Source organism: Saccopteryx bilineata, chromosome X, assembly GCF_036850765.1.
Source record: "Saccopteryx bilineata isolate mSacBil1 chromosome X, mSacBil1_pri_phased_curated, whole genome shotgun sequence".
NCBI classification, from domain to species: domain Eukaryota; kingdom Metazoa; phylum Chordata; class Mammalia; order Chiroptera; family Emballonuridae; genus Saccopteryx; species Saccopteryx bilineata.
The window spans coordinates 88,229,769-88,301,857 of NC_089502.1; the positions used below are offsets into that span (position 1 = coordinate 88,229,769).

Genomic DNA, 72,089 nt, shown 5'->3' on the forward strand with positions numbered 1-72,089 from the left:
TGCAAAAAAGAGGGGAAAAAAACCCCACAAAAATGTGGAAACTAAGCAACATACTTTTAAAAAATGAATGGGTCAGCCCTGGCCGGATGGCTCAGCGGTAGAGCATTGGCCTTGCGTGCGGGGGAGCCGGGTTTGATTCCCAGCCAGGGCACATAGGAGAAGCGCCCATTTGCTTCTCCACCTCCACCCCCTCCTTCCTCTCTGTCTCTCTCCTCCCCTCCCGCAGCCAAGGCTCCATTGGAGCAAAGATGGCCCGGGCACTGGGGATGGCTCCTTGGCCTCTGCCTCAGGTGCTAGAGTGGCTCTGGTCGTGGCAGAGCAATGCCCCGGAGGGGCAGAGCATCGCTCCCTGGTGGGCAAAGCGTCGCCCCTGGTGGGAAGAGCATCGCCCCTGGTGAGCGTGCCGGGTGGATCCCGGTTGGGCGCATGCGGGAGTCTGTCTGACTGTCTCTCCCCATTTCCAGCTTCAGAAAAATACAAAAAAAAATATGAATGGGTCAAAGAAGAAATAAGCACAGAGATCAAAAGATTGATACAGACAAATGAAAATGACAATATGACATATCAGAATCTATGGGATGCAGCAAAAGCAGTGATAAGAGGGAAGTTCATAACACTTCAGGCCTATATGAACAAACAAGAGAGAGCCTAAGTGAACCACTTAACTTCACCCCTTAAAGAACTGGAAAAAGAAGAACAAAGACAACCCAAAAGCAGCCGAAGAAAGGAGATAATAAAAATCAGAGCAGAAATAAATGAAATAGAGAACAGAAAACTATAGAAAAATTAATAGAACAAGGAGCTGGTTCTTTGAAAAGATTAAAAAAATGGACAAATCCTTGGCAAGACTTACCAAGGAAAAAAGAGAAAGGACTCATATAAACAAAATCCAAAATGAAAGAGAAGAAATCACCACGGATATCATAGATATACAAAGAATTATTGTAGAATACTATGAAAAACTTTATGCCACTAAATTCAACAATCTAGAAGAAATGGATAAATTCCTAGAACAATACTACCTTCCTAGATTGAGTCAAGAAGAAGCAGAAAGCCTAAACAGACCAATTAGTAGGGAAGAAATAGAAAAAACTATTAAAAACCTCCCCCAAATTAAAACCAGGCCCAGACGGTTATACTAGTGAATTCTATCAAACATTCAAAGAAGACTTGGTTCCTATTCTACTCAAAATTTTCCAAAAAACTGAAGAAGAAGCAATATTTCCAAACACATTTTATGAGGCCAACGTAATCCTCATACCAAAACTGGGCAAGGACAGCACAAAAAAAGAAAACTACAGACCAATATCTCTAATGAATACAGATGCTAAAATACTAATCAAAATACTAGCCAATCGAATACAACAACATATTAAAAAAATACATTATGATCAAGTGGGATTCATCCCAGAATCTCAAGGATGGTTCAAAAATACGTAAAACGGTTAAGGTAATACACCATATCAACAAAACAAAGAACAAAAACCACATGATCTTACCAGTAGATGCAGAAAAGGCATTCAATAAAATACAACAAAATTTTATGTTTAAGACTCTCAACAAAATGGGTATAGAAGAAAAATATCTCAACATGATAAAAGCCATATATGATAAACCATCAGCTAACATATTAAATGGCACAAAACTGAAAGCTTTCCCCCTTAAATCAGGAACAAGACAGAGTTGTTCACTCTCTCCACTCTTATTTAACGTGGTGCTAGAGGTTCTAGCCAGAGTAATCAGACAAGACAAAGAAATGAAAAGTACCCATATCAGAAAAGAAGAAGTAAAGGTTTTACTTTTTGCAGATGATATGATCCTATACATCGAAAACCCCAAAGAATCTACAAAAAGAGTACTAGAAACAATTAGCCAATACAGTAAGGTCGCAGGATACAAAATTAACATACAAAAATACATAGCCTTTCTATATGCCAACAATGAAACATTTGAGAAAGAACTCAAAAAAATAATCCCCTTCATGATTGCAACAACCAAAAAATAAAATACCTAGGAATAAACATAACAAAGACTGTAAAGGACCTATATAATGAAAACTACAAAGCATTTTTAAGGGAAATCGAAAAAGATACAATGAGATGGAAGAATATTCCTTGTTCTTGGATAGAAAGAATAAGTATAATCAAGATGGCCATATTACCCAAAGCAATATACAAATTTAATGCAATTCCCATCAAAATTCCAATGACATTTTTTAAAGAAATGCACCAAAAAATCATCAGATTTATATGGAACAATAAAAACCCCCAAATAGCCAAAGCAATCCTAAAGAAAAAGAATGAAGCTGGGGGCATTACAATACTTGACTTCAAACTATATTATAGAGCCACGATAATCAAAACAGCATGGTATTGGCAGAAAAATAGACACTCAGACCAATGGAACAGAATAGAAAGTCCAGAAATAAAACCACATATATATGGTCAAATAATTTTGATAAAGGGGCCAACAACACACAATGGAGAAAAGAAAGTCTCTTCAACAAATGGTGCTGGGATAACTGGAAAGCCACATGCAAAAGAATGAAACTCGACTAAAGTTTGTCCCCTTATACTAAAATTAACTCAAAATGGATCAAAGACCTAAATATAAGACCTGAAAGAATAAAGTACATAGAAGAAAACATAGGTTCTAAACTCATGGACCTTGGTTTTAAAGAGCATTTTATGAATTTGACTCCAAAGGCAAGGGAAGTGAAGGCAAAAATAAATGAATGGGACCACATCAGACTAAGAAGTTTTCGCTCAGCAAGAGAAACTGACAACAAAATAAGCAGACAGCCAACTAAATGGGAAATGATATTTTCAAACAACAGCTCAGAAAAGAGCCTAATATCCAAAATATACAAAGACTCATAAAACTCAACAACAAACAAACAATCCAATAAAACAATGGGAAGAGGACATGAACAGACATTTCTCTCAGGAAGAAATACAAATAGCCAACAGATATATGAAAAGATGCTCATCTTCATTAGTTATTAGAGAAATGCAAATCAAAACTGCAATGAGATACCACCTCACACCTGTTAGATTAGCTATTATTAACAAGACAGGTAATAGCAAATGTTGGAGAGGCTGTGGAGGAAAAAGAACCCTCATTCACTGTTGGTGGGAATGTAAAGTAGCATAACCATTATGAAAAAAAGTATGGTGGTTCCTCAAAAAACTGAAAATAGAACTACCTTATGACCCAGCAATCCCTCTACTGGGTATATACCCAAAAAGCTCAGAAACATTGATACGTAAAGACACATGCAGCCCCATGTTCATTGCAGCATTGTTCACAGTTGCCAAGACATGAAAACAACCAAAAAGCCCTTCAATAGAAGACTGGATAAAGAAGATGTGGCACATATACACTATGGAATACTACTCAGCCATAAGAAATGATGACATCAGATCATTTACAACAAAATGGTGGGATCTTGATAACATTATACGGAGTGAGATACATAAATCAGAAAAAACGAAGAACTGCATTATTCCATACGTAGGTGGGACATAAAAATGAGACTAAGAGACATTGACAAGAGTGTCGTGGTTACGGGGGGGGGGGGAGGGGAAGGGAAAGGGGGAGGGGGAGGGGCACAAAGAAAACTAGATAGAAGGTGACGGAGGATAATCTGACTTTGGGTGATGGGTATGCAACATAATTGATCGACATGATAACCTGGACATGTTTTCTTTGAACATATGTACCCTGATTTATTGATGTCACCCTAATAAAATTAATAATAAAAAAGACTGACTCATATCAACAAAAATCCAAAATGAATGAGAAGAAATTACCACAGACATCATAGAGATACAAAGGATCATAGTAGAATATTATGAAAGATTATATGCCATCAAATTCAACAATCTAAAAGAAATGGATAAGTTCCTAGAAGTATACAATCTTCATAGACTGTCACTACAAAGTAGAAAACCTAAGTAGACCTATAAGCAGGGAGAAAATAGAAACAACTATCATAAACTTCCCCCAAGATAAAAATCTAGGACCAGGTGGCTACAATAGTGAATTCTATCAAACATTCAAAGATTTGGTACCTATCCTTTTTAAAGTCTTCCAAAAAATTTAAAAAGCAGCAATACTCCCTATCACATTTTATGACACCAACATAATCTTGATACCAAAACTTGACAACACAAAAAAAGAAAACTACAGACAAATATCTATAATAAATACAGATGCAAAAATTCTCAACAAAATACTAGCAAATCAAGTACAACAATACATTAAAAATAATACATGAATATCAAATGGAATTCATTTAAAGATGGTTCAACATACATTTCAATTAACAATACAGTACATCAACAAAAAGTGGACAAAAATCATATGATCCTTTTGGCAGATGTACAAAATTTATTAGATAAGCTACAACATGTATTTATGCCCAAAACCCTCAATAACATGATCATGGAAGGAAAGTACTTCAAAATAATACATGACAAAAATGTCATATATGACAAACTTTCATCCAGTATCATACTAAATGGTGAAAAACTGAAGTCTTTTCTTGTAAAATCAGAACCAAGAGAATGCTGCCCACTGTCTTCACTCTTATTAAGCATAGTTCTGGAAGTGTTAGTCAGAGGAATCAGGAAAAATAAAGAAATAAAAGGTATCCATATCAGAAAGAACAAATAAAGGTATCACATTTTGTAGATGGCATAATCCTGTATATAGTAAACCCCAAAGAGTCCACCAAATAACTTTTAGAAACAATAAACTAATACAGTAAAGTCTCAGGACCCTAATTAATATACAAAAGTCTACAGCTTTCCTATATGACAACAATGAACTTCAGAAAATGAACTAAAAACCCCCAATTTCTTTTACACTTGTATCAACAAAAAAATGCTAGGAATCTACTTAATAGAGTATGTGAAGGACCTACATACTGAAAACTACAAAGCATTATTGAAAGAAATTGAAAAAGACACAATGAAACGGAAAAATATTCCATGTTTCTGGAATGGAAGAATCAACATAGTTAAAATGGCCATATTAACCAAAGCTATATACAAATTTAATGCAATCCCTATCAAAATCCCCATGGCATTTTTAAGAGAAATAGAACAAAAATCACCAGGTTTATATGGAACCACAAAAAACCCTGAATAGCCAAAGCAATCCCGAGGGAAAAGAATAAAGCTGGAGGTATCACATTACCTGACTTCAAAATTATATTAGAATGCCACAATAATCAAAATAGCTTGGTATTGGAAGAAAAACAGACATACAGGCCAATGGAACAGAACCAAAAGCCCATAAATAAAGCCACATATATATGGACTAATAATCTTTGACAAAGGAGCCAAAAACACACAATGGAGAAAAGAAAGCCTCTTCAATAAATGGTGCTAGGAAAATGGAAAAGCCACATCCAAAAAAAATGAAACTTGATTACAGTGTGTCCCCCTGTATAAAAAATAATTCAAAATGGATCAAATACCTAAATATCAGATCTGAAACAATAAATTACATTAGGAGAAAATATAAGTACTAAATATATAGACCTTGGCCCTAGAGAAATATTTATGAATTTTACTCCAAATGCAAGAGAAGTAAAGAAAAAAAAAGAAATGGGACTATATCAAACTAAAAAGCTTCTGCACAGCAAAAGAAAATGACAACAAAACAAAAAGGCAGCCAAGCAAATGGGAGATGATATTCACAAACAACATCTCTGATAAGGAAGTTAATATCCAAAATATATAAAGAACTCACAAAGCTCAGCAACAAACAGCAAACAATGCAATTAAAAATTGGAGAGAGGAACTGAACAGACATTTCTCTCAAGAGAACATAACAACAGCTAACAGATACATTATAATGACGTTCATCTTGCTTAGTTATTAGAAAAATGCAATCAAAACTCCAATGAGATACCACTTCACACCTGTTAGATCGACTATTATTAACAAGATAGGTAATAACAAGTGTTGGAGAGGCTGTGAAGAAAAAGGAACCCTCATTCACTGTTTGTGGAAATGTGAACTGGTACTTCCATATTGAAAGACAGTATGATGTTTCCTCAAAAAATTAAGAATATAACTATCACATAACCCAGCAATTTCTCTACTGTGTTTCTACTCAAAAAACTTGAAAATTTTGATATGCTAAGAAACATAAACCCCCATGTTTATCGCAGCATTATTCACAGTTGCCAAGACATGGAAACAGCCAATGTGTTTTTGATAGAAGATTGGATAAAGATATATTGCATATATACAATGGAATACTACTCAGCCATTAGAAATTATGGAATATTACCATTTTTGACAACATGGATGGACCTTGGAAACATTATACTAAGCAAAATAAATAAATCAGAAAAAGCTAAGAACTATGTGATTTGACACATAGTTGGCATATAAAACTTAGACTCATAGAAATATATAAAAATGAAGTGGTTAACAGGAGGAAGGTTAGGGTTGAGGGCACTAAAGAGGGACAAATATATAGTGACAAAAAATGATTGGACTTTGAGTGATGGGCACACAACACATTCGGCAGTTCAAATGCTATAGAAATATTTATCTGAAACCTATGTACTCTTATTGACCAATGTCATCTCATTAAATTTATTTTTTTAAATCTTTTTTAGAGAATAACTCAGCATGAGGTTTTGGTGGTTGTCTCTTACTGTGTCTCCCTCTGGGCCGCCAATTGTATACTGTTCTCACATGACTAGTCTCTCAGCCTTCCGTCCATTGGTAAATAGCTGTGAATGAGATTTTCTGCATTGACTCCTTAAGAGGGTGCCTGCATCTCTAAGATCTCATTTCTCTTTCTTGCAGACCAAAACTTCACTTCTTTTCACTGCCAAATGCTAAATGGGCACTTCTAGACTCTGGTTCTCTAGGCTGGGGAGGCTGGCCTGGGATTTAGGACCACACTTTTCAGGAAAAACCTCCCCATTTTCCCTTAGTATCTTCAGCTGCAGCTTGCTTCTGGGAGTGGGGCAGTTTTTCTTCCATGCACTTTCTTCCTTCAAGTCTTGATGTGGCTTCTTATGTAAATGTTTGGTTATATACTCCTCTTCATTTAGTCCTGAGTTCGTTTTTCAGGATGATTGTTCTCAAATTTAGTTATAACTCCAGTTTGATCCTGGGTGGAGACAAGTGGAACTTTCATCTGCCTACTCTGTCGCCATCTTGTTGTCATCTTCATTTACTTGTAAACTTATCTGTTCAACCTGTGGTTTCCATACTTCTGAATTGCCTTTAGCAGTTTCACCCGCTGAAAAGCCAGAAAATTATTTAAAATCTTGGAGATGGAAAGCTGGGGTGGCTTACGGACCAGCCAAGGAATCCTCACAGAATTGCTGTCCTTGACTGAGGGGTCTTAGGTCAATCAGTAATATCTAAGTTTTAGTAAACCTCAGTCCTCATTTCTATGCTCTTTTTGTTCTGTATCAGAGGCCAAGCCCATCTCTGACTACAGAAGATGAAAATGCCACATATTCCAGTATTTCTTGCAGATATAATGTGGCACATGACCTAGTCTCAGACAATTAGAGGCCCCCTTTGGGGTCTGAACCTGGCATTAGTGTCCTAAACCAGAGAATTCTCCCTCTGATGGTGATGGTTGCAGCTAGACCAAATTTTTAGGGGAAGAAGTAGCAGGAATGTTGGTGGCAGTGTCCAGTATTCACTTCCAACATTTTGGGACCCTATAAGGATTATTAGCAGCACCTGTGTGGTATGATTTGGTTGTTTCTGGCCTCATACCTTGAGTCTACTTCTCCAATGCCCCCCAGAGATTTAATGATTTATCAAATATCCTTTTGCTAATTTTTTGCCTTATTAAACAAGAGAAAGTTTCCATTGTTTTCTTATAAGAATCCAGAATAATGCAGAATATAGCACCAGAAATGGGGTGCTGAATGTAATAGAAGAAAAATGTAGAGTTGGCTGAGTGGAGGAGGTAAGATGGAGGACATTGAGGACCACATGACTGTGGGTAGGGAAGATGGTGACCATTGTGATGCAATTATAAAACATTTGGTTAAACACTTGCCTGTTGCATCTTTGAAAACACTCCATCTACACACAGGCTGAATAATTAGAGGAAATGGTAAGAAAAAACTTTTAAGAATTTAAGAAAAAAAATCCCCCACCCCAGGGATATCTCTGATCTATTGAAAGGTATGATCTTTCTAGGTTTTCTACCAAATACTCTAGGTGATTGTAATGCAGGAGGCTGAGGTGAAGGGGGTTCATGCTGGATTTGGGCAGACCACAGAAGAGCTGTGGAGCTGAAAGGTGTTGGGTCATTCTTGTTTATTGGATTGTCATGGTAATGGGTGAGCAAACAGCAGAAAATCACCCTCAGTGAGAGTACTTCTAGCCTTATATAGGCTACACACACAAATGTGACTTTCTGCTGTGCTTACATCACTATTTAGGCAAAGTGATTGCAGCCAGAAAACAAGAGAGCAAGCCTAACTGCAACCTTTTTCTCTACACTCCACCCCTTTAGGGTTGCTCGCCTCACAGTGTACACTACAGGTATCTTCTGTAATGGTCCCTGTGCAAGGAGTGAGGTATATTGCATCCATATCCCACAGCAATAGACTACTAAGGCACAAGCTACACCAAAAATGAAAATCAAAGTGGTACTCCAGTCTGATGCTAAAGATGCCTAATATTTTTGGAGGGAGTTCCCACTTTGGTGCTCCACTTCCTGAGTCTCCTATGCCATGGCATGCAAGGCCTGGCTTACATTGTCCACCAAGATAGTTGCTAGCACTAAGCTATGGACAAAAAGAGAGAGTTGTTAGCAGTACCAATAGAGGCAATCTTTCTCTTCTGGTAGAATACAGGTCAGAGTTTTGTTCCCAGATAACACAGTAGCAGGTAACAGTGGTCACTCCAGGTAGGGTACCAAAACTTATTGGCCGTACACCAAGATCTTCTGGTTCTATGTGCAGCAAAATGGGAAAACTCATTATAGGCCATAGGGAAATGACAAAGGTGCCTTTCACAATGAGCACTTAAGGGATAATACACTTCTTTAGGCAGCCATGGGCTGGTAGCCCAGGGAGTTAACTGGAGACCCATCTCTAGCCTCCTACCTGACGGTGCCAACAAGGCCACCCATTATAGGTGTGGGGAGCTGTACAGTCCAGGGCCATGCCCATTGAAGTCATTGGCCTTTAAGGAGGGCTGTTGGGGAAGACAGGAGCATGTTTCCCTGCTGTTCAAAACCTGGGATGAATAAACTGTCCTTGGTGCATATCTGCACCTAGATGGGAGCAGCTGCTTATTGCAGGAGGGCCTCCACAGGTGCCACCCCAAACATTGGGGTCTCTCATTCAAAATCTGAAGTACTATCCACAAGTGATCTGTCCATCCACCAAGGGAGTTGGTGCCCCCCTCTTGTTGCACTCTGTGCTTCAAGAGTCCATTATGCCACTCAATGATACCAGGAGCCTGTGGATGGTAGGAAACATGTACTTCCCAGTCCACCTTCAGGTCCTGAGACCATTGCTTCATCACAAAACCAGTGAAATGGGTACCATTGTCACTTTCAAGAATCAGTGGCTGCCCATAGGCAGTATACAGGCTCTCCAGAGCTTGTATGACTGTCCTCTTGTCTGAGTTATAGGCAGGGTAGGCATCAAGTAGACCAGTGGCAGTATCTACACAGGTGACTGCATACTAGTACCCTTCCAATTTTGATAAGGGTCCAATATTGTCTGCCTGCCATTGTGCCAGTGGAGCATGACCTCTCTGGATCTGTCTAGGTGATTCCAGTTGTCTCTGAGGGTTCTCCTTGGAATACCCCACACATTGAACTCAAGCTGCAAGTACTTTTGCACAAAACACAGGCAAGTTCCATGCCTTAATTGTAGCCCACATAGTTTTCTGCCCTTTCATGGAGCAGATGCCAGTGGATTCATTGTGCTATATCACTTGTGGGTGCAGTCTCCAACCATTGCACCTTTGCCAAGGTGTCTGCTTCATTATTCCTAGGATGGGCTAGAGCAGGGGTCCCCAAACTGCGGCCCGCGGGCCACATGCGGCCCCCTGAGGCCATTTATCCGGCCCCCACCGCACTTCCGGAAGGGGCACCTCTTTCATTGGTGGTCAGTGAGAGGAGCACATTGACCATCTCATTAGCCAAAAGCAGGCCCGTAGTTCCCATTGAAATACTGGTCAGTTTGTTGATTTAAATTTACTTGTTCTTTATTTTAAATATTGTATTTGTTCCCGTTTTGTTTTTTTACTTTAAAATAAGATATGTGCAGTGTGCATAGGGATTTGTTCATAGTTTTTTTTTATAGTCCGGCCCTCCAACGGTCTGAGGGACAGTGAACTGGCCCCCTGTGTAAAAAGTTTGGGGACCCCTGGGCTAGAGAGACATGCTCCATGACGTGATATACTGTCACCTGTTTCTGGTGTTTTATTTTTCATAAGTCCTGTCACATAGCCTGACTTCATAGCAAATGGTGCATTACCATCCACTGGTTAACATGCTAAATAGCTTACCCAAAGGGTCAGTCTACAGTAGACAGCCCAGTTCATTGTGCAAATCAGCAAAGGTGAAGTTTTATTACAGGCAACTAGCTATATAGCTCTTAATTCCATTCATTAGCTGCTTTGGCCCATACCTGGTTCCATCCAAATAGTCTCAGTGGGGGATGGAAGGCTTCAGCTTTCAACTTGGCAGGTTGGCCGCTGATAGAGCCATCAGTATACCAGGCATCCTCAGGAGTGTGCATTTGCCCTTTATGTTAGGAACCAATTTTAGGTTCTGCCTCTTGGGCCCCAGAATCACCTAACTCTAGGGTCACGTAGGTAATGAGACCCAAGACTTCCTGCAGCTCTGCCCTCAATGAGTTGGTGCTAAAAGCAAAGCATTATTGCAAGTATACATACACTCTACTTGGTCATGGTGGAGGTTTGAGCTATACCACTATGTGGTTTCATTGCCCAATCTCTCATCCATCCTGCAATGGGGTATGTTGTCCTGACTGTAACTGGAGTTGTGGTTGTGATACTCTCAGTGGCTAGGAAGATGGCATACACATTCGCCAACTGTTCCTCCACTAATGAATAACTCACCTCAGTGCCTTTTCACAATTGGAAACAAAACCCAGTAGGTTGCCATAGTGCTCTGTCTGTTGCCACAGCACCATCCAAACCCCTCAGAGGTCACATGGATATCAAGCTCACAAGGCCTGGTGTGGTCAAACACATTCAATGCCTGTGCCACCTTGACAGTTCTCTTAGTTGCTGCAGAAGCAGCTTATGCCAATTTGGCCTCTGTAACCATCAAAGGCCTCCGCAGTTACAAGGTACTGCTCTGGATTCTCATAGAGGAGGGAATATTCTGCACCTGTATCTACTAAGACCAACACCTACTGCACATTAGAAAGGGACCAGTGGATTGTCAATTCCACATGGGGCCTCCAGTCCTTGTCTGTACCCATTGGATGGGTCCTTTGGCCTTCCCCCTGTTCAAACTGGAATAATGGGACTTGAGGCTCTCCCTTAGCTGCCTCCAATGTGTAATCTTGCAGCCATGCAGCATGTGTGCCAACAATTTTCTTGGTAGCTGCTGGGGCCACTTGTTTCATCTGCTTTTTTCAGCAGCTGGAACTTCTCTGTTCTGGCTTAAGCTGCTGCCAAAGCTCTAAAAGGACTTTATTAGATTTGTCACTTAATTTCCCCTTATCAGCCCCAGTTGTAATCAGATCTACCCACATCTGTGTTTGGGTAAACTTTACAGGCCCATTTTTTTTGTTAGTCTTGGGGGGTCAGCACAGGCAGTAGCCTATACACTCTTACAGTGCCGCACTGTTTCTACCTCCTCACTTTATCTGTCACCTTCTATGTAACAGCATTGATGATCTGTCCCACACAAGGGCCCAAGATAGCCAGCCACCAGTGACCCAGAAAGGGTGGACAGGGCACTCCAGATAATAATGTCCCTCATCCCTGCCATAAATACTTCCTCATCTGGCCAATGGGACTACAGGCTGAAAGCAGCATTTCTCATAACCAGTTCCAGAAGGACCTGCTGCAACTCAGTATACAACTGCCATTTACTCAATGCCCCTGGTAAGTCTCTGGCAGTCTGCCAGATGCTATGAATGGCAGTCATCACTCATTCCAATAGGGTATGATTTTCTAGGTTGTCACGGCAGTTCTGAAGATGCTGCCTCAAGGAGGAGTGCATAGTATGATGGCTAATTTACCCATCTTCACTCCAGAGAGCATGATACCATCCACCCTATGTCCCACAATCATAGCAACCAAGCTGCCAGAGACTTGGTGGGTTTCTGCCTGAATTTTGCCCCTAACTCCATCAACTCTGCATGGGTGTAGGGCCAGACCATAGAGTGAGTCACTACTTGTGGAGGGCATTGTGTCTGTCCCTGAGGAACCCACTGCTGCTGGGGTTTTCCCTTCTGTGTGACCACTGGCTAGGCTGAGTCTGCTAAAGGCAGTTTCAGCTCAAACCTCCTCCTAAGGAGGAGGAGTTGGAGACCACTATTACCGGCAACTCAGAGCAATTCTGCCAATACATATGCAGCTCCTCCAGCAACTGCTTGGTGTCATCCAGTGCCTGCCGCTATTGGTGTTCAGCTTCCAGCCTGCACTGGAGCTCTTTGACTCAAGCAGCCCCTTGCAGAGAACTTTTGGTTTCTGCTTGCAGAGCTGTAAAAAAGACCTACCTCATGGCCCCCAATAGGGTAGCCACAGGAAACCACATGCTGCATATATTTGATAATGGCCATTTCTCTATCCTACCTTTCAAGTGCGTTGGCAGCCTCATACTCATCTGAACGAATCCTGCCCATTATGCCAGGTATAATGCAAAAGGTCGAGGTCAGGGAGGTTGATACTGGATTTGGGCAGACTACAGAAGAACTGTGGAGTCAAAAGGCATAGGGCCATACCTGTTCTTTGGATTCTTGTGGTGGCGGGCAAGTGAACAGGCAGGGGAAACCTGCTTCTTGCAGCTGCGGGCAAGCAAACAAGGGAAAATTGCCCCCCCCCCCTTCCCGGGAAAGTACCTTTAGCTTTATATAGGCTATGAACAAAAAAGTGGCTTTATGCCATATGCTTACATCACTAATTAGACAAAGTGATTGCAGCTGGAGAACAAGAGAGCAAGCCCAACTTAAGCCGTTTTTCCTACAATGATTATTTATGATTCTTTACTCTTCTTGGCCAAAATTTGAACATCTCCCAGTCCTGTGTAAGCTCTGGAAATAGTTCTGCTTAAAACTTCCCAGTGGTTTTTTTTTTTCTCAGCCTAGTGCTCAGTAAAGATTCAAGAAAGGTCCTCTTCAGACCTCTGGAGCTCTTTTTCCATGTAGTTCCCTTAACTCTGGTACTCTGTTCCATGCATTCCAGATGCTTCAGCCTCCATGACCTCTGATGTCCAACTTCTCAACCTTTTTTTTTTTGCTCTGATTGAGTCTCTCCTCCTTGCTCCATGTTTTGAGCTCATCCTATTTATTTTCTTATCTATGATATCACACTCATGTGCTGCCTCTGGACTAGTGTATAAAATTAGCTGTTTCATATATATTTGTCCAGTTTCTATTTGTTTATTGGGGGTGAGCAGTTCCAGATTCTGTTACCACTTTATAGCCAGAAGCTTTACTTTTCTGTTTTCCAACTCTCAGAAATAAGTATAAATCAGTTTTCTGAAAATATATAAAATAAAAATTTAGCAGATTAAAATAATGATATGCACATATGAGTATGTTAGTGTGTGCTACTCACACATGCATATACACCTCCATATCCTGAGGAAGAATAATATTTTCAGGCTGTAGGTTTGGCTGATGGGTGATGTCTATACTATTGGTCTCACTTTTCCAGGCTTCATACTTAGACCCCTGCCTAGAACTGGAAATCACAAATCTACCTCATGATAATCTGTATTTTCTTACTTGCAATTGTCCATGCCTTAGAAGGAAAATTTTGGCTATAATTTTGGCTATAATATAAGGAAAACTAGTAAGTAGGCTATAGTGGGATTCCTGAGGTTGTCTGCTTCGCACTCGCTCCAAATTTCTTCAGTGTTGTCAAAGTCTCGTCTGGACACAAGAGGGTGCACCTGCACCAAAGATGATCTGCTCTGTCTCACCGGTTGCATCATTTTTTACTAGCTTTCTGTGATTGATAGATCTTAGTTCTTTGGAGTAGCCAAGGCTTGTGATACTACATGGGCCCAGGTGGCCATTTCCCCATCTCTACTGTGGACAAGACCCACCAGGGTTGAGGACAATGGAGACGCAGAGACCAGACTCTGGAGACCAGGTTCAGTGACGCAGATCCGATTTATTCAGGAAGTAAGCTAGCTGATATACACAGGTTCAACCTATAGGGTTTACAGCGTGTTCTTCACAGCCAATGGCTGAAAAGATCAGGGTGCTGCCTGGTTGGCGCTGAGTTACTTCCTTACAGTGGGCGAGCTCCCTCCTGGGTTTGCCTAGGAGAGTTTCAGGTGCTGGAGTGTTCTCACAGCATTGTATCAGCCACAGCTGCTAGGAATGTGCTCTGTGCTCTACCTACACTCTACGATATTAGACACATCACTTTCAAAGCTAATGCTGTCTTATTTATTTATTTACTTACTTACTTACTTACTTACTTACTTACTTACTTATTTTGTATTTTTCTGAAGTGAGAAGCAGGGAGGCAGAGAGACAAACTCCCGCATGCACCCGACCGGGATCCACCCAGCAAGCCCATTGGGGACGATGCACTGCCCATCTGGGGCGTTGCTCCACTGCAACCAGAGCCATTCTAGCGCCTGAGGCTGAGGCCAAGGAGCCATCCTCAGGGCCTGGGCCAACTTTGCTCCAATGGAGCCTTGGCTGTGGGAAGGGAAGAGAGACATAGAGAGAAAGGAGAGGGGGAAGGGGGAAGAAGCAGGTGGTCGCTTCTCCTGTGTGCCCTGGCTGGGAATCATACCTGGGACTCCCACACACCGGCTGATGCTCTACCACTGAGCCAACTGGCCAGGGCCTAAAGCTAATGCTCTCTTTAATCCTCTCCCCACTGTTAGAATGATTTTGCCTGCCTTCCCATGATACCTCCTAGCATCAAAACTACCTTATTTTTTCGCTTTAAGCTAGTTATCACTGAGAAAGGTGGTATGGGCCCCTGGGTATTCTTCTTCGTGCTGAGACTTTCTCAAAAGGCCATTATACAGACTTCAAAACATAGAAATGGACTCCCCAATAATCCATGTGCTATAAAGCTTCTCTGGGGAGCCCCTGTGAACTTTGAGTTTTCTATGCAAGAGGTGAACATAAATTGGAGCTTTCCTATCTGGAAAGGAGATGTCTGGGACAGAGTAAGGATAAAAATAGAGTCTATAAATTCAGAATGAACATGTGGACAGTAAGTAGTATCTTGTGTACCTAATTCCTGGAAGAAAGTGGGGAGTCAATAAATATTTGTTAAATAAATGAAAAAAAGAGGGAGTGAATGGATGGCAGAATAAAAAAATTAAGGGTGCATTCATTAAGGTTTTTTTTTTAAATCTCCTCTTTAAAGAAAACAGCATAATGAGTTATGATTGGTATATAAAGAAGTATACATATTTAATATATACAAATGATGAGGTAGGACATATGCAAACACCCATGATACCATCACCACAAAGTAATAGACATATCAAACACCTCAAAAGCTCCTGTGGGTCTTTTTTTGTGTGTGTGTGGTTAGAACACAACATGAGATCTCCCCTCTTAACACATATTAATTGTACAATACTGTATTGTTAATTACAGGCACGATGTTGTACAGTTAATTTTTGGAACTCATTCCTCGTTCATAAGGTGAAACTTTTTCATTAGAACATATAAAGGTCCTAAGGGATGAAGTAACTTGCCCAGGGTCACAGAGCTAGTTATTAACACAGCCAGGACATGAATTCCAGAATTCTGATTTCTGGTCTTGAGTTCTCCTGACTCCAATATGTAGCATAAAGCATTTGAATATTCATGTTCCTGGGAAGTTGATGGCAGTCTGGCACAATTTGTCTCGTTGTGCTGAGTCACTGCTGGTGCCAGCATCTCTAGCTTTCCATTCTGCTAAAGAATTGGTCTTTGCCACACACACTGCTGAACACTAGGGGTGCTGTTGTTTAACAAATGGGCTTATTTGTTCAGATATTTGTCACTTGTGTCCTTGGGCTGCTCAGATGTAGATTGAGGGCTGTTCAAATGTTTTCAGGTGTGGCTTTACTTGGTCAGCAACCCCTGCCACCAAGCTTCTGTCCATAGTAGGCCACCAGTACCTCGAGGACCTTCTCAGACCACTTAAAGCATTGACTCTTATGCATATAGGAATTACAGGCTTTGCTGAGAATCAGAAATTTACACACATGCACAAAACGTGGCACACCATTCAAGGGATCCATGGCTGCTAATCAGTTTGTGGACTATGGATGAAGCACTTCTGCTTTTTTTAGACATTTTTTTTTCTAAGAAAATGTGAACATGCAAACCATGTTAGAAACTCTTGACAAACAAGAATGGCTGTATTTTTGGGGGAAAAACAAAATTTCCCCGTGGGAGTGGAATAATATTAGGGTTGGGGTAGAGGATTTTAAATGACCCAAAGGAAGTCCTTTCCCAGAGGTTACCTCCATCCTTTCAGGAGAGAGCTGGCAGCGTGCAGCTCAGTCAGTCCTGACTGTGTCATTATATTGTCGTCAGCACAGATGAGTCAGTCAAGGTGGAAGTAACCACAATCACATTTGATATGACTTTGAAATTTGCTCATTTTCATGTCAGAAACATCTTTCATAAAACTGATCAATATCCCCATGGGGCAGTGACTAATTCTAGGGGCTTTAGCTTTTAGGATAATGGGGCTTTTCTGTAAGCCTTTTTTCAGAAAGCAAAGGGAACAATCTTCTCATTCTATCATTAAAGTCCTGGGAGGAGAGGTGGGGAAGCATGAGCGTGCATGGTGTTCACTGAGTATCTGTAATTCAGATTTCCCTGAGAAATGCCTCAGATGTAACATTCTCTCCATAAATGAAGGAAATATTTTCTTTTAGAATGTCTCATTGCTGCTTTGCTGTAAAGCTCCATTTGGTATATATATAGAAAAACAAACTCACCTGTTTCATTTTTTAATTCCTTCAACTATTTTGTGTGTATAATTAAACGGTGATTGATCTGTAAATGTGTATGTGTGTGTGTTTTAATCTTAAGGACCACAGCAATTTGAGTGTTCATGCCTTTAGCACAGCTTGATGGAATCTACCTAATCACTTAGATTTTTTATCTTTTTGCTGCTCTGTTGTTCTGAGAAATGCAGTACAGTATCTTTATCACTTTAAAAAAATAAAACTTTCTCACTCTTTGAAATCCTACAGTGCCTGGGGAAAAAAGGTGAACTACTGGGCTTTTAGTAAGTGACAATTTCATTCTGTAAATTTTGGGTGGGAACAATCTAGCTGTCAGAGAGTTCCTATTTTCCCTGTTCCATTAAATAGAGCCACCAACCTGGTGTCTTGCTACAGGGAGCCTCAGACTCCACATATGTTCCAAGACTTGGTAGTGCTCCTGACACTATTCAGGGGCCTAGAAACCCAGGGTAGAATCAAGCAAGGTCTTTGGCTTAGTCAGGCTCCCCTTTAGGTTGGACATATAAAGGAGGCATGGAGAGAACAGCTAGCAAAAGTTGGGAGTACAGCTGGGAAAAGGACAAGCAGTGTCAGTGTGGTTAAATGAACACAGAAAGTGAAGGGTATGTTTTATTTTTTTCTTTTTTAGAAGAGAGTTTACTAATTCTATGAATATTTTGTATTTTTCTAAGTGTATTTACTTACTTGTTTGTTATTTTCTTCTTTCTAGTACAGAGAAAGGGGGACAAGAACAAATAACTCCAAACAAACTAATAACTATTCTTCTGTCCTTCTAACAACTATCTTATCTCTTTTTTTTTTATAAAGATTGTTTTTGCCATCTTAGCAAGGGTCATCTGTTCAAGAGTTTTAAAGATGCCATATAGTGAATTTGGTCTTTCATGATCTCTGCTGCTGGAATTAAGCACTTAAATGCTAATGATAGAGGAGGGCCTGAAGCTACTCTCCACAACAGGATCCTTGTTCTTTTCCTCATGTACTGATGACGCTAAGCAAGCCACTTGTGTTCATAGGCCCCCCACTGCAAACTAGACAGGGTTTCAGACAGTGGGATATGTCTGAAAATAGAATGAGCTCCATTATTTTAATACCAAGTACCACAGGTTGTGACTCACTTCTTTTTTTAATGGAGTGCAGGTGATTTCCACCCCAACATATTATCAAGCCAGGGAAGGCTACTAGCAGAATCTTCTGGGTTCACACATCTTTGTTGACCGCTATGGCCAAATACTCTCATGATGGCCTTTGAACTACATGGCTAGTGAAAACCAATCATGAAAGAAATACTGAGAGTTGCCACCTTGCTATTTATAAACAATTGTGAAATGCATTCATAAAGCAATAATAGCATATACTTAGTAAAAGAAAGATATAACAATGTCCACTAGATCATAATATGCACAACAATATTTAAAGTATCACTGATTAAAATATTTTATAGAAAGTTGGTATTGGAGTGTGTGTGGTAAGATAGCCTCAAACATATACTGTTAGTGACGGAAAATTGGCACAGCCAACTCAGCTCCCATGAATTTATTTTCCTACACTCTTGCAAGGGGGCATGCACAAAGATATAAACGGTGGTAAATCTACATTTGAAAATACTGTGAATCTGCTAACAAAAATAAGGAATCTAGCATTGGCTCAATAGTAGGCATTGTTCTAAGTTTACAGTAACTCATTCAATACTCATAGCAATTTGAGGTTCGTCCTTTTTGCAGATGAATAAACTGGGAGGAGAGAGGTTCTGTAACTTGCTCGAACTCACTCAGCTCATAAGTAGTAGCTCCAGAATTTGAACCCACAAAGTATGGATCCCGGGTCAGTACTTGAAAGTGCCCCTGAAGGAGCATTGTCTCAGGGCAGCCTTCTCCTGGATAGCCAAGGAAATCAGCAAAAGTAAATGGTTAGGTGAAAAGAAGCAAGTTACTGTATAGTGTGTCCAGTAGAATTTTGGGGTTAAGAAAAAGAGAATTTATCCACACTCAGGCATGGGACTGCATCTAAAAGGACACCCAGGGATCCCTTCTTGGAAAGGACAGCATGACTTGGGAATTGGTGAGGAGGAAGGTTTTCATGTTTCAATTTACATTTTCTAGACTGTTCAAATTGTTCCCATTAGATTTTTTTTAAATTACATTTAACACTACAAAATCTAGTTGGAAGAAAAAAGGTCTTAAGATATTCTCTGAATTCTGAAACAGGTTAATTTTACATGGTGAAGCAGTATAGGTTAGTAGAATGAAAACGAATTTGGAGTTCTACCATTATATTAGATTCTTTTTTTTTTTAAATTTTATTAATTTTTAATTTATTGTGTTTACATGGATTCAAGTATCACACTGAATGTAATTCCCTCACCCTCACCCCTGTGTCCCTTTTTATACCCCCTTTGCCCTGCTCTGGCTAACACCCTCCCCCCTTTCCTCTAGGATTTCCTGTCCTGTTATCTAAATCTCTGTGTTATGTATATGTATATCCCTTTACCTTCTCTGATCCCATTCTCTCAACCCCTTACTCTCTGACTGCTGTCCCTCTGGTCACTGTGACTCCGACTCTGCCTCTATTCCATTCCTCAGTTTACTTTGTTCATTAGATTCCACATATATGTGAGATCATATGATATTTTTCTTTCTCTGCCTGTCTTATTTCACTTAGTATAATGATGTCCAGGTCTATCCATGCTGTCAAAAAAGGTAAGATTTCCTTCTTTTTCACAGCCACGAAGTATGCCATTGTCTATATCAGGGGTCCCCAAACTAAGGCCCACCGCATGTGGCCCCCTGAGGCCATTTATCTGCCCCCACCGCACTTCCAGAAGGGGCACCTTTTTCATTGGTGGTCAGTGAGAGGAGCATAGTTCCCATTGAAATACTGGTCAGTTTGTTGATTTAAATTTACTTGTTCTTTATTTTAAATATTGTATTTTTTCCTTTTTTTTTTTTTACTTTAAAATAAGATATGTGCTGTATGCATAGGGATTTGTTCATAGTTTTTTTTTATAGTCTGGTCCTCCAACGGTCTGAGGGACAGTGAACTGGCCTGCCTCTTGTATAAAAAGTTTGGGGACCCCTGGTCTATATGTACCACAGCTTTTTAATCCATACATCCACTGATGGACACTTGGGCTGTTTCCAGATCTTATCTATTGTAAACAATGCTGCAATAAACATGGGAGTGCATATCTTCTTTTAAATCAGTGGTTTGGTATTCTTAGGATATATTCCTAAAAGTGGGATAGCTGGGTCAAAATGCAGTTCCATTTGAAATTTTTAGAGGAAACCTCATACAGTTCTCTACAGTGGCTGCACAAGTTTGCATTCTCACCAGCAGTGCAGGAGGGTTTCCTTTTCTCCACATCCTCGCCAGCACTTATTGTGTGTTGATTTGTTAATGAGCTTCATTCTGACAGGTGTGAGGTAGTATCTCATTGTGGTTTCAATTTGCATTTCTCTGATGATTAGTGACACTGAATATTTTTTGATATATCTATTAGCTATTTGTATGTCTTCTTTTTTAAAAATTTTTAATTAATTGTGTTTACATAGATTCTAGGGTCACCCTGAATGCCTCCCCCTTTTCCCCTCAACATCTCCCTTGCCCCTCTCCCTACAGCGCCCTCCCCACTTCCCTTCAGGTTTATTTGTATGTCCTCTTTGGAGAAGTGTCTACTCAGTTTTTTTGCCCATTTTTTAATTTCATTGTTTACCTTCTTGGTGTTGAGTTTTAGAAGTTCTTGATAAATTTTATTATTAACCCCTTATCAGACATATTGGCGAATATGTTCTCCCATTGTGTGGGTTGTCTTTTAATTTTGTTCATGGTGTCTCTTGCTGTGCAAAAGCTTTTTACTTTGATATAGTCCCATTTGTTCATCTTGTCCTTTATTTCACTTGTCCGTAGAGATAAATCAACAAGAATATTGTTATGAAAGATATTGGAGAGTTTACTGCCTATGTTTTCTTCCAAGATGTTTATGGTTTCACGACTTACTTTTAAGTCTTTTATCCATTTTGAGTTTATTTTTGTGAATAGTGTAAGCTGGTGGTCTAATTTCATTATTTTTTTCATATACCTGTTCAATTTTCCCAACACCTTTTATTAAAGAGACTGTCTCTACTTCATTGTATGCTCTTACCTCCTTTGTCAAATATAAATTCACCATAAAGGCATGGGTTTCTTTCTGGATTCTCTGTTCTGTTCCATTCATTTGTATGCCTGTTCTTATGCCAGTACCAAACTGTTTTGAGTGTAATGGCCTTGTAGTATAACTTGATATCAGGAAGTGTGATACCACCCACTTCATTCCTCGTTTTCAGGATTGCTGAGGCTATTTATGTTCTTTTTTGGTTCTATACATATTTTGGAAAATTTGTTCTATATCTTTAAAGTATGCCATTGGTATTTTAATAGGAATTGCACTGAATTTATAAATTGCTTTGGGTAATATAGACATTTTAATGAAGTTTATTCTTCCTATCCATGAACAGGTATATGCTTCTACTTGTTTGTATCTTCCTTGATTTCTTTTTTCAATGTCTTATAATTTTCCAAGTAAAAGTCTTTTACCTCCTTGGTTAAATTTACTCCTAGGTACTTTATTTTTTGTTGTTGTTGCAATAGTGAAGGGGATTGTTTTATTTATTTCTCTTTCAGAAAGTTTATTGTTGGTGTATAAAAATGCCACTGATTTCTGAATATTAATTTTATATCCTGCCACCTTGCCAATTCATTTACTTGGTCTCATAGTTTTTTGACTGAGACTTTAGGGTTTCTATGTACAGTATCAAGTCCTCAGCAAATAATGATAGTTTTACTTGTTCTTTTCCAATTTGGATGCCTTTTATTTCTTCTTCTTGTCTGATTGCTGTGGCTAAGATGTCCAGAAGTATGTTGAATAAGAGTGGTGCAAAAGAGCACCCCTGCTTTGTTCCTGATCTTAAGGGAGTTGCTCTTAATTTTTGCCCATTGAGTATAATGTTGTCTGTGGGTTGTCATAGATGGTCTTTATTATGTTGAGGTATGTTCCCTGTATTCCCACTTTGCTGAGAGTTGTAATCATAAATGGATGCTGGATTTTATCAAATGCTTTTTCTGCATTTATTGATATTATCATGTGATTTTTATCCTTCCTTTTGTTTATTGGATGAATCACATTTATTGATTTGCGAATGTTGTACCAGGCTTGTCTCTCCTGAATGAATCCCATTTGATCATAATATATGATATCTTTAATGTGTTGTTGGATTCGATTTGCTAATGTTTTGTTGAGAACTTTAGCACGTATGTTCATCAGGCATATTGGCCTATAATTTTCTTTCTTTGTAGTGTCTTTACCATGTTTTGCAATAAAGATAATGCTTTCCTTTCTCCTCTTGAATTTTTTGAAAAAGCTTGTGAAGGACAGGTGTTAGTTCTAATTTGAATGTTTGGCCAAGTTCTCCTGTGAAGCCGTCTGGCCCAAGACTTTAGTTTGCTGGGAGTTTCTTGAGAACGGTTTCAATTTCATTTCAATTAGTCTGATTAGGTTTTCTAATTCTTTCAAACTGGTTTTTGGAAGATTGTGTATTTCCAGGAATTTATTCATGTTTTCAACTGTCATTTTTTTGGTGTATAGATCTTCATAGTATTTTCTTAAAAACCTTTGTATTTCTGCAGTGTCAGTTGTTACTTCTCCATTTTCATTTCTAATTTTATTTATTTGTGTCCTCTCTCTTTTTTTCTTGGTGAACCTCCTTAAAGGTTCATCAATCTTGTGTACCTTTTCAAAGAACTTGCTCTTTGTTTCATTGATCTTTTGTATTATTTAATCTCTGTGTCATTTACTTCCACTATGATCTTTATTAGTTCCTTCCATGTACTTCCTCTTGGCTTTATTTGTTGTTCTTTTTCTAGTTCTTTTAGGTGCAGGGTTAGGCTGTTGATTTGCGCTTTTTCTTGCTTCTTAAGTTATGCTTATAATGCTATGAACTCCCCTCTCTCTACTGCTTTTCCTGTGTTCCATAGGTTTTGGGTTGGTTTATGTTCATTTTTATGTTTCAAGGAAATTTTTATTTCTTCCTTGATTTTGTTGTTAACCTATTTGTTATTTAATAACATGCTATTTACTCTCCAAGTGTTTGAATGTTTTTCAATGTTTTTTATTATAGTTGATTTGTAGTTTCTTGCCATTATGATCAGAGAAAATGCTTGATATGATTTCAATCTTCTTAAATTTATTGAGACATGTTTCATGTCTTAACATGTAGTCTATCTTAAAGAATATACCATGAGCACTTGAAAAGAATGTATATTCTGCTACTTTGTGGTGAAAGGTTCTAAAAATTGCAATTAAATTCAGTTGATCTACTGTGTCATTTAAGGCTGCTGTTTCTTTGTTCATTTTCTGTCTGGAGGATCTATTCATTCTTAAAGTAGGGTAGTGAAATCCCCTACTATTATAGTATTGCTGTTGGTCTCACTCTTTATGTCTATCAAAATCTGCTTTATTTATTTAGGTGCTCCTATATTAAGTGCATAAATATTTACAATGGTTATATCTTCCTGTTGGATTGCTTTCTTTATCATTATGTAGTGACCTTCTTTATCCCTTACTATAACCTTTGTTTTAAAGTTGAATTTGTCAGATATAAGTATTGCGACACCAGCTTTTTTAAAATTTCCATTTGCATGAAATACTTTTTTCTATCCCTTCACTTTCAGTCTATGTGTATCATTTTTCTGAGTTGGCACATGTAGCAATTCACAACAATGTAAATTAAGAATTAAACTAAAAAAGTAATTAGAATTTTGACTGGAGTGTGACACCAGAGTAATGGTGGCATAAACAATACTCTTGATCTCTCTTTTTAAAATTTCAAAAAATTAAACTCAGTAAAGCAAACACAGCTGGGCTCACAGGCTTACCTGAAATATCTGCACAACCAATGGAATAAAGGTGAAAAGGATTGAGAAGGGGAATGAAAAATGAAATGCACTCATTTTGGAGGAAAGCCAAAGAACCGAGTGACTTTCTGTTCCCATCCTGAGGAAGTGAAGGTCGATGCCAAGCATTCATAACTAAAAGCAATTGCATTCAGGGAAGGCCCAAGGACATGGATGCTTGGCCCAACTGGAGTTTCTGCAAGTGAGGAATCAGACAGCAAATGGTGTGGTGTTATGTCTCAGAAAGGGCAAGAGAAATCTAATCAGTTTTGCAAAACTAAATAATAAAATTATACACTGTATTCTGCTTGTTAGTTTCTTATGCAAGATGTCATATTTCTGCTTAATAAATTGAATAAGTGATCTCTCCAAGGCACCTCAATCCTGGAGAGATTGGGGTCCTCCACTTGCAGTATTGTTACTGCCTCATATCTTTGTGGCTCCTCTTCATGAAACCCTGAATATTAACAAGTGGCACCCAAACAGGGACATGAAGAGGAAATAAGTCTTCAAGACTGCTTTTGGTTTTCAGCCCAAAGGAACCAGAGGGATTCATGCGGATGGGTAAGTCCCGACTCTGGGATAGTGGAGCAATGGGAAATTCTCCATCAAGTGACTAGGAAGCTTATTCACAGTTGCTTAAGACATTGTTACATAGTTTCGGAGTCAAAGTTAAACTTTAGATGAACTATGGTACTTTGTAGAAAGCATTGTTATTGGTTTTGTCACACAGGAAAAAAATTACGACAGTGGAGATTAGTAATGAAGTCTCTTTGGAGAGCTCATCAGAGTGGAGAAACTATTCCTTTAAAAGTCTGGTCCTTATGTACTTTAATTGAAATGACCCTGAAACCTTTACAGTCAGATTCAGGGGAAAATGAAAATCCTTTAAGTTCTTGTGAAATGCCTAACCTTTGTTAAATGACAAGGGGGGTCATTTGCCTCTGATGAAGAAGAACATTGTCTTCTAAACAATTACAGGAGTGACTTTTTAAATTACAGTCTAAACTTTCTGACATGAAGGTTCGACATAGTATTAACCCTTTCAAAACTGACCAAGATAATTGGCCTCTACCTTTTCCTTCTGTTGCTCCCTCTGCTCCACCACCATTTTCCTTATATCCAACTCTACCCATGGAAGCTCCCTCTATTAATCCGTTTGTAAATTCAGTACCTATTGGTGTACCTGAAAAACAAGCTAAAGAACTTATTCTTACACCTCTTATGAGAAGGATAATGCAGGCTAGACAAGAAGGGGATTTCGAATTGATAAGTCTGGCATTAGAAGCTTTTCCTGTCACACTCACTCCATTTGGACCTAATCCACAAGTATAAAAGGTATGAAAATCCCTAAGGAGGTTTTTATGCTCAATATGACCAAATCTCTATCAAAACTCTTAAAAAATTAAAAAAGGCTTGCTCCCAGTATAGAATTAACTCTTCTTATATGCAGAGATTTCTATCCTCCTTTGCAGAATCTGAATGTTCAGTACCAAAAAATTGGGAGATGTTAGCTTGGACTGTTCTTTCAAAAGCAGAATATTTACAATTTATGACTTGATGGGAGAATCAGGCTCATATTCAAGATAATTGGAATGCTAACTCTAACCCTCATGTTAATATTACATAAAATAAGCTTTTTGGACAGGGTCCGTTTGCTGATTCATAACAGCAATGTGGGATGAGTGATTGTGTTCTGGAACAAGTTAAATTATGCTATAAAAATGCTTGGCAAATAATAGCTACCCCAGGGGAGGTGATGCCTTCCTTTGTAATGTTAAACAAGGAGTCTTTGAGCCTTATGTTGATTTTCTTGCAAGACTTTATGATGTATTAGCCAAAATGATCCCACAAGTGAGACTCAAAGACATGTTACTTTCAGTAGTTGCTTTTGACAATGCTAATGCCGAACGTCAGTGGGCCTTACGTCCCATTCGTTCCAGTGGTGATAATATAGCTGATTAGTTAAGGCTTGTGCTCATAGAGGCACCCTTTTACATAACATGAATCTTTTGGCTGCAGCAACTAGGGAGTTAGTCCCTATAAATCAAAGACCAAGTTAAGATGGCTTTTGAACAAAACCTTTAATGACAATTAGGTATTGATGATTTTGTGAAACAAATTGATAATCATTATCCCAAATCTAAACTCATTGATTTTCTTAAAAGAACTGCTTTTATTCTACCAAAAATTGTTAAAAATTCTCCAATTCAAGATGACACATTTCACAATGCTAATAAAAATGGCTTATCAGCTTATTTTGGCCCACAACAGTGACATTGTTTATTAGGTTATACATTTATCCAGAAGGCTAAATTGTTTGCCATTCTTATGTTATTATCAAATATAGCAAATCCTGTTAATATAATTTCTGATTCTCAGTATTCTACCACTGCTGTTTGATTTCTTGAAACTGTTACCTTATCTAGATCCTCTGTTAATGATACGCTTTTTTCTCTGACTTACAAAATATTATTTGCACTCGTTCTAATCCTCTATATATTATTCATATTCATTCTCATTCTAATTTACCAGGTCCTTTAGCTGCAGATAATAAAGTTGTTAATCAACTGCTTATCAGTAATGTCTCCTCAGCTACAGATTTCCATACACTTAGTCATCTTAATTCTACTGGCCTCTACAAAAGGTTTTCTCTTACTAGACAACAGGCTTGAAAAATTGTGAGCCATTGCCCCATCTGTAGTCCTCTTACCACTATACCCTTTTTAGGAGGAGTTAATCCTCATGGTTTTCATCCTAATCAGGTTTGGCAAACAGATGTGACGCATGTTCCTTCATTTGAGAAACTCTCCTATGGTCATATTTCCACTGACACTTTCTCAAAATTTTTATGGGCCACACCTACTACTAGAGAACAAACACGTCATGTTATCCAACACTTTTTAGAAACATTTGCTGTCATGGGCATCCCTTTGAGCACTAAAAGTGACAATGGTCTTGCATACACTTCCTCTGTTTTGTCAGTTTTGTCAACAATGGCAAATTAAACATACAACAAGCATCCCTTATAACCCTCAAGAATAAGCCATTGTTGAAAGAGCTCATCGTACATTGAAAGCTATGTTACTTAAACAGAAAAGGGGAAATAAGAGAGAAACCCCCAGGATACAATTAGCCAGAGCTCTTTTTACTTTAAATTTTAGACATCAGAAATGATGCCACTGATACAGCTGCTGAAAGACACTGCCGGAAATATCCTTTAACTATTATATCACAGCTCATTTATTGGAAAGATGATAATGGGCAATGGAAAAAGGGATTAGTCAAAATATGGGGGTGAGGATTTTGTCTTATCTCCACAAATATGGGAGACCAGTGGATACCTTCCAGAAGATTGAAGCCTTGGCATGAGTCAGAAGTGGAAGAGAGGGAGATTTGACATCTTTGAGCCATCAGAAGATAAAATGGAGAGACTAAGCCTAGAGCCAAAGGTTATCAGAAAAATGAAAATGAAGACAACTGTGACACAAAAACCTGAACTGCCTACTTGGGGGCAACTGCAGAAACTTACCCAGAAGCAGAAAATGTTTTAATTGGGACTAAGTCTCCAAAAACATCTTTAACTTTGTTTTTGACAATGTTGGCTGTTGTGTCTATAACAGTAAGCGGGACTAACTATTCTGACTTGGTTTGTATTCCTAATCCTCCTTTAAATAGACCTGTTAATTGGAAACACACCCGTTTTCTGTATATATTAATGATTCTGTTTGGCTTCCAGGACCATTTGACAGCTGTGGAGCCTTAAGGCCTGAAGAAGAAGGACAGGTTATATCAAATTATACTATCAGCTCAGATAAATTACCAATTTGTATGCTTGCAGGAGATCATTGCTTAAAAATAAAAATCACAGGGTTGGTTATTTACTATAAAAAATAACCATCACCTTATTCTTTATATATTAAAAGGGTGGAATTTTCAGAATGAGTCATCTAATGGCACTACTGATAGTGCTGCCAATCTTCCTAATTGTCAACAAGATGTTCTAATGGTATAAATAGTTGGATAATGTGGGAAACATGTAAAGGAGAAATTGAAAGAGTACTTCTTAATACTTCCTATGGGAGCATCATTCATTGGGCCCCAGTTGGCTCTGCTTGGACCAAATATTCTTTACATACATTAACATGGAAAAGAGGGAATAACATCATATTTACCAATAGAACTAGAGAATTTATTTTATGGCACAGTGGAGGGATGTCTTCCCCAGATCCTCACTTTATAGAAGGACCTACACATACAAATTTATGGAAAATTGAAATAGGTTTACACCATATAAGTACATGGAAAGGTTCATATATTTATAAATCGGGAAACTATTCATTGACATTTACACGCAATGAATCCCATAATATAGGCTTGTGTACATCTACCTTATATGTTTATGATTGGTCCTGTGATCTGGAATGAGTCAATTTATCTCATTACCTGTATGAATTGTTCTCTTTATATGTCTCAATTTCTCTATTAATTATAATCAACCTGTTAATTCTGTGTATATACTTAAAGCTAGAATAAGAGTCTAAATCCCTGTTCAAATGCATAAACAATGGCAAAATTTCCCTGAAATGTATTTAATAAATGAGACACTAAAAAAGATATTGTATAAAGGAAAACATTTTATAAGTATGTTAATCGTTGCTATTATTGGAATTATAGCTATCACAGCCACTGTGGCAGCAGAAGTTATTTTTCATCAGTCTATACAAAACACAGAGTTTGTGCAAAACTGTCATGAACACTCTGAAACATTATAGAATAGCCAAAGATTGAGTAATAGTCATATTGAGAGTCAAATAAGGAATTTATAACATGCAGTAGTACTATTGGAAAATAAATTGGTAAGCTTAAAATACCAAATAAAACTTGCCTGACCAGGTGGTGGTGCAGTGGATAGAGCATCAGACTGGGATGCTGAGGACCCAGGTTCAAGACCCCAAGGTCACCAGTTTGAGTGCAGCTCATCTGGTTTGAACAAAAGCTCACCAGCTTGGACTCAAGGTCGCTGGCTCGAGTAAGGGGTTACTTGTTCTGCTGAAGGCCCGCAGTCAAGGCACATATGAGAAAGCAATCAACGAACAACTGAGGTGTTGCAATGCACAATGAAAAACTAATGATTGATGCTGCTCATCTTTCCATTCCTGTCTGTCTGTCCCTGTCTATCGCTCTATCTGACTCTCTCTCTCTCTGTCTCTGTAAAAAAAAACAACAAACTTAAATGTAATTAATACATTACTACCTTTTGTGTAACCCCGCATCCATATAGTGAAACAAAATTTCCTTGAAATAAAATTAGAAGACATTTGCCTAATCAAGGTAATATATCTATATAAATACAATTGCAACAAAATATATATAACTTTCAGAGAAAAACTGAAATTGCTTTCTAGTGCACCTTTATTAAGTAGTATTGCTATTAGATTATCTAAACTAAACCCTATTAAACATTTACAATTACTAGAAGCTTCTACAATAAGCACATTAATTGTCATTGCTGTTTTATGTTTTTGTGTTTTCTCAGTCTGATGAAAGAGCAGAAAAGACTTGTGTTGTTCCAAAGAACAAGCCTCCTTGTACACCATAAAGTTGCAGAATAAGTATAACAAGAAGTGGAGAGGTGTTGGAAGAAAGCCAAAGAACCCAGTGACTTTCTGTTCCCATCCTGAGGAAATGAAGGTTGAGGCCAAGCATTCATGACTGAAAGCAGTCACGTCCAGGGAAGGCCCAAGGATGTGGATGCTTGGACCAACTGGAGCTTTCTGCAAGTCAGGAATCAGACAGCAAATGGTGTGGTGTTATGTCTCAGAAAGGGCAAAAGAAATCTAATCAGTTTTGCAAAACTAAATAATAAAAGTATACACTGTATTCTGCTTGTTAGTTTCTTATTCAAGATGTCATATTTCTGCTTAATAAATTGAATAACTAATCTCTCCAAGGCATCTCAATCCTGGAGAGATTAGGGTCCTCCACTTGCAGTATTGTTGCTGCCTCATATCTTTGTGGCTCCTCTTCATGAAACCCTGAACATTAACAACACACTTGTGGTCAGCTCTGGAGAGAGGAGAGGTCAGAACTGTCAGGGATTGCATACACTGGGGCTCCACAGAGGGCAGAAGCCCAGAGTCACTGTTTTATTTTTTATTTTACTTTTTTATGCTGGTGCTCCAGAAAGGGGAGAAGTCTGTAGTGACTTTTTTTTTTCTTCCAGGGCTACAGAGAGGGAAGACGTCTGGAATGACTGGGTTTCAATCTGCCCGGTGCAGAGAGACTGGGGGTAGAGGAGGTGATACTAAGCCAAAGTGGCTGCAGAAAAAAGGGCCATGGTTCCTGTTTCTGTAGTCTTCCTGCAGCCCACATTTAGCACAAAAACAGAGAAAACTGAATTGCGGCACCCAGCCTCCCAGATCCCACCTTCATCATCTCACCAGTATGAAGTATAGCAGAGACATCCCCAAAGCTGGCTCTACATAGCTGTTCTGTTCCCTGAAGATCAGAGGTGCTCTGTGTATGGTCCCCTGGTCTGTTGAGATGTAGGGAAGATCGCCCGCAGGCCTGAGATTGCCATTGCTAAAGCCAAAAACAGTTAAAGCCTTAAAGCTCCCACAACACACCCTATCCATCAATGCAACTGCAACTCCACCTACATTATTGTAACAGTAATATCTCAACGAAGTTCAGCCCCAGAATTTCACAGAGTTAAAACTTGCATCACAGCACCACATACTTGAAGAAAACAGAACAACCTCTCAAAACTAAAATCGTGTTTTCTTTATTTCTTTTTTTTCTATTTTTTCTCTTTTGAATTTCATTTTCACATATTTAATTTTTTATAAGTGTATTGGTTGTTTTTATTTTTTGGGAGCTTTGCTCGTTTTTGTGTGTGTGTTTTTTTGTGGTTCATTCTTTTTACTTATCATTCATTATTTTAAAAACCTTTACATTTTCCAAAGTATTTTTTCATTTTTATTTTTTATATTTAGTTATTTCTTATGAGAGATATTGAAACTTAAAAAAATGAGCTCAAGAACTCAATGCATGTATTAAAAACTGAGTACATATAGCTAATAGAACAGGCCAGATAGAGGCAAGAATCAGTGACACTGAAGACAGTCAACTAGAGATGCTACAGAGAGAAGAGAGAGACTCACAAATTAAAAAAAAATGAGAGTTCTCTACAACAATTGTCCAAATCTGTCAGAAAGAGCAATATAAAAATAATGAATATCTCATAAAAAGAGAGGAAGAAGAAAATGGAGAACCTATTCAAACACAAAATTGATGAGAACTAACAAAGCTTATGGAAAGAGTTAGTTTCTCAAACCCAAGAAGCAAAAAGAACACTGAGTACCCTCAACCCAAACAGAGCTTCTCCAAGACACATCATAAGAAAATAGTAAAAACTCAATGACAGAAAAAAGTCTCAAGGCAGTTTGGGAAAAGAAGACATAACATGAAGAAAGGCCCATTAAATTATCATGAGACTTTTCAGCAGAAACTGTACAAGCCAGAGAGTGTGAACCCAAACATTCAAAGTACTGAAAGAGAGGAATTACCAGCCAAAAATACTGCATTCATCAAAGTTATCTTTCAAATATTAAGAAGAAATAAAAACTTTTGCAGACATACAGAAGCTGACAGAATTTGTCATAGGAAAATCCTGTTGAAGGAAATACTCAAGGGGATTTTTCTACCAGATACAAAAGAAAACAAATCAAAACTACAAGTTAAAGTTCCAATAAGGTTACAATAAAAACAAGGATAATCTATAACAACAATAACATAAAAGGGAAGAGGATAAAGATCTGCAGTAGCAAAGGAGGATGAAATGCTGAAGCCCTCATAAGACAAAGGACTTTTGTAAATATGAAAATGTTTCTCTTAATAACCTAATTGAGACCACTCACATAAAAGCCACTACTGAAATACATAGATTAAAAAAAGAAAGAACAGGGAAAAGAAGTATAGAATACTACCAAACAAATACAATTGACAGAAACACAAAAGAGAAGAACCCAGATGGGGCTCAAATATGCCTAATTTACCATGGAACTCACATGCTTTTTTTTACTAGAAACCTTCCCGGGATTTTAAGTAAGGTCCTGTGAATCAACTGAGGCTTCTAAAGCTATCAATCCTAAGAGTTCACCATGAAGCACAGTTGAACTTCTCACAACACCATGCCTCTCCTGGTGCCTCCCTTCTGTTTCTGGGTGTTGTTTGTACTTGTGTTACAACCTGGAAACCAGAGAGCAGAGGTTTTAGCATCCCACGTAGCAGGACCCAATGAAGACTGAGGACTTGTCCATGAATGTGTTCCTCAATGATGAATTTCTCTGCATGCTTTTCTACATCTTCTATCCGGAGAGAAGCCAATCTATTCAAGTCAATTCTTGTCATCTCTGAGGCACATAAACTGCTTGTGTAAACGTTTCACTAACAAACTTCTGGAGAGGATTCCAAAATGGTGATGGATTAGGCAGACATACCAACTGCCACCTCCCAGGACCAAATTGGATTACAACTTAATTTAAGGACAATCATCTTGAAAAACCAATTTTGGACTAAACAAAGAGGAATCTATAACCAAGGATCACAGAAGAAGCTACACCAAGACTGGTAAAAAGGGCAAAGATATGGAAAGGGCTGTACCGCTCCCAGGAGTGAGTGGCAGCAGAGGGTCCAGAGGGACTTTCACAACAGGGAGGTTTGTGCTGAGAGGAGAGGATCCTCAGCCCCAGGCTGGGTGCTCCAAAGCCTAAAACAAGCACCCACACAGCATTTGGTAGTGAAAAGTGCCAAGGTTTCTGTTTGCAAGAAAAAGATAGGAGCTCTTGGAGACACAGGCCTCCTCTTAAAGGGCCCATGCAGAAAATCTCCTTCATAGCCACTTACTTAGGCTCTGGCAGATGGAGGGCTGAGAGGACTAGAGTTGCATAAGAAGAGTGTGAAGTTGGTGGCCCAGGGAGAGACATGGTGGGGGATGGCCATGGGAAACTCTGTGCTGAGTCATTCTCCAATACTGCAGTCACCATCTTTCTTAGGAGGAGCAATACCCTCTGAGAAATATCAGCCTGGGGGAAAGTAATTGCCTCGCCTTTGGGAGTCTCTCCTGCCCCACTCTATGGAGACAGGACCTGTCTGGTAAGCAAGGAAGCAGGGGGCACTTCAGTGACTCAGTTTTCTGGCATTGAAGTTAGAGCTTTTCCTTGTGTCACCCCATACTCCAGAGCCTATGACTGGTGCTTCTGCCTGAAGGAAGATTCAGTAGAAACTGTCAAGACTGCCAGCAGACAACATCTCTGGGTGTCAGAGGACACAACCACCAGACTCCTTGTTTGTCAAACCCTACTGAGATCTATGAAAAAAGTCTGGACAGACTGACACCTGGGGCCATGCCACATGCACCACCCTTTCTAATACCTGGACTGCCCCAGGTTCTAGACTCTACCAAAGGTTTTATTTAGGGGTCAAGCCCAACAAGCAATCAGCAGAGAGAGGCTGCAGGAGGCGGGAACCTTGGCCTTTTGTGGACCTTCTCCCAAGCCCAGTGTGGATAAAAGCCATCTGGGTGTGTAGCTTGGTATCTAGCAATGGCTGAGGGATTAGGCTCTGGAGTAGGGGCCACATCTCCCATACTGAGGTCCTGACCAAGAGACCCCCTGAAGTAGGGGGTCCCATTAACATTGTATTCCCAATCTCAGCTGTTCTAACACACCAAGGTTGCAATATGTAAAAGGGTTGGTTGCATGAGACCAGTCTGAGGCCACACTACAGTCTTTCCACAGAAGACTTTGTGGGAAGGCCAAGCAGCTACAAGAGAAGGCATAGGAATTGAAAAATGGAGGAAAATCTTATAGAGCTTGGGGCATTTACAGAGCTGCTGTCATCAGTAAGCAGGAGGAAGCTGATTCTTATAAACAGGTTGCCCCTCCCCACTACACAGGCAGAGAAAACACAGACACAAACAGTAAACAGAGCAACAGTTCCAGACAGGTAGCCCACGGCAGGTTACAAACAATGGCTGATGCCAACCCAAGAATATATAGAACCAATACAACTAATAGAGGGTGGCAGTTAGCAACAATTCTAGACTCAGCTAACTACACAAGCAGAATGCCCAAAGGAAAAGCCCAGTAGACACCAAGCATTGCACATAATAAATATGTCCAACAGGACAACACTGTACAGTGTCTAATACACACAATCAAGTTTGACCCTTAGAGCCAGTCAGCCTGAAATGACAACTGCACCCATGAAAAAATCAGCTGCATTCAATACTCACATACAACAGGAGGGTAAATACTACTCTCAAGAAGTATTCCTAAAGCAAGGAACACAGTTGTCCTGGACGTCAGTACTACTGAGTCCATTTTCCTCATAAAGACACTACAATCAATTTCAAAGTCAGAAAGTGCACTAATAAACAGACAAAATGGGCAGACAAAGAAATACGACTCAAATTAACAAGAGAAATTTCTTGAAAAAGAGCTAAATAAAATGGAAGTACCAAACTACTAGATGCAAAGTTTGAAATAATGATTTTTTGGATGCTCAAGAATCTTAGAGCAACAATGGTTGGTCACCATAAGAACTTAAATAAAGAGATAGCAAGAATCAAAAAGGATATTTAAATCTGAAAAAAGAACCAGTCACAAATGACAAATACAATATCAGAAATGAGGACTGCACTAGAAGGATTCAACAGCAGGCTGGATGAAACAGAGGATCAAATCAGCAATTTAGAAGACAAGATAAACAAAAGCACAAAAGTAGAGCAACATGAAGAAAAGAAGTTCAAAAAGACTGAGAAAATTCTAAGAGACCTCTGGGACAACATGAAGAGAAAGAACATTTGTATCGAGGGGTTTCTGAAGGAGAAGAGAATTAACAAGAGATAGAGAACATGTTTGAAGAAATTATAGCTGAAATATTTTCTTAACTGATGAAGGGGAAATTAACACAAGTTCAAGAAGTACAGAGGAACTCAAAGAGAGTGGCAAGACACATCATAATTAAAATACCAAAGTTAAGAAACAAAGAAAGAATACTAACATCTGCAAGAGAAAAGCATTAATTACCTACACAGGAGCCCCCATAAGGATGACATCTGACCTTTCAACAGAAGGGATTGACAAAGAATATTCAAAGTGATGCAAAACAAGAACCTACAACCAAAAAAACTTTATCCAGCAAGACTATCATTTAAAATTGAAGGCAAAATAAGAAGGTCCTTAGACAAAAAATGACTCAAGTAATTTATTACAACCAAACCAGTATTACAAGAAATGTTAAGGGTTCTGCTATAAAAAGAGAAAAAAAAAAAAGAAATAGAGAAAAAGAGGATTATAGATTTAAAGAATAAAATGACAATAAATAAGTATATATAAATAATAACCTTAAATGTAAATGCATTAAATGCTTCAATCAAGAGATATAGTGTAGCTGCATGAATAAGAAAATAGAACCCACACACATGCTGTCTACAAGAGACCCACCTCAGAACAAAAGGTATGCATAGACTGAAAATGAAGGGATGGAAAAAACATTTCACACAAATGGATATAAAAAAGCTGAGGTAACAATATTTCTATCTGACAAAATAACCTTTAAAATAAAGGCTAGAGTAAGGAATAAAGAAGGTCACTAGATAATGATAAAGTAAGCAACTGAAGAGGAAGATATAACCATTGTAAATATTTATGCACCTAATATAGGAACACCTAAATATATAAAGCAGATTTTGATCGACATAGAGGGAAAGATTGAGATCAATACTATCAATACTATAGTAGTAGGGAATTTTAATACCCCACTAACATCAATGGATAGATCCTCCAGACAGAAAATTAACAAAGAAACAGTGACCTTAAATCACACACCAGAGTAACTGGATTTAATTGATATCTTCAGAACCCTTCAAGCAGAAGCAGCAGAATATACATTTTTTTCAAGTGCTCATGTTACATTCTCTAGGATAGATCACATGTTAGAACAGGAAACAAGTCTCAATAAATTTAAGAAGATTGAAATCATATCAAGCATATTCTCTGACCACAATGGCATGAAACTAGAAATCAATGGCAATAGAAAAACTGAAAAACATTCAAACACTTGGGGGCTAAATAGCATGTTATTAAATAACAAATGGGTTAACAATGAGATCAAGGAGGAAATCAAAAGTCTCTTTGAAACAAATGAAAATGAACGTACAACAACTCAAAATCTATGGAACACAGCAAAAGCAGTCCTGAGAGGGAAGATCATAGCATTACAGGCATACCTTCAGAAGCAAGTTAAAGCTAAAATAAACAACTTAACTGCATCTAAAAGAACTAGGAAAACAAAAACAAATAAAGCCCAGAGGAAGCATTATAGAAGAAAGGAAATAATAAAGATCAGAGTGGAAATAAATGACATAGAGGCTAAAAAACAATACAAAAGATCAATGAAACCAACAGCTGGTTCTTTGAAAAGGTAAACAAGATTAATGAACCTTTAATGAGACTCATCAAGAAAAAAAGAGAGAGGACTCAAATAAAATTAGAAATGAAAATGGAGAAGAAACAACTGCCATGGCAGAAATACAAAGGATTGTCTGACTTGTGGTGGCACAGTAGATAAAGCATCGACCTGGAACGCTGAGATTGCCAGTTCAAAACCCTGCACTTGTCTGGTCAAAGTACATATGGGAGTTGATACTTCCTGCTCCTCCCTCCTTTTCTCTCTCTGTCTCTCTCCTCTCTAAAATAAATTAATAAAAAATTAAAAGAAATACAAAGGACTGTAAGAAAATACTATGAAGATCTGTATGCCAAAAAGTTGGACAGCCTAGACAAAATGGATGAATTCCTACAAGCATACAATCATCCAAAAATGAATCTGAAAGAATCAGAAAACCTAAGCAGACTGATTATAACAAATGAAATTGAAACAGTTCTCAAAAAAAAAAAAAAACAAAAAAAAAACCCAAAAAAACACACCAAAAAACAAACTCCCAGCAAACGAAGGTTTGGAACCAGATGGATTCACAGGCAAATTTTACCAGACATTCAAAGAACTAACATCTATCTTTCTCAAGCTCTTACAAAATATTCAAGAGTAGGGAAAACTTCCAAGCTCGTTTTATGAGGGAAGCATTATCCTCATTCCAAAACCAGGTAAAGGCACTACAAAGAAAGAAAACTATAGGCCAATATTCCTGATGAACATAGACGCTCAAATTCTCAACAAAATATTAGCAAACTGGACATAGATAATAAGGTGGCCAATTATCCTCCTTTAGAGAGGAGAGTCCTTCTTTTGTAAATTCTGTCCTCCCTTGAAAAGTGTTTTCCTCCTTTTTGATATTGGAAGACTAATCTGTAAATGTCCGTATTCGATCAATGCAGAGTCAATCCATTGCGTGTAATGTGATGTATTTGTATCTAAATGAGTACTTTTTTCTTACAGTTATTATTAAAAATTAATAGGCATGTAAGCATAATTATAATATACAATATTACAAATGTTTTTATTATGCATTTATCATATTATAGTGTATTATTGTTGCAATGAATAAAATGTTTCTCTTATTTAAAATATTTTTTTCAATTTATTTTTGTCCTTTTCATTGTAAAAAAGCTGGTCACCTTAATAGATAAGAGTGTAGTGTATACTAGCGAGATGGGAAGGGAAGAAAGGGAGGGGGACGGGAAAGGGAGGGGCATAAAGAAAGCCAAATAAAAGGTGATGGAGGACGATTTGACTTTGGCTGATGGGTATACAACATAATCAAATGTCAAAATGATCTGAAGATGTTTTCTCTAAATCTATGTAATCTAGTTGACCAATGTCACCCCGTTAAAATTAATTGTCTAAATAAAATTAAAACAATATATTAGCAGACTGAATCTAGCAATACATCAAAAATATCATACATCATGATCAAGTGGAATTTATTCCATGGAGGCAAGGCTAGTACAATATTCGCAACTCAATAAATGTGATTCATCACATAAATAAAAGGAAAGATAAAAATCACATAATTATATCAATAGATGCAGAAAAAGCTTTTGATAAAATCCAGCATCCTTTATGATCACAACTCTCATCAAAGTGGGAATACAGGGAACATACCTGAACATAATAAAGGCCATCTTTGACAAACCCACAGCCAACATTGTACACAATGGGCAAAGATTAAAAGCAATCTCCTTAAGATCAGGAACAAGGCAGGGGTGCCCCCTTTCACCACTCTTATTCAACATAGTGCTGGAAGTCCTACCCACAGCAATCACACAAGAAGGCAAAATAAAAGGCATCCAAATTAGAAAAGAAGAAGTAAAACTATCATTATTTGCTGATGACATGATACTGTACATAGAAAACCCTAAAGTCTCAGTCAAAAAACTAATAGACCTTATAAATGAATTTGAAAAGGTGGCAGGGTATAAAGTTAAAATTTAGAAATCAGTGGTATTTGTATACACCAACAATAACCTGTTGAAAGTGAAATTAAGGAAACAATCCCCTTCACTATTGCAACAACAACAAAAAATAAAGTACTTAGGAGTAAATTTAACCAAAGAGGTAAAATTGTACTTGAAGAAGGAAATTGTACACTGATAAAAGAAATCAGAAAGATACAAACAAGTGGAAGCATATACCATTTTCAAGAATAGGAAGAATAAACATCATTAAAATGTCCATACTACCCAAAGCAATCTATAAATCCAATGCAATTCCTATTAAAATACCAATGACTTACTTCAAAGATACAGAACAAGTGTTTCAAAAATTTATATGGAACCAAAAAAGAACATGAATAGCCTCAGCAGTCTTGAAAATGAAGAATAAAGTGGGAGGTATCCCAGTTCCTGATATCAAGTTATACTAAAAGGCAGTGTAATCAAAGCAGCTTGGTACTGGCATAAGAACAGGCATACAGATAAATGGAACAAAACAGGGAACCCTGAAATAAACCCCCACCTTTATAGTCAATTGATATTTGAAAAGGATGTAAGAGCATACAGTGGAGTAAAGACAGTCTCTTCAATAAATGGTGTTGGGAAAATCGGGCAGTTGTGTGCAAAAAATGAAACTAGACCACTAACTTACACCATTCACAAAAATAAACTCAAAATGGATAAAAGACTTAAACGTAAATCGCAAAAACATAAACATCTTGGAAGAAAATTTAGGCAGTAAACTCTGATATCTCTCATAGTAATATTTTTGCTGATTTATTTCCATGTGCAAGTGAAATAAAGAACAAGATAAACAAGTGGGAGTATATAAAAATAAAAAGCTTTTGCACAACAAAAAACACCATGAACAAAATTAAAAGACAACCCACACAATGGGAGAATATATTTTCCAATATGTCTGGTAAGGGGTTAATAAACAAAATGTATAAAGAACTTGTAAAACTCAACACCAAGAAGGTAAACAATCTAATTAAAAAATGGGCAAAAGAACTGAACATACACTTCTCCAAAGAGAACAGATGGCATATGAAAAAGGCATATGAAAAAATGTTCAACATCACTAATCATCAGAGAAATGCAAATTAAAACCACAATGAGATATCGCCTCATACCAGTCAGAATGGAGCTTGTTAACAAATCAACACACAGTAAGTGCTGGCGAAGGTGTGGATAAAAGGGAACCCTCATGCACTGCTGGTGGGAATGCAGACTGGTGCAGCCACTGTGGAGAACAGTATGGAGTTTCCTCAAAAAAATTAAAAATGGAACTGCCTTTTGACCCAGCTATCCCACTTTTAGGAATATATCCTAAAAACACCAAATCACTGATTCAAAAGAAGATATGCATTCCCATGTTTATTGTAGCACTGTTTATAGTAGCCAAGATCTGGAAACAACCCAAGTGTGCATCAGTGGATGAGTGGATTAAAAAGCAGTGGTACATATATGCAATGGAATACTATGCAGCTGTGGAAAAGAAGGAAATATCACCTTTAATGACAACATGGATGGGCCTGGAGATTATTATGCTAAGTTTAATAAACCAGGCTGAGATCTCACTTATATGTAAAATGTAGTGAACAAAGTGAACTTAGGAATGGAATAGAGGCTGAGGCGAGGTCACAGGGACCAGAGGGACAGGTGTCAGAGGGAAGAGGGAGGAGGGGAGGGATCAGAGCAGGTGAAGGGATTAGTGAAATTATATATACATAACAAATGGATACAGATAACAAGACAGCAATTCCCAAGGGGAAGGGGGAAAGGCGTTAGCAGGAGGTGGGGAAAGGGGGTGTAATGGGGGACACGAAGGTGGGGGGTGAGGGTGTCATTTTGAGTGGGACACTTGAATCCATAATAAATTAAAATTAATAAAAAATAAAATAAAGTAATAAAATAAAATGAAATGCTTAAGTGCCCTGGCTGGTGGCACAGTGGAAAGAGCATCACAGAGCATCGAGGTCACCAGGTAGATCCAGAGTGTTCTGGCTTGGCCTCAAAGTTCTCGGCTCCATCCTGAGGGTGCCATCTCAACCTAAAGTGGTTGGTTCAAGCCCTGGTTAGAGCACATATGAGAAGCAATCAATGGCTGCATAGATAGTTGGAACAATGAATTGATGTCTCTATCTCTTTCTCTCTCCCCCTTCCTCTCCTCTTACCAGTTGTACAATTCAGCAGTTTCCTTATGTGCTTGGGAGCTAAATGTGTGAAATATAATCATCAGGGCAAATAACGCCCCAAGGGAGGAGAAAGGTCTATTTTAGGCTGTCACCTGACTCCAAATTGTTAAGCCTACCAAATGTAATATCTTGTGCCTGACCAGGCTGTTGTGCAGTGAAGAGAGTGTTGGACTGGGACACGGAGAACCCAGGTTCAAAACTGTGAGCTCCCCAGTTTGAGTGTGGGGGTTGTTGGCTTGAGCATGGGATGACCCCATGGTTGCTCTTCTGAGCCCAAAATTCGCTAGAAAAGGCACCCTTCACTCTACCACTCCTGGAAAGGTGGTGGGTCTCTTCTTCCCAGGGCAAGCATGAAAGTAGCAGCCTGGGACTTTCAGCTAGGAATGCCAAGGCCATGTGTGCTTTCTTCATCTTTTATTGTCTTTCCTATGATGCCCTAAATACCAGCCCCTCTGCATCTTGTTTTTCCTGGGTTTCAGTTACTCAACGCTGCTGCATCTTCCCTTCCTCCAATGTTTTTAACTTTTTCAACCCAATCATGGAGAAAGAAGAATAAAAAATGGAGGACAGAAAAAAAAAACAAAAAACACCAAACAAGACTTAGTTCTTTCACACTGTGATGCTGCTAGAACTTTGGGTTTTCCCTTGGATTTCTTTCACAACAGTCACTCTTTCATCTATGATATATTAATTTTATTCAAATAATATTGGTAATGCAGGTCAGGCTGGGTATGCCAATTTCCATAGGTTGGAGACACCTGGAGACTCAGATTCCCCCTTGCGCTCAGACCTCAGGGGCCACAGCCCTCCCCACCCACCACCACTCCTAGGTCTGCCCCACCCAGCCCACTCGGGTCTGAGAAGTCGATGTGGAAACCTGACCCAGAGCTCTTGGGCTCCTGGAGTGTAATCTCAGTGGTAGGCCCTGTTTCTGAACCTTGGGGTGTACTAAAGCCCTGGTCTCACCTTCTGGGCACTGGCACTCTGTTTTTCATTCAACTAAATTGTTGTGGGTCTCCTCTGAGCCCAGCTTTTGTTTAGCACAACATGTGTATATCTTGAAGTGTGACTCTGTCACATCAGTCTTCAGGGTTTCCTTGCCCAGTACCCCTTCCCATAGCACAGCCTGCAATGGTAAGCCTATCTGGAAAGCACTCAGGCCAGGATTCCTCATCTTGGTGTTGGCAACTGGGACTCTAATGCATGTCATGAGCCAAGGTTCCACTGACAGTAACAAACCCCATGATGTGCCAGGGGATTCAAAACCTTAGGCTGACCTGTATCATGCTAGGCAGGTGGTGGGGCCTGGTTCACTGCTCCCCAGAGCCTACTTTTCTTTGCCAGTAGGTCCACGGGCTCTGCTTAGTGTATTACAGGTCTTATTTATTGAAATCTGGATTTGGGGGGCCAGGTGAGTGAGAATAATCCTCAGCCATTGACCCCAAGCATTCCTTGATTCCATTAACAAGTCCCTTCAGTAGCTATAGAATGCTAGCTTAGCTCTCCCCTAGATGAAGCTTGGGAAAGGCAGCCTGATGTAAATTTTAGGGAAATGGTTGAAAGCCAGGAGATACGGGGTTCTGTGAGGTCTTCACCCAGTTTCCAAATCTTCCTCAGCCTCAGTCTTTCCACCTATGAAATAGTGATGGTATATAAATTGTAAGGTTTGTGAATAGGTTCTGTAGAAAGGTGTGGACACATGTTTTTGGGCAATAGTGGTGGCCAGAGGCCAATGGAAATTGTTGTAGCAAAACCAGCAAGAGTATACAGACCTTCTCCACACTAAAGTTCAAATTTGAAGAAATCTTTTATTCAAAGCCAGCGACTGCATGGAGACCTACGTCAATCAAATCATGCGGCCCCCAACACAGTTTGGGGCTAGCTTTTAAAGGCAAAACCACATACTGATTGGGGTATGGGGAGGAGGAGGAGCTCAGCGAAGCATGGTACAAAAGCAATAAAACATATTCATTAATCTCGCTCACAAGTGAGATTAAATCTTACTGTCATTAAATCTTACTGTCTTGTTACAATGTTTATCTATAGGACCAAATTAAAGAAAAAAATATTTCTACACACTAAGGCCATATGCTCCGAAGATGATAATACAGTAGTGATAAATGTTTCACATGCTTAACAAAAACATTTCTAATCATTCTAGGATTTACGACACCCCCCCCCCCACACACACACACACCTGCAATTTGGTGAAACTAACTTCAAGGCCAGGGGTAGGGAGTTTTAGACTTAAGTAAGTTCTGGGGTTACTTAGAGGTTAAGATAGAAGAGGAGCTAAATGAAGTTACTTATGCTAAGAGCCTTTTATTCTATATTTCAGAGATGAGATAATGAAAAGACACAGGCAGGATTCAAGGAAAAATTCCCTTCTTGAGTAAAATTTGCATTTCATTGCCCAGGGGGTCCTTACAAAAGAGGTTTTTACTAAAATAAGTTCCACCCAAAATGCCTCATTTATTTTTCTAGAAGTGGAACTAAATTTTTCATCAGGAGGCATATTTTATTTACCAATTTGTATTTTTAGAAAAAAAAAATCACTCCCACATTTTAAAGAAGCCAGAGTTAAATCCCTTTTGTTTTTTTAAGTATGAGTTTTGTTGATTGTACAGTGAAACTTATTTCTGTTTTCCTCAGGATTTAGCTTTTAAAATGTCAGACTGTGCAAGCATCAGCTTCAGAAAGTACCAATTAGTATATATATATTTTTGTATTTTTCTGAAGCTGGAAACGGGGAGGCAGTCAGACAGACTCCCGCATGCGCCTGACCGGGATCCACCCGGCACGCCCACCAGGGAGCGTTGCTCTGTCGTGATCAGAGCCACTCTAGAGCCTGGGGCAGAGGCCAAGGAGCCATCCCCAGCGCCTAGGCCATCTTTTGCTCCAATGGAGCCTTGGCTGCAGGAGGAGAAGAGAGAGACAGAGAAGAAGGAGAGGGGAGGAGTGGAGAAGCAGATGGGCACCTCACCTGTGTGCCCTGGCCGGGAATCGAACCCGGGACTTCCGCACACCAGGCCGACGCTCTACCACCGAGCCAACCGGCCAGGGCCCCAATTAGTATTTTAAGTATTACTGTTTCCATCCTACACTACTGCAAGCCACCCAAAGGTGAATGGGGGGGAGTATCATGGTTTTGTAAGTCAGTAAAGCAAATTTGGAATGTTGCCAAATTGACTTTGGATGTACACTTTCCATATCAATTGGGTTCATAGAACCGAGGTGTAAAATAATACGGTGAAGAAAATGAGACTGAGAATTAGGAACCCTAAATTCTCTAATCCTATCACTGATTCAGTGAATTTGAGGCAGGTCACTTCCCAACCTTAGATTTTAGTTTTCTCAACCAAAATGAAACAGTCAGACTGAGGCTCTTTTCATCTGAGAATCATTTTTCTGATTTTCAAAGGAATAAAGGAGGCACTACTTACAATTGCCTGACATGTCATTTTGTTACCATAGCAACGGCTCTGTTTCAGCTTTACTGGTGTCTATTTATTTTGCAGCTGCTGCAGATAGGCGGTTTCAGAATTTTGTTGAGGGATCAAAGGGCTGGCTGGCTAATTTCTTTCTCTTACAGCTCCTGAATTTATTCTAAAAGTTCGATCTCCACCTTGGTAAGCTCACAGTAAATATGGTAGAATGTTGAAGTTAGCAAGAATAAAAAAGGTATAATACTGCCACATCAAATCTCATTTATGAATGCTTCTCATCTAAGTTACCATGCAACTTGTCACATGGGCTGCTAATGAGAGAATGTAAAAGTGCCAACCTGGGAGGTCGGAGATGAGCTATGCCCCACTAGGTAAGTGTATGACTTCTGATCAATCCCTTTCATTTCTAGGAAACAGTTTATTTATCTGTACAAGGAGGAATTTAGACTATTGTAATGGGTTGAATTGTGCCCCCACCTCCACCCCAAATCCTATGTTGAACTCCTAACCCCAGTACCTATGTGACCTTATTTAGATATAAGGTCATTGTAGATGTAATTAGTTAAGATGAGGGAATGTTGGAGTAGGGTAGGCCCCTAATCCAATATGATTGTTTTATAAAATGGAGAAATTTGGACACAGATACAGACATAGGGAGAATGCCATGGGACGATAAATGCAGAGATCAGGAGGATGCTTCTGCAAGTCAAGGTTCACCAAAGATTGCCAGGAAACCACCAGAAGCTATGTGAAAGTTGTGGGGAGCTGGGAGAAGTAGTTTAACACTTACCAGAGCCCTGAACAGATTCTCCCTCACCATTCTCAGAAGGAACTCTGCCAAAACCTTGATCTTATACATCTATCCTCCAGAATTGTGTGACAATACATTTCTGTTGTTTAAGGCACTCATTTTATAGTAGTTTGTTAAGGTAGCTCTAGAAGGTTAATACAACTACATCAGTGGTTCCCAATCTTTTCTCTACAAAGAACCCTTTCACTCTTTGTCCCTTGATGACCCAATTCATTTATTTAAAAAATATTAACTGAGTGCCTACAACATAACTGGCCCTTATTCTAGGCATCTGACATACACAAAGTTGCAAAGCAAAGATCCCTCCTCTTGTGTTCATTCTATATTTCAAAATATTTAGTCAGCCAAGTATACAATGGTCTATTTTTGTTTAATAATAATAAATGCATTTTTAATGTAATAACCAGGATTACTTCACCGGTGTGATATAATTAGCACCAAAAATCTAAGATAGGTAATGTTTTAAGTAGCTGTTGATTCCTTATGGCAAGTAAATACATCCAAAAAATACATTCACTAGGATTTTTAAAAATATTGAATATTGTTCTCAGAACTCTCGTTATTAGATTTATGGATCCCTAGGGGTTCAAAGACTTCATTACAGAGTGATGAACTAGAACAGGACAGAGGTGGGATTCAGCTAGTTAGTACTGTTTTAGCAGAACTGATACCTAATTTTTTGTTAGAGAATAATTTTTCTGATTTTCAAAGGAATAAAGGAGGCACTACTTACAATTGCCTGACATGTCATTTTGTTACCATAGCAACGAGTTCGGCTAACTTGCTGTTAAAGTGGCACTTGTAATCAGGGTTCTCTCTAAGGTGGGCACCTAGGCAGCGGCCCAATGTGGAAATCACAAATGTACATTTCTTACTCTGTTTTAACGTTCATCTGCGCAACAGAGTATTCTAAGCGCCTGTAGCAATGTTCTTTACATCCATAGGTGAAAAAAAAATTGATGGAACTATGCTTGTAATGTTTATTTATTCATTTCATAAAACCCATTATACCTTTGATGAAATAGTTCATTTTAATTCCCTCGTGTTTGTTTCTTCAGTAAACAAACATATAACATAAAGAGAAAAAGTGGCAAACAACCAGGGGGTGACAAGCTATCATGGAAACATCTTTAAAAAAACAGTTTTATTATATTTTGTCAGTTTTTTTTATTTTTTTAACTTTTATTAATTTTTAGAGAGGAGAGAGAGAGAGAGAGAGAGAGAGAGAGAGAGAGAGGAGGGGGAGAGAGGAGCAAGAAGCATCAACTCCCATATGTGCCTTGACCAGGCAAGCCCAGGGTTTTGAACCGGCGACCTCAGCAGTCCAGGTCGACGCTTTATCCACTGCTCCACCACAGGTCAGGCCTTGTCAGGTATTATTTAATATTTTTTTCATTAATATTTTAAAATTCTTTCTTATAATCTAGGTTTGTGTACCTCTTTTATTTTTCTTATTTAAGTATTAAATGCATGAAATAATAAACTATCTTTTGGAATATCTTTTTTTATACCTAAAATGGTTATTAGGGCAGAGAACCGGTTGTTAAATTATTTGAATCCCTCCACTGGAGCAGGGGTTAGCAAACTTTCCCTATTAAGGGACAGATAGTGAACATTTTAGGCTTTGTGGATGGTACTCTGTCACAGCAATTCAATGCTGTCACTGTCTTAGTGTGAAAGCAGCAGTAGAAATTACAAACAAATAAGCATGGCTGAGTCCCAATAAGATTTTATTTATGGACAATGAAATTTGAATTTTATATAATTTTGATGTATGGCAACGTATTATTTTTCTTTTAACTAAAAATAATCTTTTAAAATGGAAAAAAAAACATTCTTAACTCATGGGCTATAGAAAAACAGGTGGTAGGCAGGCTTTCTGTACGTATTTGGCACTGGCCACAATTTGCTAAACCCAGAGCTAGAGTCTAACTCCGCCCAAGTTCTGACATTAGAGTCTAGATGAGGTTTAGAGACGGATTATTAAGTTTTAACTCAAAAGGCGGGCTTCCCACTGTCCAGTCCACTGCCCTTAACAAGGCTCCAAGCTGCTGGCTTAATCATGATTTCAGATGTGGTCTGTGTGTCCTTGTGATACAGAAAATAGATGTGCGGTCAGTGGCCCTTTCCAGGAGTTGACCATGTAAGGGCCCTCCTCTTTTCGCAGCCAGTGGCAACCTAATTTTGTCACGCCTGATCCAGGCTTACGCACGCTTTTCGTTTATACCTCTCTCGGATTGCAGGGCTTGGAAGCCCATCTGTTCCTTACTACGAGTCCCTGTTGTCTCATTGGCTGCTTTTGAAGCAGGTGCAAAATGTTTTTAACTTTAAGTGGAATTTGGGGTCACTGGCGTGGGGCCTGGAAGTTACTTTAAGTGGTGAGTGTTAAACTAACTCCTCCCAGGTTCCCACTGCTGGTAATAATTAATGAGGCATTTGCTCAAGGGCTGGGTTATAACGTGCACTGCTTTTTTCTGTTGTCGTCGTCGGTAACTGCTTGGTTGCCTAGCACCACACTGGTCTGCCTGGTCGTCCTTCCTTCTATGCTCAGCTGCTCCTGCCGCCTTCCAGCCTCAGCTTTACGACAGAGGCTGGGACCAGGACGGGAGCTGTTTGGTCGCGCTCAGGGTACAGCAGTAACAGCGGCAACAGCGTCGCCGGCGCCGAAGAACCATGCTGAGAGGCAAGTCCCGGCTCAACGTGGGGTGGCTGGGTTATTCTCCCGGGCTGCTCCTCTGCCACAGGCCGCCCCCAGCTGGACGTATGCAGCGGAAACCTAGCCGGTAAGTCACGTGAACGCCTGTCCCCGCCGCAGATTGCGTCAACACAGTGCGCTGCGACTGCGCGCTGCGTTCCGCGGCCCGGCTTCCGTGGACACTTTCGGCGTGGCCTATCTCAACCAGGCACCTGCAGAGCCAATTCAGAATAGCCGCGGACCCCGGACAGAGTCCGAGGATCTGGTTCAGGTGGCAAAGCCATGGAGCGCCTTGATAAAGCGGCGCTAAATGCGCTGCAGCCGCCCGACGTCAGGTAGACCAGAGCGGGGCTTGGGCAGGGCAGCGGCCCAGACCGTGAGGCGGGCCTGCCTAGGTCTGGAGCCGGGTATGAGGGAAGGCCCGAGCCCAAAATACAGGCCTGCGCTGGGTGTGAGGTCAGGACCCTCCGGGTCGGACTTCAGAGTGAAGGAGCGGTGAAGCAGGTTGGGCCCTGCAGCGTCTGCACGCCCGGCCGTGGCCCTTCGCTCGGGAACGAGGGACCCGGCAGGGTCATGGCAGGATTTTCCGGTGGGCCTACAGCTCGTGCTTCTGCCGTAGCACTTACTCGCGCTGTGGTCTGTATTGCTATCTTCACTCTCTTTCCCCACTGCAGGTTGAGCTCCCTGAGGACAGGAGCCAGGCCTTCTCCATCTCCGTGTCCCCTACCGGGCCTTCATCATCGGGGCTTAATAACTGTTTGCTGCATGAATGAGAGTAGGGGCAGCCCTTGGTGTAAGACTACTTACTTCCCTTGGAGCATCTTTAGGATGGGGGTTGGTGGCTGAGCAGAGAGAAGGCAGGTGGTTCTTTCCGACTAGCCCAGCCAAGGGTACCTATGTAGGCAAGAGATTGGGATTTAGCTATCATTCAGTGATGACCTACTGTGTTTCAAGATTAATTTAGGTTCTTTATTACAGACATTATCATAATTAAGGAAGTGCTTAGTTTCCTGATTTTAAGGAAGGTGAAGTTGAGTCAGACTAAGTGACTTACGCAATAACAGGTCACACAATTTGTAAGTGTTGAGGCTGGCATCTGACCAAGCCCACTGACTTCAAATCCCGTGATCTTTGGAGCTTGTGCTCTTTCTCACAATGTCTATGTAGGCGAGTTTATCATTATAATTATTATTACTGTTTAGTAGTAAGGATACCAATAGATATTTTCATTAAGTACACTTAAAATGCAGTGTAGTCCTCCTAGACTGATTTTTATGTTTCCTAATGGAATTTTCAGTGAAATCTACTTGGAGTCTGAGTGCCACAAAAGGGGGTGTGGCACACACTATCTGTTCAGTGTTTGCTGCAGGCATGGATATGAAAGGATGAAGGGGGTTAATTCTAAGTAGTTTTCAGAGTGGGGCACAATAAGGTTCATCCTGAGTTACTTCTTTTATGTGAGACCAACATTAATTCTGGACTTCCACGTTGTTCTTTGCTGACATGTCTCAGTAACATCCAATCAAAGACAGATAAAATACATCAATTGAATTTTTTAGAATAAATCACCAGTTGTACCCAAGCTGGCTGGTGCCAGCAGAATTGCCAGCTGAGGTGGGCTGTGGCTGGAACCAAGGAGAAAATGTCCTGTAAGCCCCAGAGGAAGTTTGCTAGTTTTCAAAAGTTTGTACACTTAACTTAGTCCCGTATTTGTGAGGTCACAACCCAGAATAAGAGTGATTTTTGAAGCTTAAAGAGAAGTGAGGAGTTGATGATAAACTACAAATTGTTGTTAAGGTATGTGGAATGTGTGGGCTAGCAATTAACGTGCAGAAAAGAAAAGATTATGTGGGGTGGTAGGATTGGAAGTAATTTTTGTTTCTTTAAAACATTTTTATGGTATTATATATTTTTAATAATAAACTTTCTCAAAGCCAGGCCAGATAATACATATTCAAGAGAGGTAATCTGAAGGACAAGAGAACCAGTTAATCAGCCCTTTCTCTAGATTCTCACACTTTATTTCTTTATCACGATAAATAATATGAACTTTACCTCCCTAAAACATATATTTTAACTCACCATGGAAACACCTTAAAAGTCCAGTTTTTTGTGGGGGTCCACAAAAGAAGTGGCCAAATGCTAACTTTTTTTTTATAGAAATATTGCACACACTCATATTCTTCACGAAGATTACACAGTAAATAAATTTCTCTAAAAATTTACTACTAAGAAACAGCTTAACGAATCTCAGGCATATTAGATAAACATAGTATAGATTACACTGGGGAACAATTTTTTTTCCATTTTCTGTTGCATGAGGTTTTAGAACTGTTTCTATATATTTCTGCATCACTGATTCCAAATCTGAAATCCGTTTTTTCAGTGCATGCTCGAGTTTTTATGCAATTTTAATTTCTTTTTGTTACAGTTAATGGTATGCACTGGTTTTTAAAATTATTTTTATTTATTTATTCATTTTAGAGGAGAGAGAGAGAGATTGAGAGAGAGAGAGAGAGAGAAGGGGGGAGGAGCAGGAAGCTTCAACTCCCATATGTGCCTTGACCGGGCAAGCCCAGGGTTTTGAACCGACAACCTCAGCATTCCAGGTCAACGCTTTATCCACTGCACCACCACAGGTCAGGCAGTATGCACTGGTTTTTAAATTGGAGTTAAAGGGAAACGACTCTTGGATTGAACATAACCACAAGGCAATTAATGTTTTACAAACATCACTTTTACATAATTGTAGTTGGTTTTAAATGTAAAAAATTATTATCTGATAAAAACACCCTTTTATTTTGTTCTAAGATTAAATCATGGCTTCTTCGAGTAGGTGTAAATGTAAGAATAGTCCTGACACCTTCTGTTATATATGTGGCTGTTACACACTTCAACGTCAAAGGCGCAATATTTTATCTTTTGTGACACGTGCATATATTGCCTCTTTTCATCAGTTCCAATTGGTTATTCAACTCATCTGCGAGAAGATTATAATGACATAAAAATTGTCCTCAACTTTCTTAAGTATGAGGAGCATAACTGGATCATTTGTGTGGATCTTAAAATGGTAAATTTCCTGCTAGGGCAACAGAGAGGTTTCATGAAGTATCCTTGCTTTCTGTGTTTGTGGGACAGCTGAGCTTGGGAGAAACACTGGACACAGAAGGAGTGGCCGAAACTGAAGCTCTGGAAGTAGGGATGTAGAATATTGTGAATGAACCTGTAGTTAATTGAGACAGGATCATTTTTCCCCCTCTTCACATCAAACTTGGCTTAATGATGCAGTTTGTTCAGGCTTTGAATAGGGAAAGTGAATGCTTTCAGCATATTATTTCTGCTTTTCCTGCCTTCTCTTTGAAGAAGGTAAAAGCAGGTATATTCGATGGACCTCAAATTCGAACCCTCATATGTGACGAAAAATTTGCCAGGAAGATAAATAAGGAGGAAAAAGCAGCATGGCAGTCTTTTGTGGCAGTTACAAAGAACTTTTTTGGCAACAAAAAAGCAGAAAACTATGAACTTCTGGTTCAAAGGATGCTGTTGGCTTTCCATGACATTGGATGTAACATGAGCGTTAAGATTCACTTCCTGAACAGTCACCTTTATAAGTTTCCCGAAAATCTTGGAGCTGTTAGTGATGAGCAGACTATTGGTGGAGCATCAAACGAGATTGTCCTCAACAAGTACACAAACACAAGAGCTACAAATGCAAATTTTTGCCTGAATAGAATTTAAATAAGTTTTGTGCAAATTTTATGATTAAAAGTGTTTTAATATGTTCTATTTCAAAATTGTAGACAAATTCTGATGCAATCATATCTTTTAGTGTATTAATGTATTTAGTGCATTATACAAATTATTATATTTTCACAAAGATGATGCCTAAGAAGACTGGATATGAATGACAGTCTCTTGAAGATGGCCCTGTAGCTAAGTCTCTAAGATCTTTCCATTTTGAGTCCCTGACTCTGCTCTCCCTCCTCTGGTCACTGTTTCCAGGGCAGGGTACCCAGAGTCGTCTTTGTGGGTATTTGTACTGTTTATACACAAAAGAAGGGTTGGAAGTGGCTGTGCAGCTTCTGATTTTCTCTTTGTTTATTCCAGAAATGAAAGTTCATTAGCATCTACCCTGAAGACTCTCCTGTTCTTCACAGCTTTAATGATCACTGTACCTATTGGCTTATATTTTACCACTAAATCTTATGTTTTTGAAGGTAATTCTACTTTTATAGACATATTACTATATTTAATGTTCTGTGCTTTTATGACCACTTTATAGGTATAAACGGGTATTTTTAAGTGTTCTTCAGTTATCTGTTTTGCTTTTCAAATATAATGTTACTCATAAGGAGTCTTACTAAAATGAACATTTTCATCACTCATAGTCATTTCAGCTTGATACCATTTTTGTTTCTGGTTTTCTATGAAATAGCTTGCAGATCCTTTCTTTTAATACCCTTTGAGAGCAAGAGTTGACTGACAAGTGAGATGGAATTTGGAAGAATGTACCTGTGGTGGCAGACATTTGAAAGAAGATGAAATAAAGTCCCTTTTTTTTTGTGTCACAGTCCTTAGATGAAGTGATAATTACAGTTCTCATTCAAAATAAAGTTTTCATATATAAAAGGTATTCAAATCTTTAAATGAATACTAGTTTTATCACTACCCAAAGTGTTACTTTTAAATTTTCTGACTAATTAAATATACAGCTAATAAAAATTAGTATGCTTTGTTTTTTGTACTTTGATAAATTTTGCAATAAAATGAAATCTTTTTTCTCTTGATAGGCGCCTTTGGGATGTCCAATAGGGACAGCTATTTTTATGCTGCTATTGTTGCAGTGGTTGCTGTCCATGTGGTGCTGGCCCTCTTTGTTTATGTGGCCTGGAATGAAGGCTCACGACAGTGGCGTGAAGGCAAGCAGGATTAAAGTGAACATCACTTTTTGATAGCATTAAGTTGGTTTTCAAAAATGGCAAATGCATCCAGGATACAGGTGATTTCAATAAAATTGAAAGGACATGTTAAAGTCTATCTTAAGGAGTTATATTTGACTAGTGTAAATTTTGATCCTTCTAATACAGTGGTTTGCATCGTCAATTTTAACTATGAGCCTCTTAATTGCAATGAGAATCTGAAAAAATTAAATTTGTTACAAATAAGTGTGCTTAATTACATATTCTGGGAAGAATTTGATAATTTTACAACAATAAATGTTTTATAGTATTTTGTCTTTTAGTTAGTTTTGAGTTAAACTTTTCTGTATATATTAATAGGTCACATTGAAGCAAATCTAAACTTTATTTTTTGCTGGAATCCTTTCTCTCCCTATCATAAAAGTGTCGGGTCATTGGATTTTTGGTTGTTAACACCTGTGGAAAATTGCTTAAATTGTGGATACTGGAATTATTCTGAATGTCATTGAGAAATTTCAAATAAAGTATAATCCCTAGTCATTAGGAATCTTTCATAACATTATTTCATGGGGAAACTAGGCTAAATTCCACCCATTTTACCCAAACTGGTTTATTGAAGGATCTCAGTAGCAAAGCAGAGCTAGCTGCCTAAACACTGGCCTCCTCCCTAAAGCCTCTTGCAGGCCAGCCTGTGCTTTCAGACCAACTCTTTAATAATATACTTTGCTCTTGTTCATCAGTGAAGAGACACTGTAATTACCAGGTTTGTGTAAATTTCCTTTAAATTTATTTTTCCTGTTTTTATAATATATGTGATAAGAATTTACATGTAAATGTTTATTTTTGCATACTAAGGGAGTGTGAACAATCCTGAAAAGAGATTGTTTTATCACCCAGGAAGTATTCTTTGGATTTCTTGTCTTCTCTTTTTAATCAGAGCTATTATATCCCAGATATGTATAATTAGATAATTCTTGAGGCCCTTTCTGATAGAAAAAGACCCTATGTTTTTATTTTAATATCTTTAGTCTGTATTCTTTCTAGCCACTTGGTATTATTTGTATGCAGTCTAAACACACCTGGATAATGCATATTAAAACAGGAAAATATTGAAATTCCCTGTAATTTTGCCACCTGGAGATAACCACTATTATAGTTGACATTCTGTGTACATTTCTTAATGCTAGTTCCCTCCTCACTAAAAGTTGAGATTAAGTTCACATCCTACCAACTTTTCCTGGCAGCTATTTGTATTTTTTTCTCATGAGTAATCAAGTGGCCATTTTCTTAAAAAATAAATAAAAACACATTCTACCTTTGTTTTTTTATGTAGGTAACTCATTGTTCAAATTCCCTGTTATTGCTGATTGCTAATACAATGGTCATTGCTGTGTTTGCCATTATCAATTTTTTTGTTCACCCCTATTTTTAATGTGGAATTGGATTCTTGCTTGGAGTTAAATATCTGTAGTTTAAATGTCCTCTTTATGCAGTGATCATAAATGTAAAGTGTTTCTTAAAAAAAGACTACAGTTTTAGTATAAGGTTGTACAAATATAATATAAAATATAGACTACCCCAGTTTAAGTCTGCAGTACTGTTAGATTTCTAGACGGTCCATCTTTAGATGCCTTGTTGTACTTAGAATTATTGTCTACCTAATTTCTTTTTCTATAATCCCAAGGTTTTTCTTGTGCTTTTGGGATGTTATACTATTTGTAAAATATTAATATCTAATGTTGGATTATTTTGTTTGTTTTTAGACATTTGGTGAGTAGATGATGATATGAGTATTTTTCTGCAAGTATTTAAACCAGGGATTCATACAAAAGCAGTTGTACTTTGCTCTTGGAAAAAGTACCAAGTGTTTGAAATTTAGACTTCAATGCTAGGGTTGGTATTTAGAATTATTACAGTATAGACTTGTTTTCAAGCCAGTTAATTTTTTCCTGGGGTTTCAACTGTTAACTCATTAGTTAGCTACTGTTGAAATAACATTGTATTTGACATACTGATTTTGGTATTTTTCACTGGTTTTCTGTTGCACAATGTACATACTTAAGGATCTATAGAAAGGAAAGCTACAATTTAGCCCTTGTAAATGTTTCAAGGTAGGAATATGTTCACTGTTGTTTGAAAAGTAATTATAAGAATAACCTTAATTAGGAAGTGTAACTTGAAATGTCAGTACAAGCTACTGATTTAACCCCATTTACTGGAACATATTACTTTCCTCACTTCACCTCCCATCCCCCCCCCCCCGAATATAATCTTTTCCCCATTGTGCTCAAAACTGAAAAGTCTGATGTCTTTAGTTCTTAAAGTGGATACTATTTTACATGTAGCACCAAAATTCAGTTTTGGGTTGTTACTGAAGAAATTTGAACCTTTTATTAATTTAAAAACAAACAACAAACAAACAAAACCCCTGTGTTTCCTGGGAGTATATATGAAATAAATTGTAATAATTACACTTCATAAAAATTCCATCAGCTTTGCCAAAAGTGACAACTGATTGACTTTTTTGGTGTTTGTTTTCTATTTTCACATAAATTTGACGTATACATCTAGAGTATCCAAAGAGACCAATAAGAACAGTTAAATAAATAAGGTGTGCCCAAGGAAGGATGAAAGCTGAAGGTCCATGGAACAAAGATTTCAAATTCAGTTTTAACCATTTCTAGTGTGTATTTCTTATCTCCAGATAAGTGCGTGTTTATTGCTTCCTGCGCAAGTGAAGTTGTAGACTGTTAGGTCACTCTTATAAATGGTTCAACTATGGTACCAACTTTGTCATTTGCCGTAGGTCAACAGCAGATTTCTCTGCTGTCAAGTACTCTGTGTCCTCTACCAGAGTGGTACAACTTTATTAGTTCAGACTCATATTTGAGATAAATTTGCAAAAGCTAGGATGAAGCAGCATATTAATAACAACAGGATTTTTTTTTCCAGGGGGAAAGGGTCACCTAAGAAAATAAGTTATTTTCAGGGACTTTGGAAACTAATAATAAATACTACATGCAACCTATGAATAGCTTAGTCCCTTATATATTTATTAAAATAGTCTAGAATTCCTCTACTTATCCATTACTCCTGACCACTTTCCTTACCTGTTTTCTTGCTATCTGTATTTAAATGTAATACCTGCATTACTTTACGGTGTTCTACAGGTCATATTTCTCAGTTCCACAGACTAGTCTTCCTTTTCTTCAGATTCAGTGAAATCTCACTGAACAGTAAGAACAGCAATAGCTAACCACATCTGCACAGCACCTTACAGTTTGCAAAGAACATTCACATATTCTCGTTTGAGTTTTGCACAGTGAACCTTTTACCCAATGTCTCTTGATATCAATGCTTAAGTGTTAGAATCTTTAAATTACTATAGTCATTGAATATGCTGTAGTCTTGAATAGTGCCCTGACTAGGGGCAGGCTTTAGATGCGCTATGTTGAAAGCTGTGTGTACTTATCAAAATGGGGGATTTGAATTTTTAGCCACTTTGAAACAGATTTTCTTTTGTTAAGTGATGCTTTTTTAACCATTATCTGGATGGATTTTGTATTCATTACGTTCTAGCCTGTAATTTGTATAAATTTACCATCTGTTGTCATTAAAAAGGTGTTTGTAACACCACTTTGATGTGTCTTGATTCAATTAATAGTAACTTTATTAAACTTTTATTTTTTTTAACATTTGTTTGCCTTTATTTTTACTGTATAGAATATGTACAGAGCTGTCGAGGGTAAACTTTTATGCAGTGAATGTAGACCAGAGATCCTTAAACTGGTGGGGGCTGTGAGGGATACTTAGGAAGGGTTGGTTAGACTCCATCTGCAGTGGGCCCATCTGAAGTTGTGTGGCAGTGGGGAAAAGAAAGCAGCTCCTTGCCCTGTGGTTTTTTAAATAAATTCATTTAGGGGTGAATGGGCTTTAAATACCTCTAAAAGAGTGATCAAGGATTAACTTGTTGCTAATTAATGATGGGGGTAGTCAAATCCTAATGATGTCCAGCATGCCACCCCTTATGCCAGTGCTATTTGGCATCAGTCTGAGGGATCTACCTAGTTCTTATTAATAAATCCCATTCAGCTCCCAAAAATGATTTGAGATATCTTAGTGTCAAAATATATGGATTATATATACAATTGCATTTATATACAAAAGTAGATTATAAAATATTCAGGGAACTCAGTACACATTGCAGAAACCACTGGAATCACCTTGTAAGATTTACTGCTCAGACCTAACCCAGACCTACTGAGTCAGAACTTCTAGGGGTGGGGCCCGGGAATATATATTTCTTTTTTTCTTTTTTTTTTTTTTTTTTTTTTTTTACAGAGACACAGAGAAAGTCAGAGAGAGGGATAGATAGGGACAGATAGACAGGAATGGAGAGAGATGAGAAGCATCAATCGTCAATTTTTCGTTTTGACACCTTAGTTGTTCATTGACTGCTTTCTCATATGTGCCTTGACCGCGGGCCTTCAGCAGACCGAGTAACCCCTTGCTCAAGCCAGCGACCTTGGGTCCAAACTGGTGAGCTTTGCTCAAACCAGATGAGCCCACGCTCAAGCTGGCAACCTCAGGGTCTCGAACCTGGGTCCTCCACATCCCAATCTGATGCTCTATCCACTGCGCCACCGCCTGGTCAGGCGGAATATATATTTCTAACAGGCCAAAATCTGACACAGCCAGTTTGAGAACTGCTAAAGAGTGAGAATTGTGTATGTTTTTAATGCTGGACTTGAAGATATTTGTATAAAGTAGGGCTGAAATAGCAGGCACTTTATCAGGCAAAGGTAGAATCTGTATAATGCTATATTGAAGGTTAAATTTAAAATCTGGAGACCTTTAATGGGTCCCTGACCATTATTGACTGCTTCACTGTTAATGAACTATGTTAAATGGAAACTAGTATAGCAGACAGCCCACTTAGAAAGAGCTTAGGCTTGCCAAGAAATGGCCATGGAGCCGTCTGACACCTTCCTCTTGTTTGGAATCCTCACAATTGTGGTCTTTGGAGATAGGAAAAACCTAACAGTTTAAGTGAACCTGGTTTCCAAAGTAAAGGAAGTAATGGAGCAAACTGGAAATGGTTTCCTAGGCGTATATTTTTTAACAGTGTTACTTCCCTGTCCCCAAATATTTTTCCTCTCACTGCTTATATCTTCCCACTTTATTTCACATACACCCTGCTGTTTTTCCCATGAAAGGTGCATTTACATTAACCCTTTTAGAAAATGCAGTAGTACTGTGGAGAGCAGTTGTCCATACCCTATTGGCTCAGTTGATGTGTTCCTCCAAAGGAGCATCCGGCTGCCCAGAGGGAATGAATATTAGAAATTACACTTCCTATAGTGTCTATTTCTTGCCATCTTCACTGCTACCACCTGGGTTTAGACCAGTTTCACTCCTTGCCTGGAACCTTTAACTACTCTCTGCTGCTCTTCTTGCTTCTGTAATCATTTCACCACAAAGCAGCTTGAAGATTTCTTAAAATGCCTTTAAAAATATTAGATCATAATGAACAAAATGAACTAAATAGAAACAGTCATAGAGAGCAGACTGACAGCTGTCTTAGGGGATGAGTGGTGGGGAACTGGGTGAAAAAGGTGAAGGTATTAAGCAAAAAATAATAACACAGGCACAGACAATAGTATGGTGTTTATCAGAGGAAAAGGTAGTTGGGGGGAGGTAGAAGAGTGTATAAGGGGGATAACTGATAGTGAAAGGAGACTTGGGGTGGTAAACACAGTATACAGATGATATGTTATAGAATTGTACACCTGAAGTTTGTATAATTAACCAATGTTACCCCAATAAATTCAATTAAAAAATAAATAAATAGCTAAAAAAAAATTAGATCAGGCATGCTATCAATATATACCAGGGGTCGGGATGGGGAGTGACTGAGAAAGGTGTATTTTGGGCTTCAGAGCAGAATGCAGAGTCCTGAGAACAGAGAGCCAGAGAAAGAATTTGATGGCCCTCAAACTGTTTGTGCCTGAAGCAGAGCTGACAGAATTGGGTACAGAGGGACTGTGTTATTATCTTTCCGCTTACTAGGGGCTAAGCCCTCACACAACTATAAGGTCCTCTGGAGAATGGCCCTGCCCTAGGTCCTGCCCTTTCCTGACAGACATTTTTTCCATATTCCAAGATACATGCCTCTCACCCCTCTGTTCATATCTATGTCTCTGTCTACTACATATCCACAGCCACAGCCATATCCATACCTCCATACACAGTATATGCATGTACTTCACATTGCCTTATTCATTTAACAAATTTGTTGAGCCCTGCAGAGGACATTGCTGGGAGCCTCGCCAGCATGAAACCCCTCCCTCAGGGTGGCCACCCAGTGGCCTAAATTCCTAAATTAACCAGTATTATACCCAAGTGATTGCTTTGGGACTGGGCACTTGTCCACATATAAACCCAATGCTTAGCGTTGCTTGGCCTAAGTGATTTTTTCGTGGGTGGCCATGTAACCTGAATCAATACAGAATAAAGCCCAGGGTGCTTACTCAGTGGTTGGTAAATGTGTGGTGTACTGAAGCCCCAAGTGACTGCAGCCATTTTATCATCATGAGGGAGGAAAGCATGAGGATTTCATCAACACACTGAGAAGAATATGCGGAGAGGATCACAGAGAAATGGAACAGGAACACTAATTAAACTGTGCCTGTGGATTAGCCCCATCTCTGGCCTTTTCCATTGTTTAAGCCAGTTTGAACTGCATTTTCTGTTACTTGCAGTTGGCTAAAATATGTGCTAGGCACTAGGAATTCAGTGGTGAACAAGACAGTGCCTATCCTCCTGAGCTTCCATTTCAGTGGAGGGAGGTAAATAAACTAATAAGATAAATCCATCCAATATTACATGTTGTGAGAGAAATGGGAGACTTGCAACTTTTGATTAAGTGGTCAGGGGAGGTCTCAAGAGTTATAACCTAGCCTGACCAGGTGGTGCTGCAGTGGATGGAGTGTTGGACGGGGACTTAGAGGACCCAGGTTCAAAACCCCAAGGTCGCTGGCTTGAGCGTGGGATCATAGACATGACCACATGGTCACTGGCTTGAGCCCAAACATCACTGACTTGAAGTCCAAGGTCACAGAATTGAGCCCAAGGACACTGGGTTGAGAAAAGGGTCACTCGCTCTGCTGAAGCTCCTCCCCACCCCATCAAGGCACATATGAGAAAGCAATCAATAAACAACTAAGGTGCCATGACGAGGAATTGATGCTTTTCATCTCTCCCTACCTGCCTGCCTGTCTCTATCTGTCCCTCTCTCTGTCTCTCTCAGAAAAAAAAAGTTACAACCTAAAGTGTGAGAAAAAACTAGCCTTGGAAAGATCTGGGGGAAAGTGTACCAGGCCGAGGGAACAGCCAATGTAAAGCTGTGATGTGGGAATGAAGATGGGAGTTTAGAGGAACAAAAGATTCCAGAAGCTGGAGAATGTTGCGCAAAGGGGGAGCAAATGAAATGAAGGTAAGTGGCCTCATCTGTAGGCTGTGTATAGCATCTGAATCTTACTCTGAGATTGGCAGCTATGTGGAAGATTTTGAGCAGAGGCATATAGCAGGGCTCGGGAACCTATGGCTAGTGAGCCAGATGTGGCTCTTTTGATGGCTGCAACTGGCTCACAGACAAATCTTTAATAAAAAAAATAACGTTAAAAATATAAAACATTCTCATGTATTACAATCTATTCATTTCCTACTGCTCATGTTCATGGTTGTGCTGGCTTTAAAGATGGAGGAAGGGATCCAGGAGTTAGGGAATATAGACAGCCTCTTGAAGCTGGAGCCCCATGCATGACTGTAGTTCTCTGGGTAGGTCATCAACTCCTCAAAACACCAAAAGCCCAATGGGGTGTTTAAGAGAGTTCCAGGAGAGCTTCATGATTTGATTCTCAACCGGCCTGACCCCACCCCCAATTTTTGCCTGGGCAAGTTCTAGTGGCTCATTCATTTCCATGCAGGCCAACATGACATCAACCAATTTTGATCACAATCATATGCTCAGTACCCTGCCTTGTGCCTGGTACAGAATAGGTGTCCAGAATAGGTGTGTTGAGTGAATAAATGTCATTCCATATAATGTCCCTTTTTAGCATTATTTTTTCTATTGAGTATCTTTTCTGTTTCCTTGAGCTCTTTAGGTAGCTGGGTTTGCCATGGAGATGGAGTCCTGGGGAGCAGGTGAATCCCTGCCTAAGGCTCACTCCACACTGGTGGCAGGTGACCTCCAGAATTAGGCCCTATATCTTCCCCCAACATAAAGTTTTCTACAGAATGCAAATTGTTTATATTTCACATCATTTGGACACATGGTTCTTTATCAGCAATAGATGTAGTTTTTATTCTAGAGGGTATGTGATCTTTCTGTTAATGTAGTGGGTTTTGAAAGTTTAATTTGTAGCAATTCAGTAACAACAAGTGATAATATTTAAGTTGTTACATGTTTCATTTAGCTTTTATTTTACTGATAATAATTAATCTCCTCACCTGAGCACGCTGTGGTGTAGTGGATAGAGCATCAGACTGGGATACAGAGGACCCAAGTTCGAAATCACAAGGTCTCCGGCTTGAGCGTGGGCTCATCCAACTTGAGCACGGGTTCACCAGCTTGAGCGCAGGGTCACTAGCTTGAGCGTGGGATCATAGACATGTCCCCATGGTCTCTGACTTGAGCCCAAAGGTTGCTGGCTTGAAGCCTATGGTCGTTGCCTTGAAGCCCAAGGTCACTGGCATGAACCCAAGGTCAGTGGCTTGAACAAGGGGTCACTCACTCTGCTGTAGCCCCCCGGTCAAGGCACATATGAGAAAGCAATCAATGAACAATGAAGCTGCTGCAACAAATAATTCATGCTTCTCATCTCTCTCCTTCCTGTCTGTCCTCTTCTGTGCCTCTCTCTGTCTCTGTCATGAAAAAAGAAATCAGTCTTCTCCTTCTAATAACTTTATGATTATCTCCAACCTGAGAGGTTTAGCACAGACAATTGGGGTGCTATTTCAGGAGGATCCCTCTAACTAGAAATAACAGATGTTTTGTCACATTGAACTGAAAAAGCAAGCTTCCCGAACCCTGATCACATGCACATGTTAAAATGCATGTAATTTTAACAAAATATAATTTAACAAAATATGTTGAATATTTAATTATTTTCATTATGAATATGTAATGTGGTTTTTGGTATTCAATGAGATCTCTCTGTGCTAAGTAATAGCCTCTTTGGGATAGTCATTATCTTTCATGTTCTAAAAAATGTTTAGTGTATTTTCTGAGAATCTATCAGACTATCCCTTGTAAACTGACCCAAAGGGCTTTTTTGGACATCCTATTCCAAAATCTGTGAGTTGTATAAGGTCCCTAATGAAAACCACAGTACCTTTAAAAACTTTTTAATAGACTATTTTTTAGCAGAATTTTAAGTTTACAGTAAAACTGAGTGTAAAGTATAGAGAGTTCCCATATACCCCCTTAACCCTCTCTCCAAACTCCCCTACCATCAGCATCCCCCACCAGAGCAGTACATTTGTTATAATCAGTTAACCAACACTGACACATTATCATCACCCAAAGACCATCATTTACATTAGGGTTCACTCTTTATGTAGTACATTCTATGGGTTTGGACAAATGTATAATGACATATCTATACAGAATAGCTTTGCTACCCTAAAACTCCTCTGTGCTCTAGCTGTTCATCCCTCCTCCTTCTGAACCCCTGACAACTACTGATCTTTTTATTGTCTCATAGTTTAACTTTTTTTCAGAATGTCATATAGTTGGAAAAATATAGTACGTGGCTGTTTCAAATGGGCTTCTTTCACTTAGTAAACACATTTAGGTTTCGTCCATATATTTTCATGGCTTCATAGCTCATTTCTTTCTAGTGCTGAATAATATCTCATTGTCTGGATGTACCAGTTAGTTTATCCATTTCTTTATTGAAACATGTCTTGGTCGATTCCAGGTTTTGAAAATTATGAATAGAGCTGCTATAAACATCTGTGTGTAGATTTTTGTGTGGACATAATTTTTCAGCTCCTTTGGGTAAATACCAAGGAATGTGATTGCTGGGTCTTATGCTAAGAGTATGTTTTGTAAGAAACTGCCAAACTATCTTCCAAAACTGTTGTACCATTTTGCTTTCTCACCAGCAATGAATTGGATTTTTTTTGCTCCACATCTTCACAAGTATTTGATATGGTCAGTGTTCTGGATTCTGGCTACTTTAATGGTTGTTTGGTAGTATCTCATAGTTTTCATTTACAATTCCCTAATAGTATATGAGTTTGAGCTTTTTGTGTGTTTATTTGCCATTTGTATCTCTTCCTTGGTGAGGTGTTAAAGAACATCTTTATAATAAATATCTTAATAAAATTTAAAAACCTGAGAAAAATTTCAAATATTTTTAAAAAATCATCTTGTTAATTAAGCTACTGCTTCCCATTATAAGAAATAAGAAATATTTTGTAAAATCTAAAGTCACCAACCTAAAAATATAAACCAAGAATGCTCAATTTTGGAGAAGGACATTGGTGAAGAAGACAGAAAATCTAGATTCTGGTCTCTTCTTGCCACCAAACGTGTCATCATAGAAAATTACTTTCATGATGTCAGAGTAATGGTGGTATAAGAGATACCCTTGAACTATACCCTTGAAATTTCAACAAATTCAAAAGCTATAATCCAGCAAAGCAACCCCAGCTGAGCTTTTAGGCTTGCCTCAAAGATCTATGTACCAAATGGACTAAAGGTGGAAAAGGTTGAGAAGGTAGGTGGAATATACGACTCACTTCCAATCAGCTTCAGAGGGGAGAGAGGCCTGGACTATTTGGGATTTTTCTGTGGGGAATCTGGACCAGAGGGAAGTCCGGACTGTCTGGGTTTTTGTCTGCAGGGGTTCCGGAGAGGGGAGTAGCCAAAAATGTCTCAATTTTTCTATGGTCAACAGCAGAACAAAGGGTCATGGTTATGGTTCCACAGTCTGCCAGCAACTTTCACTTGGTGAAGAGACAGAGAACCAAAGTGTGGCCCCCAGCCACCTATCTCCCATCTCCCTCATCTCTTAGGGTATGGAGAGTGGCAGAGATAGACCTCACAGCTAATAATCCAGAGCCACTCTCTCTCATGAAGAACAGAGGTGCTCCTTACCTAGTACCCTGGTCTGTTGAGACATGGGGAGGAGCACCCAGAGGCCTGGGATCACCATTACAGAAACAATAAAGCCCTCACAACACACTCCAAATACCAACATGACTACATCACTGGGATAGCAGCATCTCACCGGATGTAAGCCCAGGAATTTCACAGAGCTAAAACTTGCAAAACAGTGCTACCTACTGGAAGAAAACAAAACAAAACAAATACTCTCAAAAATGAAATCTTTGAATTTCATTTTCTTTAATTTTTATATTTTTTTTATTCTTATTTTTTGAGAATCTTTTATTTGGCTTTTATTCTTTGTTTTTTTGTGTCTTTTTCTTTTTACTTGTCATTATTTTCATTTTTTATATTGTTCATTGTATTTGATATTTTTATTTCATTTTCCTTGTTTTTTGTTAGACTTCTTTTTTTTACATTTTCTCTCATTAAGGTATAGTTTAATGTTTAGATAAATCTATAAAAGAGATCTAAAATATTGCATCATTTACTGAAGAATGATATAGATATAGTTCTGTTTTGTAAGACTTTGAATCTCTGAATACCATATTGTGAATTTTTAAAATTCATAAAGGAAGAAATTAGGAAATAATTTATGACAATTTACAAAATATTTTTTTATAAATAAATTTTTATTTTAATGGGCTGACATCAATAAATCAGGGTACATATATTCAAAGAAAACATTTCCAGGTTATCTTGTCATTCAGTTCTGCTGCATACCCATCACCAAAAGAGAGATTGTCCTCCGTCACCCTCTATCCAGTTCTTTTTTGTACCCCTTCCCTTCCCCTTCCCCCTCTCCCTCCTTCCCTCCCCCCACCCCCTGTAACCACCACACTTCTGTCCATGTCTCTTAGTCTCGCTTTTATGTCCCGCCAATGTATGGTATCCTGCAGTTCTTGTTGGTTTCTGATTCGCTTATTTCACTCTGCATAATGTTATCAAGATTCCACCATTCCATTGTAAGTGATTCGATGGCATCATTTCTTCTACCTGAGTAGTATATTATGGTGTATATGTGCCCCATCTTCTTTATCCAGTCTTCTATTTTTTTTACAGTGATTAAAAGCCTTTAAGCAAACTCTTGGCCAATACAGCAAGAATCCACTTCTTATCAACACCACACTGAAATGCCATCAAGGATGAAGAAATCAAATACCATGGCTACAAAAGAAAGAGATATATTTCAGAAAGAAAAAAAATCTTCAATCTGATCAGGTCATGACGCAGTGGATAGAGCATCAGACTGAGACACGGAGGATGCAGGCTTGAAACCACAAGGCGGCCAGCTTGAATGCAGGCTAACCAGTTTGAGGGCAGGTCACTAGCTTGAGCATGGGACCACAAACATGATCCCATGGTTGCTGGCTTCAGCCCAAAGGTCGCTGGCTTGAAGCCTAAGGTTGCTGGCTTGAGTACAAGGCCACTGGCTTGCCTGACCAGGTGGTGGCACAGTGGATGGAGCATCGGACTGGGATGCAGAGGACCCAGGTTCGAGACCCCGAGGTTGCCAGCTTGAGTGTGGGCTCATCTGGTTTGAGCAAAAAAAAAAAAAAAAAAAAAGCTCACCAGCTTGGACCCAAGGTTGCTGGCTCGAGCAAGGGGTTACTCTGTCTGGTGAATGCTCATGGTCAAGGCACATATGAGAGAGCAATCAATGAACAAAGTCACTGGCTTGAGTAAGGGGTCACTCACTCTGCTATAGCTCCTCAGTCAAGACACAAATGAGAAAGCAATCAATGAACAATTAAGGAGCTGAGCAAAGAATTGATGGTTCTCCTCTCTCTCCCTTTCTGCCCATCTGTCCCTGTCTGTCACTTTCTCTGTCTCTCTCTCTCACACACACAAAAATCTCCAGAATGTAATTTCAATCACATGGTCACATGGAAACATTAGAGTTAAATTATAGAGAATTCAAAATTGAAGTCCTGAAAACACTCAATGAGATGTGAGAACATATTATAGGTAATTGAATGAGCTTAAAAAACAAAATAATGAAAAAACTAAGTACTTCACCAGTGAAACTGAAACTTTAAAAACAGAGATGAAGAGCCTGACCAGGCAGTGGTACAGTGGATAGAGCATTGGACTGGCACACAGAGCACCCAGGTTCAAAACCTGGAGGTCGCTGGCTTGAGTGCAGGATCATAGACATGACACCATGGTCACTGGCTTGAGCCCAAAGGTCGCTGGCTTGAAGCTCAGGGTCACTGGCTTGAGCCCAAGGTTTCTGGCTTGAGCAAGGGTCACTCACTCTGCTGTAGTCACCCAGTCAAGGCACATATGAGAAAACAATCAATGAATAACTGAGGTACTGCAACAAAGAATTGATGTTTCTCATCTCTCTCCCTTCCTGTCTGTCCTTATCTGTCCTTTTCTCTCTCTGTGTCACTAAAAGAACCCCCCCAAAACAAACAATACACATGAACTCAATACATGAACTAAAAAATGAGCTAGCAAGTTTAGCTAATAGAACAGGACAGATAGAGGAGAGATTCAGTGACATCGAAGAAGTGCAACTAGAAATGCTACAGAGAAATGATGAGAGAAACTCATGAATTAAAAAAAATGAGAGAGTTCTACAAGAATTGTCGGACACCATCAGAAATAGTATATCAATAGAAAAAGAGAGGGAGGAGGGAATGAAGAGCCCAATCAAACAAATAATTGATAAGAACTTCCCAAGACTATGGAAAGAGTCAGATCCTCAAATCCAAGAAGCTAACAGAACAACTATTTACCTCAACCCAAATAGACCTTCTCCAAGGCACATCATAATAAAATTTTCAAAAATCAAGGAGGAATAAAGAATCCTCAAGGCAGTTGGAGAAAAGAAGAACACAACATATAAAGGAACCCCCATTAGTTATCATTGGACTTCTCAGCAGAAACTCTCCAAGCCAAAAGAGAGTGTACTCAAATATTCAAAGTACTGAAAGAGAGGAATTACCAACCAAGAATAATATTATATATACAACAAAGTTGTCCTTCAAATATGAAGGAAAAATAAAAACATTTGCAGACATACAGAAGCTGAGGAAACTTATTATCAGAATTCCTCTACTGCAGGAAATATTCAAGGGTATTATTCAACCACATACAAAGAACAAAACAAACCAAAACTACAAATGAAAGCTCCAACAAGGTTACAATAAAAACAAGGATAATCTGTGACATTGATAACCTAAAAGGGGAGAGGATAAAGATCTGCAGTAGCAAAGGAGGGTGGACTACAAAAACACTTATTAGACAAGGGTCACTTGTCTTATGAACATTTTTGTATTAATATCCTAATGGTAACCACACATGAAAAAACCACTACTGAAACACACAGCTGAAAAAAAAAAGAAACAGGAGAAAGAAGTATAGAGTACTACCAAACAAAAAGAACTGAAAGAAACATGAAAGAGAAGAACCAAACAAGACACAGAGCTACCAGAAAACAAAATATAAAATGGCTATAGGAAATCCTCAAGCACCAATAATTACCCTAAATGTAAATGGACTGAACTCATCAATAAAGAGGCACAGAGTTTCAGATTGGATAAAAAAGCAAAAACCAGCCATATGCTACCTTTAAGAGACATATTAAAGTTGCAAGAACAAAAGTAGACTCAACATGAAAGGTTGGAAACTATTCTCTAAGCAAATAATCCCCAAAGAAAAGCAGGTGTAGACATACTAATATCTGGCAATACTAACTTCAAGACAACAAAGGTAACAAGAGACAAAGATGGATATTTCATAATGATAAAGGGAACATTGTATTAAGAACAGATAATACTTCTTTCCTGACCAAGCTGTGTCACAGTGGATAGAGAGTTGGCCTGGGATGCTGAAGACCCAGGATCAAAACCTTGAGGTGACTGGCTTGAATGCAGGCTCATCTGGATTGAACATGGCCTCATCACCTTGAGCTCAGGGTTATCAGCTTGAGCATGGTATCACAGGCATGACCCCATGGTCGCTGGCTTGAGCCCAAGGTCACTGGCTTGAGGAAGGTTTCACTGGCTCAACTAGAGCCCACCAGTAAAGGCACATATGGGACAGCAATAAATGAGCAACTAAGGTGCCACAATATAGAATTGATGACTCTCATTTCTTTCCCTTTTCTATCTGTCTGTCTGCCTCTCTCTCTTTCATGCACGTGCATGCACACACACATAAATAAATAAATAAATAAATAAATAAATAAATAAATAAACAAACACACACACAAACAAATAAACAAATAAATAAAAGACATAACAGCCTGACCAGGTGGTGGTGCAGTGGATAGAGCATTGGACTGGGATATGGAGGAACCAGGTTTGGGACCCCAATGAAGCCAGCTTGAGTGCAAGCTCATCTGGTTTGAGCAAGGCTCACCAGCTTGAACCCAAGGTCGCTGGCTCAAGCAAGGGGTCACTTGGTCTGCTGTAGCCCCACGGTCAAAGCACATATGGGAAATCAATCAATGAACAACTAAGGAACCAGAACGAAGAATTGATGTTTCTCATCTCTCTCCCTTCCTGTCTGTTCCTATCTGTCCCTCTCTTTGACTCTGACTCTCCCCCACGCACAAAAAGACATAATACGTCTTAATATGTATGTAACAAATTATGGAGCACCAAAATATATATTTATTAATTGATCTAAAAAGAGAAACAAGGAAAAACACAGTCATACTTGGAGTCTATATAGCATTGACGGCTTTAGATATATAGTTCATCCATACAGAAAATAAAGAAATATCAGCCTTAAGTGACACATTAGACCAAATGGACATAATGGATATTTACAGGACATTTCATTCCAGAACCTCAGATTAGATATATTTTTTCAGTGTGTATGAAATAATCTCAAAGATAGACCATATATTGGGCCACAAAACTAACATTAACAAATTCAGGAAAATTGAAATTATACCAAGCATATTTTCTGACTATAAGACTTTGGAATTACAATTCAACTGCAAAATGGAAATAAAGAAACCAACAAAAATATAGGAATTAAAAACATACTTGTAAAAAATGCCTGGATCAAGGAAGAAATAAAAGCAGAGGTCAAGATATATACAGACAAATGAGAATGACAACACAACATATGAAAGTTTCTGGGTTGAAGCCAAAGCAGGGAATAGGAGGGAAATTTATATCATTACAGGCTTATATCAAGAAACAAGAGAGACTCAGTTAACAGCCTAAAATCACATCTTAAAGAGCTAGAAAAAGCATAACATAGGGAACCCAAAATAAGCAGAAGAAAGGAAATAGTAAAAATTAGAGCAGAAATAAATGAAACAGAGGACAATATATATATATATATATATATATATATATATATATATATATATATATATATATATATAAATTTAATATGACAAAGAGTTGGTTTTTTGAAAAGAATAATAAAATTGACAGACTCCTGGCTAGATTCACTAAGGAAAAAAGAGAAATAATTCATATAAACAAAACCCAAAATGAAAGAGGAGACATTACTACAGACATCACAGATACACAAAGAATTATACTAGAATACTATGAAAGACTGTATGCCACCAAATTTAAGAATCTAAAACAAATGGATCAGTTTCTAGAACTACACAGTCTTCCTAGACTGAGTCACAATGAAGTGGAATACCTAAATAGAGCCATAACCAGGGTGGAAATAAACAACTAACAAAAACCTCCCCCAAAATTAAAGTCCAGCACCAGATGGTTACACTAGTGAATTGTACCAAACATTCAAAGAAGGCTGGTTCAAGGTCTTCCAAAAATTAAAGAAGGAATACACCCTGAAACGTTTTAAAAGGTCAACATAACCCTGGTACCAAATCCTGGCAAGGACACCACAAAAAAAGAAAAATATAGACCAATATCCCTAATGAATACAGATGCAAAATCTTAAACAAAATACTAGAAAATCAAATACAACAACACATTTAAAAATATTACATCACAATCAAATAAGATTCATTCCAGGAACACAAGGATGGTTTAACCCATGTAAATCAATCAATGTAATACACCATATCTATAAAACAGAACAAAAGTCATATGATTCTATCAATAGATTCAGAAAAGGCATTTGATAGGATACAATGTCTCTTTATGTTTAAAACACTAAATAAAATGGGTATAAAAGGAAAGTACCTCAACTTAATAAAGGCCATATACAGAGATGGATTTAACACCTGGCGCACAAGGCACACGACCTGGACCCTGATTTCTGAAGGGCCCTGCAAAACCCCAGCTTGATACTTTTTCTATTGACACCGAGTTTGGCTTTAGATGTGCAATTTTAACATTAATAATGAATAATATTTTTTATTTATTTAAAAATATGGTTAACGGCCCTGGCCGGTTGGCTCAGCGGTAGAGCGTCGGCCTAGCGTGCGGAGGACCCGGGTTCGATTCCCGGCCAGGGCACATAGGAGAAGCGCCCATTTGCATCTCCACCCCTCCGCCGCGCCTTCCTCTCTGTCTCTCTCTTCCCCTCCCGCAGCCAAGGCTCCATTGGAGCAAAAGATGGCCCGGGCGCTGGGGATGGCTCTGTGGCCTCTGCCCCAGGCGCTAGAGTGGCTCTGGTCGCAATATGGCGACACCTAGGAGGGTCGCAACATGGCGACGCCCAGGATGGGCAGAGCATCGCCCCCTGGTGGGCAGAGTGTCGCCCCCTGGTGGGCGTGCCGGGTGGATCCTGGTCGGGTGCATGCAGGAGTCTGTCTGACTGTCTCTCCCTGTTTCCAGCTTCAGAAAAATGAAAAAAAAAATATGGTTAACATGTATTTTTATTTTTCCTGTGTCTCTCTCTCTCTCTGTCTTTTAAGGGGCCCAGTATTTTCTTCTGCACCCAGGGCCTCAACTGACCTTAATCCGCCTCTGGCCATATATGAAAAACCATCGGCTAATATTATACTAAATGTTAAAAAAGGAAACCTTTCCTCTAAAATCAGAAACAAGACAAGGCTGCCCACTCTCTCCACTCTTATTTAACATAGTTCTGAAAGTTTTAGCCAGAGCAATCAGGCAAGAGAAAGAAATAAAAATTATCCATATTGGAAGAGAAGAAGTAATAATAGTATTTTTTGCAGATGACATGATCCTGTATATAGGAAATGCCAAAGTCTTCACCCAAAAATTATGAGACACTATAAACCAGGGGCCCCCAAACTATGGCCTGCGGGTTGCATGCGGCCCCATGAGGCCATGTATCCAGCCCCTGCTGCACTTCTGAAAGGGGCACCTCTTTCATTGGTGGTCAGTGAGAGGAGCATAGTTCCCATTGAAATACTGGTCAGTTTGTTGATTTAAATTTACTTGTTGTTTATTTTAAATATTGTATTTGTTCTCATTTTGGTTTTTTACTTTAAAATAAGATATGTGCAGTGTGCATAGGAATTTGTTCATAGTTCTTTTTATAGTTTGGCCCTCCAACAGTCTGAGGGACAGTGAACTGGCCCCCTGTGTAAAAAGTTTGGGGACCCCTGCTATAAACCAATACAGTAGAGTCTCAGGATATAAAATCAACATAGAAGTCTATTGCTTTCCTGTACTCCAGTGTTCAAACTTCAGAAAATGAACTCAAAAAAGCAATTCCTTTTACAAATGCAAGAAAAAAATAAAATACTTAGAAATAAACCTAACAGAGGATGGGACAGACCTATATACTAAAAACTAAAAAGCATTATTCAAAGAAATTGAAAAAGGGACAATAAAATGAAAAAATGTTCCATGTTCATGGATTGCAAGAATAAAGAAAGTTAAAATGGCCCTCTTACCTAAAGCCATAATCACATTTAATGCAATCCTCATTAAATTCATAATTTTTTTAAAGAAATAGAACAAAAAATCAGGTTTTTATGGAACCATAAAAACCACAAATAATACAATACTGAGAAACAAAAATGAAGCTGGAGGTATGCCACTACCTTACTTCAAATTATACTATACAGCCATGATAATCAAAACAGCATGGTATTGGCAGAAAAACAGACATACAGACCAATGAGATAGAATAAAAGCCCAGAAATAAATTCACATATATATGAACTAATAATCTTTGACAAAGGAGCCAAAACACATACAATGGAGAAAAGAAAACCTCTAAAAGAAAAGGTTCTGGGAAAATGAGAAAGCCATATATAAAATAAACTTCACTAAAGTTTGTTCCCCTGCACAAAAATTAATTCAAAATGGATCAAAGATCTAAATATAAGATCAGAAACAATAAATTGCATAGAAGAAAACATAGGTATTAAACTTTTTATTTATTTTAATACTTGTTAGGTATTCTTTT

The 72,089-nt window shown here is 38.8% G+C and overlaps 1 protein-coding gene across 3 annotated transcripts; it reads left to right on the forward strand.

Annotated features, from left to right (window-relative positions):
• The first annotated feature begins 47,317 nt into the window (after nucleotides 1-47,317).
• On the forward strand, nucleotides 47,318-56,320 carry VMA21 (vacuolar ATPase assembly factor VMA21). 3 transcript variants are annotated; one of them, XM_066249037.1, is made up of 4 exons: nucleotides 47,318-47,391; nucleotides 47,523-47,796; nucleotides 51,816-51,925; nucleotides 52,499-56,320. In XM_066249037.1, exons 2-4 carry the CDS (start codon nucleotides 47,687-47,689, stop codon nucleotides 52,639-52,641), a joined length of 363 nt encoding a protein of 120 aa, XP_066105134.1. In that variant the 5' UTR covers nucleotides 47,318-47,391; nucleotides 47,523-47,686; the 3' UTR covers nucleotides 52,642-56,320. The 3 variants fall into 3 exon arrangements, with proteins under 3 accessions (XP_066105134.1, XP_066105133.1, XP_066105135.1); XM_066249036.1 differs by lacking the exon at nucleotides 47,318-47,391 and having other exon boundaries at nucleotides 47,482-47,796; XM_066249038.1 differs by lacking the exons at nucleotides 47,318-47,391; nucleotides 47,523-47,796 and adding an exon at nucleotides 47,876-48,043.
• The last annotated feature ends 15,769 nt before the right edge of the window (nucleotides 56,321-72,089 follow it).

Coding starts and splice junctions, on each gene's coding strand:
- VMA21 (XM_066249037.1), top strand. CDS start 47,687: ATGCTGAGAGGCAAGTCCCGGCTCAACGTGGGGTGGCTGGGTTATTCT. Junction 47,797..51,815: donor ATGCAGCGGAAACCTAGCCG/GTAAGTCACGTG, acceptor TGTTTATTCCAG/AAATGAAAGTTCATTAGCAT. Junction 51,926..52,498: donor TAAATCTTATGTTTTTGAAG/GTAATTCTACTT, acceptor TTCTCTTGATAG/GCGCCTTTGGGATGTCCAAT.